Source organism: Nymphaea colorata, chromosome 8 (assembly GCF_008831285.2).
Source record: "Nymphaea colorata isolate Beijing-Zhang1983 chromosome 8, ASM883128v2, whole genome shotgun sequence".
Classification (NCBI taxonomy): Eukaryota; Viridiplantae; Streptophyta; class Magnoliopsida; order Nymphaeales; family Nymphaeaceae; genus Nymphaea; species Nymphaea colorata.
The window spans coordinates 9,534,611-9,606,699 of record NC_045145.1 but is presented as its reverse complement, the minus strand read 5'-3'; the positions used below and the strand labels follow the sequence as shown (position 1 = coordinate 9,606,699).

Here is a 72,089-nt window from a genome sequence, read left to right as displayed (position 1 = left end):
ACCTACCCCCTCTAAAGTAGCTTGTGCCCAACTCACCCCTTTGCTTACTTAGGCTTGCATCAAGAGGGGTGTGAAAGAAGACAATATGAAGTGCGAGACCCAAGTATGTACATATAGTCATCCAAATAGGATCAGCTAGCCACTATATTGCTTGCTTCTCAAACCCTCCCAGCACTTGTTAATACCACCTAACATTAAAAGATTGATCAAAGTGAAGGCAAGTTAGAAGTTTGATATCTCACGGTAATTTCCTTTTTTTTAATCATTGTTGATTTGGCATGCCATGTTGCATCATTTACTACGTACCCACGCCATCAAGCCTATGACTTGATTGACTTATTATTTGAAATTAATCTCGATCGGCTGATCTCCTATTTTACAACATTCTCTTTCTTTCTCACAGCAAAGGGCCTTCCTCACACAAGGGAATGAAGTTACCTTTGGTGAGGGTTATGAATGCTGTAAATAGCACAAAGAAGGGAAGAAAGAACACTCAAGCTGCAGTGGGCTCGGGTCAGGAGAAGGTTTTCTGAGTTCAAGAACACGGGAGCTTATGAGCTGCTTTAGGAAGGCGGGGAGTCATAGATTCATCCTGAGTTTTTTTATCTGCGAAAACGCAATTCATCTGCCAGGATGCATCTGGCTTTTTTCCTGTAGCTTGTTGATGCCTAGCTACTAAGCTCAGTTGGGCCGTTGGTCTTGACTTCAAAGAGGTCGGGGAGGAATTTAGGTTGGTTTTTGTTGGCTCTATGGGATATTGTGAGGGAAAGGAAGGGACGCTAACGTCATCAATGCTCATTGAAGCTCCCGCCCTTCCACTTACTTGATCTCCTTATTCTGTCGCAAAAGATCTATCAACAAGGTTTTAGCATGGGCCGGTAGCGGTGGCACGTACGGGCTGCTGAGGGCAATAGCCCACACCCGACCCATACAAATTGTTTATTTACATATTGATGCTTCGTTATTTTTTTCAAATCAATGCATGGGGATGGATGTCAATGTATGATTTATATTGGATATCCAATTGAACCGCTTAGAAAAAATCGAATATGGAAAAGAATTTAATATCCAATTAAGGAATAAGTGGATTTAGATTTAAAAATAAATTCCTATCGAATTCGGACATACATAAATATGACATCGGATCTAGATTAAATTTATTTTTAAACAAATATCATATATCTAATGCCCTTAAATTTTGGAAAGCAGCCAAATTCTGTTCAAAGTATAAAATTAAGATTTAGATTCAGATTCAGATTGTGAAATCTAATTTTGGATTCAGATATGACTTTTCTTTCTTCATATTTGAATTTGAATTTGAATCTGAATATGTAACTATCTGAAAAAGATTCATGGGTGTTCACTAAAGTTTAAAATTTAAATATTAATGCCCCTTAGCTAGAAATTTCCAACTCTCCCACAGGTAGGGGGGCAGCAGGGGCCATATAGCTCTTCCCACATTTTTGAAAAATTAATATTTTACTACTAAACATTTCAAAAATTTTAATTTGTGCAGGAAAATATTTTAAGCATTATATAATAATCCTCTGTTGAAAAAACATTAGCTCCGCCCCTTGGTTTACCCCACACAGCCAAAACCTGTTCATTCCAAAGAAACAACAAGAAAGACTAGAAGGCTTCTTTGTGCCTAGATAAACCTGGAAAGGGTGACATGACCAGCCATTGTCTCCATCCTCGATATTAATCTTCACTTCATCCGCCTTTTGCGATAAAGCTTCTCTTTGGGAATCTCACAAGCTAGGTAAGTCTGTTGAAGTTAATTGCGTCGAAACTGTGCCTTTACCTGTATATCTACCTCCTAAAGATGACAGAGCGGTCAGACCCTGATTTGATAGGGGGCAGCTTCTAAGAATTTCCCAGCTCTTTTTCTACCTCTGCTTCTATGGCTCCTACATAAAGGGAACCGAGGCTACTAACGTCCTTAATAATGCAACTCAAACTCATCCACCACCAATAACAATTATCTATGTAACTCAATTGAAAGCTTAGTCATTGAAGAATTTGATGTATTGTATTTAGTCGTTCCGTGGAAGATTATCATGAAGAAACTATTAAAGCTATTGCAGTGATCTAGGTGAAGGTTTTAGCAACATGGCTACAAGAGTTGCTGCTTGCTAGATTAAGGTTCCGAAATGAGTCAAGTAGCTCCCTTTTTTCTTGCTTGGCTTAGCTTAGCAAAGCCATGTTGGTGATTGACTCTTGAAGAAAATGAGGGGATACATGCTTGATTCATATTCATACATGAGCTGGGTTGGAGCATGGTTCTTGTATGTTACTGTTATCTCATTATTACAATAGTTTTGTGGATTATTGAAAATGAGAAGTTTTATGCTAATCATGTTTTGATTCTTACATCGATGTTTGAACTCATTTTTTTCCCTTCTCAAACTGATATTTCTTTCTTATAAAAGAACTGGCTTCATCTCCTCCTGAGAGACACGTCATATGGATGGGCATGATATAATGCCCTTTACTATTCCCCCACACTATGATAAATGTAGTGTGAGGAGATAGATTCACTTTCTGCATGTTGACTGCCGTTAAAATTGGATGTGTTATTATTACTATTAATTATTATTATTCCTCAAAGGAAGAGCACAAAGTTTCTTTTAGAAGTGAATTTCCTAAGAGTTGGTGCTTGCGCGGTTAAGGTTCTGAAATGAACCAAGTAGGTCCCTTTCCTCTTGCTTGGCTTAGCTTAGCAAAGCCTTGTTGTTGATGATTGACTCCTGAAGAAAATGAGCAGACATATGCTTGATTCATATTCATACATGATCTTGGTTGGAGCATGGGGTTTCGCCTTGGGCTGACAACACCATGAGGAAACTCATAGCAATAAAAGGATTTATACTTATCCAAGGTCTATAACAATTAACATTCTTCATAATCTCCTTTTCAAACCTAGGCACCTTTTCTATGGCTAATATGTTAAGATATGGATCGGGCCCAGTCAGACATGACCTGACCCATCTTAACCACACGCATGGGCAGTGGCGTACTTGTTATTTTCAATATTGTTTTGTACATTTTATCTGTATACTAAATTGTAATTAGTATATAATGATAACAAGAGGCAGACATGCGTCAATGCTGCTGCCCTCTTTCTTCTCTCTCTCTCTCTCTCTATCTCTTGCACGAGCAGTCTATTCCTCTTCCCCTCCTCTTGCATCTACTAAATACTCCACTCGGTGGTTTGGTGTTACACATCGAAATCTAACATGGTATCAAAACAAGTTTTGCTACTGAGAATGTCTGATAAGAATCTCTGATTTCTGCACTATTCTTTGTTTTTTTGTGCTAACCCTAAAATCTATGCCCTAATCTCTGCCATCTACACTTAATCCCAAAATTTTCCTTTGTTTTATCTAATTTTCCTTTGTTTTATCTCTGTTTTCTGATTGTTGTCGTCTGCCTTAATCTCTAACATCTACACTTAATCCCAAAATTTCTGTTTTATCTTTGTTTTCTAATTGTTGTTATCTGCCATTATTTCAAAGTTACCCGCCGTAAGTTTCAATTCTTATTGTTGTTGTCTACCCCATATTTCAAAGTTACATGCCATAAGTTTCTATTCTTATATGTATAGTTTCTAAATTCCACTATGGATCACAACCGCAATTACACCATCTTGTCATCTAGTTTCCTCTCTCCACTCATCTCACAAAAGTTAAACCATACCAACTATTTGATACGAAAACGTCAAATAGTCCATTTCATCAAGAGTCACTGTCTCTATGGACATCTCAATGACACCACACTTGCGCCATCAGATGAATTATGTGGGAGGTGAAGAATGCTACAAGGCAAGTTTAAGAAACCATTGCAGAAATCAATCATGAATATGAGATGTAGGTGGCTCATGATTAATCTCTTGTTACATATATCACTTCCACATTATCAAAAGCAGTTCTGGTGGACATTGATGATGATCTTTCAACACTTGAGTTGTAGAATGTACTCGCTACCACATATTCTCAAGCATCAGAAGCAAGATTCCTACAACGCAAGAGGCAATTTTAGGATATCAAGCGAGGAACACGTTCAGTCTTGGAGTACATACATGAAATAAAAAATGTCAGCAACCAGCTTGCAATCGTATCACACCCAGTCAGTGACAAGGACAAGGTACAATAGGTCTAAGTAAATTGGGGTCAGATTTTGATATTTTTCTGCACTACTTTAGAGGTATTACCTGTTCTTCCATCTTTTGAAGACTTGAAAGCAAAATTGATTCAGCTTGAAGCAAGTCATATACAATGATAAAAATTACTTTTTCTGGTACTCATAATGTGCTGGTCACTGGCACCCATGCTTTGAAAAGAAGTTGGAACTCACAGGCAGGGATGGAGAGAGGTATTCTTCCTATACCAAACACAAATGCACAAGCAAATGTACCATGAAGAATGCCTACTTGTTTTTATTGCAATAAAAGAGGTCATGTGAAGTTAGAATGTTGGCATAACCTTCAAATTAAAGGAAAACAGGTTGGGCATTACAATAAGGTAGCAGGGTCAACTGTGTCAAACACGGTAGCAGCATCAAACATTCCTCCTAATGTGCAATAGATATTAAACATAGCTCTTGCCAAAGTCAATCTTAAACAAAACGAGGAAGGACAATGGTATGTGGATTCTGGTGCCGCATCTCACATGACTTATGATGTAGGTAAGCTCTCTACTGCTCTCCCTTATTTACCTAACGGCTCAGTTGTTACAAAAGATGGTTTCCATCACAAAATATCTCATATTGGAAATACACAGATATCCATGGCTCATTCCTTCATATCTTTAAAGAATATTCTTGTTGTTCTAGATGTGAAGAAAAATATCATTTCCATGTCAAAGCATATTGATGATACTCATTCTTTTGTTGAGTATACTCCTTTTGTTTATGTCAATGATGCTCAAACCAAGAAGACATTCACTGAAGGTGCTCGCAAAGGAGACATGTACGTCATTGAAGAAGCTTCAAAAGTGTCCAAGTCATGTGTTTCAGATTCATCTTTTTCCAGTCAGACTGAAGTCAATATAACAAAGTATGATAAGTCATCCATTTGGCATGGTCGTTTAGCACATTGTAATTGGTTTTTCATTCAAAATCTTGTTGCAAAACGGACTGTTACATAAGTCCAGTCTAAGTCCAATCAATGAGTCTAACATGTGCTCAAACTGTCATATTTGTAAGAGCCATGCTCTTCCTTTTCAGTCAATAAATAAGTGAACTTCAAAGTTATTTGATATCATATATTCTAATGTTTGGGGGCCTGCTCTTATTTCTTCTTCTTTCGGGAACAAATACTATGTTGTTTTTATTGATTCTTATTCACGTTACACATGGATTCACTTCATAAAAAACAAATCAGATGTTTTCTGCTTGTTCACTCAATTCCATGCCTTGGTCTAAAACAAATACTCTAGTAATATTGTGCACTTCCAATGTGATGGTGGTAATGAGTTCATTTCAAATGAATTTACTGAATATTTACTAAATCATGGGATCACTAGACAAATTTCATATTCACACACACACCACAACAGAATGGTATTGCTGAAAGAAAGCATAGACGCATAGTTGAAAGTGCACTAAGTATGATGCATAACACAAATGTGCCCATGAATTTATGGACTGAAGCCTTCCATATTGTGGTTCATCTTATTAATCTACTGCCATTATTCATACTTGAACAAAAATCTTCATTCTTTGTTTTACATCAAGAACAACCAAATTATGATGAACTACGTGTTTTTGGATGAATATGTTATGTTCATGTTGATGTTTCCTTAAGAAATAAATTTCAAGATTGAGTTATTATGTACAGATTTGTGGGTTATGTAGAGACTTATAAAGGCTATCACTGCTATAATCCAAAGATTGGGCATGTACATATTTCACGACATGTTTTTGATGAGCACAAGTTGAAAGACTTAAAGGAGCCACATGCAATGTTCAATACAAGCAATAATACATATGATTCATGGTTGAACGCTGAAATATTAGGCCAAGAAGCTACTGCATACCACACACAAAGTGACAAAATTATAAATGATTTTGAGGCAGCCTCAAGTATTCAGATGGACAGCACGCCTCCACCTACTCAGACGCCCAACACATCTTTGCCTAATCGGTTTTTAGGAATAGAGTATATCTCGACATTCAGCTCCAGCAGCTGCTCCATAAACTATCATCACTTGCCCACATAGATCAGAATGTGTGCGACATTCTATTGATAGATAGGTAAGTTATGATAACTTCTCTTTAGAATTTCAACTTTTTATGATAAAATTAAGGAAAGGGTGGAGCCAAAATGTTTTGAACACGCATGCAAGAACAAGTATTGGGTCGACGAGGCCATGAATGAAGAAATGGTTGGTTTAATTCCTCATCCGGATAATAAGAATATAGTGGGTTTAAAATAGGTTTACAAACTCAAATATAAACTTGATATAAGTATTGATGGACATATTGTCTTGTGGCTAGAGGCTTCAGTACAGAGAAGATTATAATGAGATTTTCAGTCCAATTGTCAAGATGGAAACAATATAGGTTATCATTTCTCTTGTAGTCTCACATGGACAGTCTTTATGTCAGTTGGATGTCAAAAATGCTTTTCTCTATGGTTTTTTGAAAGAAGAAGTATACATGGAACAACCTCCAGGTTATGCTACTAATGATCCAACCCAATGGGTGTGTAAGTTACAAAGATCACTATATGGGCTTAAGCAAGCATCTTGCCCACGGTTCGATAGATTTTTTATTCATGTGCAGCAGGCTGGTTTTCTTAGAAGTTTACTTGACCATTCATTATTCATATATCCTTTAGGTGAAATTACAACTTGGCTACTCATATATGTAGAAGACATAGTTCTCACTAGAAATTCTTCATGTCATATCTCATGTCAAGGAAATATTGAAACAACAATTCAAAATGAAGAATCTCGATGAACTATGGTATTTTTTGGGTGTCAAGCTTGATAAAAAGGTGACATGTTTACTCGTACGCAACACAAATATACTCTTGATATATTGGATAGAACAGGTATGATGAGTTGCAAGCCCATATATACTCCTAGTGTTCTCAACACTATATTGAATGCCTCTGATGGGAGTACTGCATATTCAAATCCTGGTTTTTATCGGAGTATAGTTGACATATTGCAATATTTCACCTTTATATGCCCAAACATAGTATATGCAGTGAATCAAGTTTCTCGGTTTATGCACACACCCATAGAAGAATAAATGGATGCTACTAAACGTATTCTGCACTATCTTAATGATACTCTTGGGGATGGACTCGTCTACACAAGAAAGGCAACTGATTTGAATGGACATATCATTTTCACCTATATTGGTGCAAATTGGGTTGGTGATCCAGATGATAGACGATCAGTTTCAGGTTATTGTATATTTCTTAACTTAAATCTTGTTTGCTAGAGTAACAAGAAACAATGTGTAGTTGTTAGATCAAGTATTGAGGCAGAATATAAGACAATGATTGTCGGCACAGCTAAAGCTTCATGGTTGTGTCATCTGCTTGGAGAACTCTCTCTTCCTATTGCTCAATCATCTCTATTTTGTGATAACCAAAGTGCCATCAAGATTGCTTTCAATCCTATCCTATATAATCGTATTAAGCATATAGAGGTTGATCAACATTTTATTCGCTAGAATGTTGATGAAAACGAAATTGTTCCTGCTTATATACCCTTGTCTCAAAAAGTGGTTCATCTATTTACCAAGGGTCTCACAGAGCATCATTTCTGGGAATTGAAGAACAAGTTGTCAATGATCAAATCACATGCACAACTTGAGGGGGGATATTCAGATTTAGATCAGGCCCAGTCAGACCCGACCCGACCCATCTTAACGACATGCATGGGCGGTGGCATACTTCTTATTTTCAATATTGTTTTGTACATTTTGTTTGTATACTAAATTGTATTAGTATATAATGATAACAAGAGGCAGGCGTCAATGCTGCTGCCCTCTTTGTTCTCTCTTACTCTTGCATGAGTAGTCTATTCCTCTTCCCCTCCTCTTGCATCTACTAAAGACTCCACTATGTGGTTTGATGTTACACATCAAAATCTAACACAATATGGATTTATTGTAGTTCTTAATAGAGGTTGTAATGTTTCTATCTTGTTTTCATTGGCTCACATGCTAATAGCAAAGAAAATATCAAGCCAATGCAAAGAACATGGGCACCCAAATGTACTACCACGTTGTCTTACCAATTATATTAATACAAGCAAGTATTGTGCATATAAGACATGTTGGGTACTTTAGTCAAGCATAGTGTGATAAAATAGGACTTCGTCAAAATCTGTTCAACTTCCCCGACTTATATATGTTCTGGTTGTGTAAAAGTTCATTTCTCCTCATTAATTGGCCTAAGGGGGTGGCAGTTTACTTTGCCAAGGCTTGTGCCCTCATCCAAGGAGTAGGATGAAATACTCCTCTTATTCACCCAAAGAATTGTATTATAAATGTGAATACATACATCTGACTTTTAGTAGTTGGATGAGCATATCACCAAAAGTTGGTTATGTGTTTGGGCCCTAATATGGCAGTAGGTGTTTGGAGCTCAAGATAACTAAAATTCCCAACATGGAAAAAAGAAAAATCCCTTATAAGGACAAAAAATAAATAAATGAGAGATTTTCTCATAAGGTTGAAGATCACTCAATCAAGTGGTGGCTTGTAAGAGGTTACCACAAGCAAGTAGTGGGTATTCGAGTGTGTTTGACCTCCTCATCTATGAACTTCATAAAGCAAACCTTTTTTTAAAAGTCAGCATGCATCGAACTCTTAATCGAAAAAGTAAAGGCATCAAGTGCCTCCAAGTGTGCAGGAAGTGTTCTTTGGAAGAAGTAATGGCTTGAATCCCCAGCTTATTGGAGAACAGGAGATTGAAGAAGTGTCATTTTTTTGCTTTCGGTTTTCCATTTTTTTTATGTTGATGGTGGTCATATGTATTTGAAGAGCAAAGAAAAGATGGGAAGATGGTTAGATTATGTGGAGATAAGGGCTACTCAATTTCAATTTTAAGGTCATGAAATGTGGACTGATTTTATTGTGACTTTGTGTTGATGGTCTGCTGCTTATGATAAAACTTTTCTGTTGTAATAATTGTTGCATGCCTCCATATAAATTTTTGTTCTTGTCTCCACTTTCGTTACACTTCAATTTGAAAATTTGAAATTTTCTATGATTTCTTGCAAACATTTCAGATATATATTCTTAAATAGTTAACAACCACAAAAGAATATCCTTTTGACCTCTTCTGGTGCTTTGAATGGAATTATCTTGTTTATAGTATAGTCACAAATAACGTTAACGAGTTTTAAACTGTAAGGTTTTTCTCAGGTATAATACAGCGAGCTTGAAAAAAAATGGGTAAAATATGGTAAATTTTAAAAAATTTTAAAAAACTAAAAATAGAGAAAAAATAAAATAAGTGAGAAACTAATAACACAAACATCAAAAGGTAAGTATATTTGAAACAAATAAAAAATAGAAAATGAAAAAAACTGTTTAGCATTAAAAAATGAAAAAAATAAAAAAGTAAAAAAATGCATTTAAACGCATTTTTTCATTTTTAACCTTTTTTTACGTGTTTTTTAAGTTTTAAATGGCCATTTAATTTATCATGTTTTTTGCATGTTTTCTTCGAAAAAACACATTTTCTGTGACTATTAGACCATCTTTTTTTAATCTTATTCTTCAAGCATGTGTCATCATTGAAATCAATCAGTTGCACAAAATATATGCAACATCACTATGACAGTTGACTATAAGCAATAAGGTTATGGCTTGGAAATTTGAAACCTTTTCTAGATTATTGATCAAAGTTAGCATTACAGACGTTCAATATAGTATGAATATGGTTGATTAACATGTGGAGTCTAAACTTTGTTACAGTGATAATTCTTTTTCATTGTCTTCTTCTTGTTGTTGTCCACCCATATGAATTGAAGTGCTTGTCTATTGAAGACTTTTGAAATTCCATGTCAAGTATCAAGACATGCTTACAGTTTTGACAATGTTGCAATCACTGGCTTTATCCTTTATTTAATTTCCTATAATAAGCATTGGTTTCCTTACTTTTGTTCTGGATGTACTCTCTCTCTCTCTCTCTCTCTCTCATAGAAACCAGCATGTAGTGGTCCTTTAATTTTGATTTACCACCATGAAGAGATTTTCAGTTCTCTTTTCATTCTTTTATCCTCATTTCTAAGTTTTCATTCTCTTCACTCTTATATCTCACTAAGATTCCTATTGTTCATCAGCCTTGAGTTTTTAGTACAAAGTACAAAAGACCACTCAGACTTTGAATTATCTAGATTTTTTCATAAAACATCCTCAAATGTGAAACCTGAGGATTTGTGGTTTTGTCAAAAACCCTTTTATATAGCTTTATGGTTGGTTTGTGGGGTTTTAGTTTGTCATAAATTGAATCTTGAATTTTAGATCCCTAATTTTGGTAGCACGTAGATCAAAACCTGATGCCTTGACCTGTCCACCATTAGAAATCCTAGTCAATAAAGAGTGAGCAGTTAAAAATTGCTCTTTATGTTAATGCTGCATTTTATGTTAATTACCTACCATTTGTGTTTCTTCCTAAGCCAATAATCTAACACATTTAGATTCAAGATCTTGATTATCTCTATCATCAACCTAGAAAAGTAGAAGGAGCCAACTGCATCGAAGTACCTTTGAGGCCATTTCCTTGTTCAATTTCTTTATGCACTCAATTGGTTTATGGTACGCTTGTTTTCACCCATGACCTATAGAGAGACTAGCTGTCATGATTTTAAAAGTCAAGTTTTTAATCACCCATCAAGGTTCAATTGGGTTCATGTTTAGGTTCATATTCAGGTTTGGTTTCTATGTAAGATACTTTGAGAAACTGAGGGGGAAATCATAGACATGAACTATGTATATAATTTATTATCAGGATATTTTCAAAACTGAATGTATAGTCTATTGTAAATTATATGGGTCTATGTGAACAATGGCAGAAATGAAACCATGTATACATGCCTTTGCCACTAGTCTACATTTTCAGCTTCAGTATGCCTTCAAGAGGTGTATCTTATCAGAAAGTTCATATAATTTTCTTGTTTAAGGAACATTAACCAGATCTATATTGTAATACCTACTAATAATTTCAAATTGATGGATTTTTCCAAGGAGAAAGGAGATTATTAAATTTCCTAAGTCATTTGACTTCGAATGCAAACAAGAGTTGGATGAACAAAGAGAGGAGCTAGTTGACTTTATCAAAGTCTTTACAATGGCATTGGTTGTTATTATGTTTGATAGGTCATTATGAACGTATAACTAGAACAAAAGAATTTATAGTACTTGCCCTTACGAACACTCAAAAGATTAATGGATGGAAAAAGTACCCCTTCATAAAATGCAAATTTTTTTTGTATATGTCTGCACAGTTAGTCTTTAATCATATAATATGTGGTGGAATCAGTCCATACTAGAGTCAATGGTATTATCATAGATAACCTTTCACAAAGTTGAAGTTAATATGGATGATGCATTGATGAATCATATTAAAATATGATGCATGAAATGTTGCATAATATGCTCATAATATCGGGCTTAGGAATTGGGTTAGATAAAGATGAAAATGAATCCATAAATAGTCGTACTGCAAATTTTGGCATTTAACAAATTATTGGAATATGCTGAGAAAAACTATATTCATGTTGCACATGAGTCAATAAATTGTTTTTTTTTATACAACTTTTCCAAATGAAATGCTTATATGGATGGAGCAACAAGACATCCACCATGTTACTTGTACTGTTAAAGGAAGCATTGACATAAGAAGAAAAACTATCAAAATCTTATCATGATATGAAAAAAGATTGATATCAGAGATTTGGACTTGAATTATGTGGAGAATGATGCATCTCCGAAGCATTGTATCTTGCATTGGAAGGATACAAAAAGAAAGGAAAATTCTTACTTTTGTGAGATATCTAGATGGAATGTAATGAATGAATCACCTGGTCAGACCACAAGCAGACAAGATAAGGTAAGTCAAATTTCTACTAATATTGTGTGTCATTGTCCTTTCATACCAAGACATAAAAAACTTTTTATGTCATAAAAAATGGCAGCTGACATGAGATGGCATGCCGAAGGACGCATCTAAGTGACATTTTGAGGCATCCAACAGATTCATTAGCTTAGAAAAATTTTGATGAACAAAATACCTTCTTTGCTTTCGATCCGCGTAACATTAGACTTGTGTTGGCAAGTGACGGCTTCAATTGTTTTAGGATGTATAACTCACTCTGCATGGCCAGTTGTGCCAATTCCACATCCATGACAAGATATTGGTTTGTATATATAGCCACTTATAGAAGAGTCGAAAGAACTGCTGGAGGATGGAATAGAGAAGTATGATGCATCAAAACAAGAAACATTTCAACTTCATGCAACATTGTTATAAATGATTAATGATTTTATTGTATATGCAATTTGTCTATGTTGAACACCAAAAATTAATTGTTTTGACCTTGTTGCCACAATGATACATGTTATTATCACTGCATAGTTCTAATAAACAACATTATATGAGACACTTTGTTCTAATAAACAACATTATATGAGACACTACTAGTGGTTTCCACTGAACCACAAGTCAATATGCACATTCCTTTGATGAGACCATCAAAGTGAGGCTTGCCCCTATCATACTTTCTAAATAAGATGCCTTACATGAAGTTCAAGGTAACAATATTCAGTTTGGGAAAAAGGTTCGTACTCAACATTTGTCAACAATTGAAGGGGAAAAGACATCTTTTCTTAGTTATCTTATTGGCAACATAACATACTGTCAAAATTTGGATATGATGTACATATAAAAAAAAAAATGTTTGACGACCTCATTTGGACACTCTTGAATATAGAAGGAAAATTGAAAGACAGCATACACTTGAATTGATTTAGAAGGTGTGACTATATGACAGTTGCTTCATCTAGTATATCTTGTCCATTTTAATAGACCTCATTTGCCTCCAGCATGTTTCACATGAAAGAGATGGAAATCTTTTGCTGAGTACTAATACATATCAAAGTTCTGGATGGCTACTGTACAGACATTTTACAATGTGTGCACACAAAAGAGTCCATACTTTCTGAGCTTAAAAGTCATGATTGTCAAATATTGATGTACTAATTTCTTTCATTAGCCATGTGAAGATCATTACCAAAGAATGTGAGCTATGTGGTTCCTTCAAGGAGATGTGCTCGAAAGTTCTGAATGAAAATTAGCTAATCCAATTGAACAAACAAAATATTATTACATTGTCATATAAACAAAGATATTTCCTTCAGCTTTTGGTTGCTCTTTGATAACAGAAATGCTGAGAGTGTTACATTGGTGGAAATGCGAAAAAAGATTCATAGGAATCTAGATAAGTCTACCATTTGTACATTGTTTTTGAAGGAATTGTAGGGGACATGATAAGGAAAAGACATTATTACATGCTTGATGGGAAGGTTTCTTCTTATGAAGTATTAAGGACCTGCTAATATGCCAACCAGAACTGCTGCGACTTGGTCCACAGGCTTAGTATGAAAAAGAAGGTTAGCATATAATTATTCTTTGAAACATATGGTTTAAACTGTTTTTAACTTTCCATTTGTTTAATAGGTAGTGATAACTTTCCATTTGTTACTCCTTTCTTGCTTACAAAAGTTATTATTATGGACTTATGTGTGTTTTACTAAAATAGTCCATTTCTATTCCAGATTATTTGCTTCATGGACCTTAATTTGTTAATCAAGAATGGTTATGCTGGTTGAAGACAGTAAGCCACTAGCTTTATGTTAGTGTTTTATACTATTTGAATTTGCCATTTATGGTTTTGAGAGTTGTAGCTGTTTTTACTTACAAAAATTTTATACGTTGTTATTTTTCAGATTTGTAATTTCATCATATCCAAGTTGACTTGAGCTTTAATCACTAATTTGGAGGGTTAATTTACAAGTTTTGACTAAAAAACACCAGCCTTCTAGGGATGAAGGCATATTTAGCAAACATTTCCATATAAATTTTGATGATTTTTGTGCTTCTTATAGGCTGAAGTTGTTCATGATTGGAGAAACAATCAATAGTTTGGTGACAATTACTGGAGAAGATTGTATATCCAATTCTTGTACATCAAGATTGGCTCAATTATGGCTATGAAGTTTGTTTCTTTGTGGTCATTTGATTTGGCAAATTCTTAGCGCTTTTGACACAGTATGGGGGCCTTTGGCACTACTTTTAGTTTATCTTGTTTAATATGTACGTTTTGAAAATTATGATTTGTTTTACTTGATGTTCACCTTTAGGAACAAATTTTTTGCTGATATCAAGTAAAAATATGCAAGGTACAAGGACCCAAACTGCATGAGTGACGCATTGCTTATGATGTGGTTCTTGCTCTACAGTTGATCATCTGTATTGATTGATTGTAGGTTGAAAGATGGATGGAGAAACTAGAGGAAACCAAACCCAAGTGCAAAGCAACAATAAAGGCAACAATTGGGTCAATTTCTTTAATGGTGGATTGCCATTCTTCATTAAATACTTTCTGTTTTAGCTTCTGGCTTCTAATGCACATTTTACTTGACCATAGGTAGGATAATTGTGGTACCAACACATATACAAGTTGGATAAGATCATGTATAACAAGTATCAACCATACAATTTACTCACAAGAACAAAGTTGAAATATTGTTTTTCAGTTTTTAGTTTGACTGATTTATTAATCTTCTAAGTAGTGTTCACATTTGCCTATGGAAATTCATAGCAGTTGTGTAATGACTCCTTAGCAAGTTTTGCATAAGTACCCACATTTGCTTGTGGTCTGGTTGTATTTATTTCAGCTATAGAAATTTGAATTTCCGGAACTGATTCATTGGATTTGGAGAGGGATACGGACTCAAAAGAAAAAGTTGTAACTATATGAGCAAGCAATGCAAATGTTTCGGCTAATTATTCATCTTTAAAATTGATTGCTGACATGATGTGATCTTCTGAATCCATTTGGACCCTTTTTGTTATCCATGGTACCCCACATTCATTTAAATGTTTTGAGTCCTTGACAAGTGGCTGAGGCTATTTTATGTGCTTTTCAGATCGGTTGCAAAGCTTACATGCAGTAGAAACTTACATCTCAAAGATCCATATCTGGCTAAGGTACACATAATGTGCTTGCATGGTGTTGCTTAAATCATCTCATATTTGACTGAAGCATGCCTTTTATTGTCCTTTTTTTTAATGAAAATATAGTTAATTTTTCATAAGATTTGACCTTTTGGTTGCATGAGGCTACTGATTAGAGAAGAAGTACATGAATGAATCTTTTGAGCTGTTATGCAAGACTGCTCCCATACAAGTTCTTTCTCATTCTGTTTGGCCCTGTCGTGGATTACTTCATTCTTGGGCAATTTATTTACAAGTACAACAATTTATCAATTAGGCAATTTGTTACGCATGTTTGCTATAGGTATATAAATTTTGGTCTGTATGTTAAGAACCACTGACTCTAAGATCAACATAATGAAGAAGTTGATCTTAGTAACTTGAAGAGGTTCCAATTCAAAAAGCTTCAGGTTTCTTCTACTAGTAACTTCAGCAGCAAGAATGTTCTTGGAAAAGGTGGTTTTTGAATAGTTTACAAGGGTCATCTGCATGATGGACTAACTATAGCTGTGAAAAGTCTTAAAGATGGAAATGCTGCTGGTCGAGAAATCCAGACTCAATTGAGATGATAATTGCTTAGCTATTCAAAGAAACCACCTTAGGCTTTGTGGGTTTTGCATGACAGCAACTGATCAAAGGCTTTTGGTAATGGATGGGTAGGCTTTCTTATACATCAACAACATGGATGTAATCAGTTGAAATGTTTGTGAATGTGACATTTTAGCTGTAAACAATTTAATTTATTAATAATCAAAATATGTTGTGTTAATTAGTGGGATAATAGACATTTTTGTGTTAACTAGTTGTACGATACATATATCTATCTATCTATCTATCTATTTATCTATCTATCTATATATATGTCGCTAAAAAGAAAAACTGTGCCGAGAAGGTTTCAGGCACAATATTAATAGGCAAGGTTTTTAATATTTTAGCAATGGTTTATAGTTATAATTAAATGTTTTTAGCAATGATTTTGGATGTTTTTAGTGATGGTTTTAGTTGTCAGTAAAAAAAACTTTTCAATGTGCTAATATTTTAAAAATTTTACGTTGTTTTAATTTTTTAATTGTTTTTCAAAGATGGTTGTGTCTAATTGATCTTTTTATTTATTAAAATTAGAATAGATGCTAGTTCCATCACAACAATGTTAATATGGATGTTGTGATCATGTTGATTGATGTTCTTTCCCTTAAATTTGATTGCAAAGTTAAGCTTTTATTTTAGCCTTCTAGGTTTTAAAAAAGAGTTAGAGATTTAGTAGTTTGGGTTAGAAGATTTTACATGACACTGCAAAGTAGTGATTACTAATATAATCTTTCAGCCTGTTCAACTTTATTAAATTTGTTCCTTCAAAAATGTTCACTATCCTTTTATCAATGGATTAAAGTGTTAGTATTATCATGCATTTCAATTGTGCTATTTTTATAAGCCAATAATCACAAGCTTTACACGAAGAAATGATTGTGCAATTAGTGTGTTGCAGATAGATTGGAGGAAAAAGAAAGAATAGATTCAGTTCCCCCAATCACCCTTGACAAGTAATTACGGTTGACCTAAGAAATTACAAAGTACTCCAAAAATAGTAAAGATATTAAAACACCTGTTGAGAACTATTCTAATTTCCAATGAATCCCTCAAGTCATTAGTTTTCAGCACTCTTCCTCAACTTGCAATATGGATCTCATTCATGCTTAACTTGTTACAGCACTTTGAGAATTCAACAATAGAAAAGGTTTTGGTTTAATAAAAATATCTGCATCTTTTTCATACGAAGAAACATGAACACTTATTCTCTCTGGATGCACCATATTCCAAATATAATACAATGTATCACAATGTGCCTAGTCTTTTTCAGAAATACAACCCTATTGACAATGTAAGTAGCTGCCTTATTGTCGTAAATCATCTTTATAGATACAAAAACCTATATGCCTAGATTTGTTAGTATATATTTTATCCAAGCTATCTCAACAGAAATTTAGGTCGTAGCTGACGATACATAAAATGTGTTGTATTTTATCATTTAGCATGTTTATCTATGTTTTAATTGCTAAAAACCTGTGTTTACATTTCTTTTGTTTATAAGAGCGTATGTTTTGAATTTCATGTGAAATATGACTAAATTGAGAGGGATATTGCATATTTGGTTTATTGGACCTCATTCCAAGAGATCCAAATCCAAAGAGCCAAAGTATATCTAGATTCATATCAAATTTTTGAACCAATGACCAAAACCATATCGATTGAAGCCTTAATATGTAACATAGCTCAAAACAAGGCCCAATATATGTAAAACCTCTATTTTTGAACTCATTTTTTAAATGTGTTTATATTTATTTATATAGAATTACATAGCCTTGTCTGTAAGAGTTTAGGTGCTCAGAGGTAGAGCACAAAGCATGCTCAATGTAGGTTCGATCAGAATGAGAAACAAACACATATGTTTCAAATTAGAATAAATTTATCAAGAGGGGTATAAATGTCATTAGGGCAAGATAGCAAATTTACCCTAAAGGACATGAGGGGAATTTTTGAAATTGTCAATGGGTAAAATTAAACTTTCAAAAACTATATGGACATGATTGGAATTTCATAACTTGACAAGGACATTTTGGTCCAAGTTAAAGATTAGGGTCTAAACACTAATTAAGGTAATCTATCATATTTTATTAAGCTAAAAAAGATTAACTAAAGTTAAGCTTGATTATGAATAAAATATAATATAGTAAAATATAATATTAATAAATTTTAATATATTATACCATATTACCTTTAGGAAGTGAGCAACTATCCTTTTAAGGGCCATTTGACGCATTGGAAATATGGAATTGGAAAAAAGTTTTCATAAACTTATTTTAGAAATTGAGGAAATCGAAATCAAAATCCAGATTTTCAAAGCCCCTTTGTGTTTGCTGGACTTGGGTTTATGTTTGTGTTTGCTGGACTTGGGTTCATGTTTCAGGAAATAAATTTATCAGTTTGATAGGAATGAAAGATGAAAACATAATCGTTCGTAAAGAAGAAACCAACTGTTTTTGGTTCTGGAAATTTTTTTCCACCCTTTGGGGTGTGCCCAACGGTAAGTTTTTTCATCCCAAGATTGATGGGCAGGAAATTTTTAAAAAATTTAAATTTTCTTTCTAGTGCTACATGTTATTTTCTGCCCATCAAACGGGCCCTTTAGGGAGGTGCCTTTATGTGTGAAGGAAGAAAAAGAGGGGAGGAGAGAAAAGAGAGAAAGAGAGAGGAGAATGAAAGAAGAAAGATAGAATAAAGATAGCATACCTGCAATTGAGCAAAGACTGTGCGGATGCCCGACAGCTCAGGTAGGTCTGCCTACATACGGCTGTATGGTTTTAAATGTTTGAAGTCGGTATTTATTTTTTCAAAAATAGACAAAAGGTGATTTTTCAAGTTGTACTCCATCCGTTTGCGTTTAAGAACATATATTCAGTTTCCTCACCATCTCTCGAGCATGTCTCTGGATACAGATTTTAATTTTGATGGCTGAATTGTTGTTTACCTAGTGTGCTCATGTAGGGGCTCTTTCATAGTTTTAAGCAAACGGTTTAGCCTATGAGAGCCGATTATACCATTGGACTCGTTTCATGATGCTGAGTCTAATGGTACCACCCGGCCCAATGTCGCCTATCGGTGCTCAACTAGGCTTGATTGACGAACCTGAGCCAGCTGTGATTGGGTTGAGACAACCAGGGCTCACCACCGACCATGGCTAGCCAGCCATGGTCAACCCATGACCATACTAACGCAAGGCTGACACCAAACTAGGACCGCTAGGCCTAGGCTCGAGCCCAGGCTTGATGAACCTAGTCTGACCCTCAGCTTTTATTTTAAGAATATAGTTTTGTGATACAGTCAGTTTAACCTAATGGTGTTTAGTTTGCTTAAGTTCACAAACTTAAGAGATCACCTATGACTCTAGGTTTGCCAATTGTGAGCGAACAGGTTGGACTTTTTCATATCTCTTTGCATGCTATTCAACTTTTATATTTAGTGCTTAAATCCTATAAATTTTCTTAAAATGAGTGCAACATGCTTAACATAATTTTCATTCATGTATGATGATGAAAGGATTATAGGATGAATTAGTTCTGAGGGTGGCGAGTGACGGTTCATAGTTGTAATTGTACTAAGATGATAGTCCTTTATCATGTACCACCTGAGAGTACTCGATCGGAGTTGCTTGGATAACGACCCTACTCAGACGTGAAAAATCTGATGAGACTCTCCGCCAATGTAAATCTATGGCTCATGAGGCTCCAAGTCCAATGGACTAGCTACGATAGATGCCTTAAGTTTCTCTCTTGCCCTCAGAATCTATTAGCGGAGAACATCTCATTGGGGTCGATCAGTGGGGAAACTAACTGCAGCAGTATTTTAAAAAAGTGGAAATTAAGTAAAAGATGATCATGGAAAGAATGTATCGCTCGTTGTCAATGTTCATGGTAATATCTTCATGTTATAATGTTGAGAAATATAGTTGTCAATGCATGAACTACATCTTCATGCACACGTCTTAGGCGGGCCTACTGAGTATAAAAAATCATACTCATGCTTTGAAATTTTACTGTTTTTCAAGTGATTTTGACGAATCACAATAGTGAGCAAGGGAGATCTTGGTAGATCTGATAGTTTTGGTTTGCGGTTATCCATGTTGTCAATCTCTTGACTTATGAACATATTTGTGCAGTTTACTATAACGAGCTCAGAATGATTTGTGGGACCTTTAATGTATATATTATAAAGTTGATTTGTATTGGTGCAGATTTCCGTACATATGTTTAATTGTGAATCACACAATCAATGAATGTGAACCTAGTGCATAGACTGATTAGACCCATTAACTGCCTAGGATAGGTCATGCCATGTGCTAACATGCAGGCAAGGCAAATTAGTTGTACCCGTTTTAGGGCAGATCGGACCTACGTCAACTATGTAGGTTATGTGGTTGTGAATTCTGCACTATAAAAAAATTGGAGAATTTTTGGACATTACAATATAAGGTATAAGTATATGTAGTGAAAATTTGAGGCTTTGAGTTACTTTTAAATTTTCATGAGACATTTGAAAAATGGAAAAATTCAGTCCGAGTTTCCCCTCATAAAGAGAACATACAATGAAGAATAACCATGTTGTTGGTTGGTAGATCTCTAGGTCTTCTTCATTTCCTCAAGCTTGGTGAAAGAGTGTTCTCATCATCAAGTTGTGCCACCACCCAAGAAAGCAGGGTTCTCATCCCAATGAGTCATTCCTCTTCTTCCTTTTTTGTTTTTCATCTCTCTTGTGTGAGTCATTCCTCTTTTTCCTTATTTTTCATCTCTTGTGTTTTCTCTTTACCTTGGGTGTTTGTTTTTGCTGGAACACGTCAGGTTGTGGAGAGATCCTAGGCAAAATTGTGGTTCACCTTGCCCCTCATATCCATGAAAGTCGGGTTCACGCCACCAACACTCCACCTCATCCTTTTCACCAGTCCTCTCGCTTGTGACTTGTTGGGGATTGCAAGAATTTAATCTATGGTGTCGGATGTGTGAAGGACATTAAACTGCCCAGCTGAAGACCACAGATTTGCATCCCATCTCCCTATCTTCGTCAGAGCACCAAACCAGGAGTGCTCTTTTTCTTATCTCGTCTTCTAGGGTTTGAGTTTAGCATCTAATCTATTACTATTGTTTTTATGTTTTTCAGCATGTCATCAATGTGTTTATTCGTTTCATTTGCATTACTCATGCATGGAATATGCCTATTGTCACGCATCATATCTCGTTTTATCCATTGTATTTGATAGAATATTTTTGGGCACCATTGCATGCCGCATTGGAATCCTTGCTTGAATTCAGCTATTTTTCATGGTTTCTGGTTTTAGGGGATTCTGCCATGAATGTGGATGTTGATAAAGGTACTAAATATATTAGGAAATAGTTGACATTGATAGGATTTATCTAGGAAAGTGGAAGATGAGAAATTTCTTATTCTTGTACACTAAATTTAGGAAACTGCTAAAAAAATAATATTTACAACTTTAAGAAAATGAATGGTGGCTGGCTTTGGAAGGTTTGTTAGGAAACCATAGATTTTTGGAAACTAATCCAAGAAAATAGGAAGCTTGCCAAATCTTTAAGGCCACACAAAGCTGATGTCATATAGGAAATTTACCAAGATGTCCCCTTATGCGTATCATTTAGGTAAGCATTATTTTAATTAATTTACGTAATTTGATAATTTAGTTAGAGTAAATAATCAACTGACATAGTAGTTAGTGTTTGACTTAAGTCAACCTAGGTAGGTCAACCATGTACCCCGCATATTGTTGAGATACGATGGACAACCCTGGATGTTGTCCAACCCTAGGTGACGTCCTATCCTTTCTCCTACCTTAGTCCTAGGTGAACTTAACTCGGTAATTAATGGCAAACTAGTCATCATGCATGCATGAAGGCGTCACGTACATGCATTGTGTATCATCCATTTTAGTCCACGCACCTCATATTGTTGTGTCCATCACATCATCATTGTATCTCTACATGCATCCATCATCATTCATGTGCACGCATATTTCTACATATGCAACTATAGCACATCATGTTAGAACATATACATCATCATCATATATCTAGTGTGTTGAAATTAGAAAGTTTATACTTAAGTGTGGTAGTTTTCTGATTATTTAAAAGTTAGAGTCTTCTTCAGTCATTTATATTTTTATTTGTCTCTCTTGTGTAAAGACTCTAGCCGACCCTTATTCTCTCTTTAAATAAAAGATTAGGGTTAGCAATGGATATGCAAGTTTATTCTCTCTCTCTCTTTTCTCGTTCTCTTTGGTTCCCTCTCTTTCTCCATCTTTTTCAACATGGTATCAGAGCCAGCGGTGTGATCCCTTTAGGCTGCCGGCGATTGGCAGACTCATCCTCTTTGGTGACTGTCAGACTTCTTTCTCTCCTTTCTCTTCTTCTTCTTCTTCCTCTCTTTTCTCATCTTCTTCCTCTCCTCTACCGCTTGCTGGTTGGTGGAATCTGATCACGCCTATGTAGAACGCGTGATCAGATCCACTAGTGGAACATGTATAGCCTGTGTTGTTGTTTCTGATAAGAGATGGTCGGTTGCTGCTGCTGATTGTGGAGATAGCCTGTTGATGCTGCTGACTGTGGAACAGCAAGATGTGGACTTGCTGTTTGAGAAGTTGAGGTTGGGATCAGCAGAAGCAGCGACAGTCTTCGTTGTTTCGTCTATAAGTCTTTCTGTTCAGGATCGTGAAGAGGGTGTGGCTGTTGTCTGATATGACTGCAAGTTAACAACGTCTCGAAGCTAGAAACTGTTTTCTGGCTTAAATTGTTGGTATTATCTAGTTGTGGAATGACACACAACACTATTTTCTTATATCGCTGAAGTATCAGGTCATGTTGAAAGTTCTAAAGTTGTCTGAAAATAAGTTTTTGTTGGCTGCCGTTAAGTTTGTGCACAACTTATGATATTATTGCTCACGTCTGTCTTTGGAAAAATATACATATACTTAGTTTGAAGATGTTGGCATAATCATCGTTGTGACATTATTGGCATGTGGTAGTGATGCTGCTTGTGATATATTGTTGATTTCCACTTTGCTGATCAGCCCTTGACATGTGACAGTGGTGCTGCGACTGCGAGTGATATTGTTGAGTTTTGTGTTGTTGATCAGCCCCTTGCCAGACTGATTAATTATAAGTTGGATGTCCTTTTGTGTTTTCAAACTGCTGCAACATTGTTTTGGTGCTCGTGCTGTGTTCATTATGGCTGAGATTAGCAAACCAGATGATGACAATGATTACAAAGGAATTGGGAATCCCTCCCTCCTCCTTTGGATCTATAGTCATAGTTAACATTGATGGATGTGAGTATGAACAGTTTTTGACACACAAAGCCTCACAGGCTTCAGCTTCCACTGCTTTAATTGATTGAGCTCCCTCTACGGGTACATCCACGCTTGATTCAGGTATCTCTTGGATTATTGACTCATGAGCATCGAGACATTTTTGTAGTAAACCTGGTTTGTTCACTACATTGCATAGATTCTCTCAACACCACGTCATGTCAAAATTGCAGATGGTAGAATGTCACCTATATTGAGTTATGGAGATGTGAAGCTTTCTCAGTCTATGACCATTCCACATGTCTAATACGCTCCTGAATTTCCATCCCATTTGCTCTCTATCAAACAGTTGACTATTGATTTATACTGTCGCATTATTTTTGACCCTAGTGCATGCTCATTTCAGGACTTACAAACTGGGAAGACTATTGGTAGTGGATATGAAAAAGGGGGTGTCTACATCCTATCGACCCTTGTGGGTCTTGCTGCTACCTCTTCTACATCAGATTTTACACCCTTTCAGTGGCATCTCAAGATCGGTCATCCTTTAGGGTCCAAACTCTGTTTCATCCTACCTCACTTTTCAGTCCAAGAGTCATTTCAGTGTGAGGCCTGTCAACTTGGCAAACATACTCGTAATAGTTTTCTTTCGAGTTTAGTCCATCAAGTCAAGGGTTGTTTGATCTTCTTCATCTTGATGTGTGGGGTCCTAGCAAGGTTGCTAACCAATCTAAGTTTAGGTATTTTCTGGTTGTTGTTGATGATTACTCTCGAGTTAGTTGAGTATTTCTTTTGAAAGAAAGGTCTGAAGTAATACCTATTCTCAAAAACTTGATTATTGAAATAAAAACTCAGTTTGGTTCTCTGGTCAAGTGTATTCGCAGTGATAATGCTCTTGAGTTCAAATCATCTATGTTAATGACCTTTTATGTTGAAAATGGTATCTCTCCCCAATTTACATGTCCTCATACCTTACAATAGAATGGAGTTGTCGAACGAAAACGTAGGCAACTTCTAATTGTTGCTCGTACCCTAATGCTTCATAATCATGTACCTGCATACTTATGGGGTGATGTCATACTCATAGTTTGTTATCTGACAAACCGTTTGCCGTCATCCTCCATTGACAACAAAGTACCAATTAAACTTGTTTATCCCAATCGAAGCTTATTTCCCGTTGCACCAAAAGTATTTGGTTGTACCTGTTTTGTTCACATCCTTGGGCCTAAACGTGACAAACTTGTTGCTCAAGGTATTAAGTGTGTCTTCATTGGCTATTCTCGAAACAAAAAAACGTACAAGTGCTTTGATTCAATAACTCACAAAGAGTATATTAGTGCGAATGTCACTTTCTTCGAGTCTTAGTCTTAATTTGATCCTACTTTTGTGTCACCTGAGATGCCATGTCCTATTCCTCTACCTATCCCTCTAGTCCCGTTGCAGTCTTTTTCTTCTCCTACTCCGGCTATGAATAGGTTCCAAGACCCTCCATTAGTATATACTCGTCGGCAGGATCCCTCTCATGGTCGACCATCAGAATCTTCTCAGGATGTGAGCTCCATTGAAGTAAGTATACCTGACATTGATCCTTCTCAGGACTTGCCTATAGCCCTCCGTAAAGGCAAGAGACAGTGTACTATGCATCCTATCTCACAATTTGTTTTCACTGACCACCTTAATGACAACTTACAACAGTTTCTTCATGCTATGGCAGTTCATACTATACCAACTAGTGATCAACAGGCATTACTAGACTGTAAATGACGAAAAGCCATGCAAGATGAGATGGATGCTCTCTTACAGTATAGTATCTGGGAATTGGTTGATCCTCCTTCAAATTGTGATATTGTTGGCTCTAAATGAGTCTTTACAGTCAAGTACCATTTAGATGGGTCTGTAGAGAGATATAAAGCTCGATTGGTTGCTAAAGGTTATAGACATATGGAGTTGACTTCTTTGAGACTTTCTCTCATGTGGCCAGGTTGGGTACAATTCGGCTCATTATCTATGTTGCGGTACACTCTGATTGGCCTATGTATCAGCTGGATGTAAAGAATGTCTTTCTCTATGGTGATCTTGAAGAGACTGTATATATGCAACAGCCCCCAGGGTTCGACCGACAAGGGGAGTGTAGAAAAGTGTGTCGTCTAAAGAAGGTAATTTATGGACTTAAACAAAGTCCTAGGGCATGGTTTCACAAATTATCTGAAGTCGTTAAACAGTGTGGATTTGAAAGATCTTCTTTGAACCATTCTCTATTCATCAAGAAGACCTCCAAATGTATAGTTGCTCATAACAAAGAAGGTGTAGTGTTGTCTTAGAGGAAATATGTACTTGACCTACTGCAGGATACAGGGATGTTAGGAGCCAAGCCGGCTAATCTTCCGATGAATCCACGTCTCCATTTTTATGATGATTAATCAAAATTAGTGGATTCACGATCTTACAGGTCTCTTATTGGCAAGCTTCCGTATGTCACTGTGACTAGACTAGACATTAGCTTTGTTGTTGGGAAACTAAGTTAGTTTATAGAAAAACCTAGAAAAGTCCATTGGGATGCTGCATTGATGGTTTTGAAATATCTAAAGTCATCCCTGGGTAGGGACCTCTTTTTCAAGAAAGGTGAATCTGTAGAAATTGTTGCTCACAGTGATGCTGACTATGCATGGTTTGTTGATGACAGAAAATCGACCACAGGCATCTGTATTTTTGTTGGGTGGGAACCTCATATCATGGAGAAGTAAGAAACAAAGTATACTGTCGAGATCAAGTGCAGAATCTGAATATAGAGCAATGGCTCAAACGGCTACTAAGATGACTTGGGTTAAGTCTATGCTGACAAATATGATTATTTAGGTTCCTCTTCCTATGAAAATGTACTGTGATAACAAGGCCGCCACTTACATCGCAAATAATCCAGTATTTCATGAGAGAACAAAGTACATACAGGTCGATTGTCATTATGTTCGGGATCTAAAGATCAGGCGGCAGATATGTTTACTAAGACTCTTCCTATTGGTGATTTCTCTAGATGTTGTAACAAGCTGAGCATGATTGATATCTATGCTCCAGCTTGAGGGGGAGTGTTGAAATTACAAAGTTTATACTTAATTGTGGTAGTTTTCTGATTATTTGAAAGTTAGAGTCTTCTTCAATCATTTATATCTTTATTTGTCTCTCTTGTGTAAAGACTCTAGCCGACCCTTATTCACTCTTTAAATAAGAGATTAGGGTTAGCAATGGATAAGCAAGTTTATTCTCTCTCTCTCTCTCTTTTCTCGTGCTCTTTGGCTCCCTCTCTTTCTCCATCTTTTTCAACATAGTGTATGACATCATCTCACATATCTATGCATATTCTATATCATCATGCTATCATTAACTAGATGCTCATGCATGTCATTCAACATAAGTCATGTATAAACACACACATGAACATCAACGTACTGTGTCTTATATTAATATCATGTGGTATGTTATGTTGCATGTGCATTTTATGTATTAATTATGTACCTTCATCATGCAATCCATGTACCAGACATACTTAGATTACCCAATATACATCTCTCATCATGCATCTGCATTTCATACATAGATATAGCATAAACTAATTTGAAAATTTTCTTGTTCATTGTATTAGGTTGGGATGGGGAGGGTTAGTTATATATTCTCTCAGTTAATGTCATGTTCTCTTGCATGCAGATGCTTTAGACTACATACTAGGCTGTAGGATTTATGTTTTTAATTTAGTTTCATCGTACATTTCCATAGCTTATGCTATGCAGTTTTAATTTGAACGTAATCATGCTGAACTCTGTTTAACCAGAACTCTACATTGAGTTGAGAATTAATTTTCATAGGGCAAATGAAGGAATTTTGGGATGAAATTTTAAATGCAGCCAGGTCAACATGCATATGTTGCACAAATCAATTTTGATGAAAATTCAATGTTTTTTAAGATGGATTTTACAGAATATTGCATAACTATATTTTTCATGTTCTCAACACTAAATGGAAATATCATTAAAAAATATATGATTTTCAAGTTCCGTAATATGTAAATAATTCTTCAAAGTGACAACATTTAGACGGCTTCTTTCTTACTAGTTTTGACATCTCAAACCACCTGTCTGCCTTGAAAACTATAAATTGAGTTTAGAGGGGAATTTTTGTTATATTCAACAATACTTTTGTCAAGCAAGTCAGAGAGTAGGCCTTTGCTATGCATGACTTTACTTCAATGTAGAGATGTTTTCATAAGTCAATGTCTTCTTAAGTATACTTTGGTCATCATTTAGTTTCATCGTCTGATATTTTGTAGTATTCCTTTGCATCAATTACTGTTAAGAGGGATTAATGGTGTATATTTAAGTAGTTTATGTAGGCTTATTCACTTCATTAAATATACTAACTGTTGTTTTATCTTGTCATCAGGTCGTACTATGGTTTAATGCTTGATGTCAAAAGTTGAAGCCCTTGCATTAGAGTTCAAGCATGAGTTGTAGTTACCAATAGTTTAGGATTTATCTCTTGTTTATTGCCTCTTGTTAGTCTAGCTTGATTGAATGGCTCATGTATTGACATGAATCCATATTCTTGGACATTTAATTCTATTGATAATTCTTAGTATTTGAGTAGTTCAAATTAAGCTTTTATACTTGTTCCCTACTCATCAACCCATACTCATTACTTCGGTATAGAGTTGCAACTTATAATTTGATGTCTATCTCTATTTGGTTTCCAACAATTTATTATTTTGAAACGTCTTCAAGCAAAAATTGCACCAATAACCCTATATTTTAACTCAACACTTGTTTGTTTTTTGTTTCAACATGAAACTATTTTGATTACCCTACTACAACTGAAAGATCTCTTACTCAACTTGAATTCTACTTGAATTCTACTGACATTCTTGTCCTGAGAGTATGTGTCACTGTTTTCCTACCACGTCTAACATTTCCTAATCTTATTTTTTGGTTCCTTTTAGATTGTCCAAACACTAACATCATAAATGTCCTTGACCACCTTTCAAAATTAGTGTTCCAACTTTATAGAGGATCCATAAGAAAAGGGTTTAGCAAAGGCTTTGTACTCTGCGTAAATGACAAGATATATATCAGATCAGACGCCTTAGACATCAACACCCCTCAGATCTAAACACAACTGAGGCGCAAACTTTCTGATCTGATATGAACTTCTTCTGATGATCATCTAAGTTACCTCATGAATTATTTAACATGGTTCCTGTCAATCCACTGAGCAATGCTGCATAATGGACAGTTGTCAACGGACCCCTAATCGATGAAAACAACTCCACCAAGAAAGACGACCAGTAAGGTTTGGATGAATTACAAAGAATCAGGAAAAGGGGGAGGAAAAGGGCGAAGAAGAGTAGAGATTAAGCCAATCTGTTGGGCATCAAATTCTCCCAAGCATGAGAGGATCTGATACCATGCTACAAGAAGATATTCAATTAACCCTAATCACCCATAATAAGTCATTAGGGTCGACAGAAGAAATTACAAACTCCAAAAACATTAAAACTATTAATAGAGCCCTTAGGACTTATTCTAATTTCCAATAAACCCCTGCCATCAGTAGCTTTCACCATTTTGTTTTTATAAACTAATATTGCATTTTATTGGTTTGCTTTTGTTTCTTTTCACAACTTAAATGTGCCTAGTCCCACCGAGGCTGAAGGCTTGCTCGCTGTGTAAGTTGCTCTACACTTTTGACAACGCACGTCAGTATAACAGAAACATCGTACAGTTAAAATAGAAGAAAAAAACAAAGACTTTCAGAGCAAGCCACAAAGTTGAAGACATAGAATAGTCCATTAGGTCCTTCAAATCACGCAACCAGGACTTGCTGAAAATACCTGTACACATGTACAAGAATTGAACTTCTTAAGAAGAGAAATACCAAGAAAAGAATGAGAATATTAAGGTGACAACAGCTGATACAAAGTAATTACAAATGATGTCTTACAATTAGCAGCTCCTGTGGACAAAATTCAAACGATAAAAACATCTTAAGATACATAATCATTTATTAATCAATACAAAAAGTTTTGACTGGCTGAATACTAGTGTAGGAAGGAAGAAATTTTGTTAAGCACTTGACCAGTCCCAGCTCTCAAATTAACTGGCTTCCACAGGAAAACACCTCAAGATGATAAGCACCAGCAGATTTTTTTAACAGTCAGCAAGAAATGTTCCATCTGCTATCATATTAGAAGGGTCAACATGCAATGCAAGGATATCACATTTTTAAAGCCTCGTGTTTGCTTTATCTTGTCATTTGGGAAAGTTGTTGGATCTACAGAGTAGAGCTTGGATTTAACCCAAGTTTAAGGGCAAGATCTTCCTATTGCCGAAAAATCGTTAACATTTGCCATGTGCACACATTTAGAGAAAGAATGTTCACAATATCCTGTACAGGCCAACTCCATAAATAAAAGGGACTGTGACCAGTAGCTATCAACCAGTGTAGCACAGAGACCTTCAACACTGAAAGCTGTCCAGTATGGCGCTAACTTTCTTCATAACCTCATCGGGACTGGCATGCGAACCTTGAAGGTTGATGACATGATAAGTGAGCCCTCTCCATTGTGAAATCAAGGAAAAATGTGGCCTTCTATAAAGGCTACTCAGCAATTCAAGGATAATCGTTTGTGGCATTGCAGCAATAATGTGAGTGAGACCAGCCCCATGAGCGCCTATAATCAGTGATGCTTCCTGTATTGCATGCACTTGTTCCCTGAAAGGCATGTGTGCAAATAGCCCATTCACAAGACGTACTTTACATTTTGCTCTGGTAGAAGTCCATTCTTTGAGAGCATCAAATACCTCCTGCTCATTGCTTAACCTTGATTCCACCTTCCCACTATGGCGAGGATGTGCCAAATAATCTTCTCTCCTAATAAATAGTATATTAGGGGCAGAAAATAGCTTTGGAATGTTTTCCTTTAAAGGAAGGCCAAATGATGCTCTAAGCATTTCTCCAAACTCTGTAAGCCGTGAAGTTTTTGCAGTATCAGGACTACCCAATAAATCAAGAGCAGGAGCACCATGGCAATTTATGACCTCACTGAGTCCCTTGAACAAAGCAGTCTCATAACCCAAAGGTGATAGAATAGCGTGACTTAAGCACAGAGTACCAGAACCTTTGGCATATTGCACACTTGAATACAGTGCTTCCCAAGCTTCTTCAATGGGTGCCTAATGAGCCAATGACAGAAACCGAAGTCAAACTCAATGAACTAATGTCCCTTTTCAGTTTGTAAGGCCAATAGTGGATACATGAAGGAAAAATCACAAGAAAAAGGTAACCTGTATTCAACATGAGAGTGCAACCAACTAGAAAGATTTTACATGTAATTATTATGTAGGAAAAAAAAGTACAGAAAAATCCACACAAATCAGAGAGCACATGCAGTATGAACATTTTCCCTGCAGTCAAAGCATTGTAGACGAGTAAAATTTGAGCAACATAAAAAACCTGGCGTTGTTCATGGATATTTACATAAAATCAAATGCGTAATATCGTATAGCTCATGGATAGAGATGATATGTGTTGAACAAGAAAAGTTTTATGTTTTAGGAGGTTCCTTGTAATATTAAAGAGTTATAAGATCTCTTTAATATTTTCCTTATTTCCCATTGAGTTATTTTGTAAATCCCTTTTTACCCTAATCTCTTTTATAAGAGAGATAAGGGTTATCGTAATAACAAGTTCTTTTGGTTCAATCTCACGGCAGCTTCTCTCTCTCACTCTCTTCTTCTCCGCTGCAACATGGTATCAGAGCTACGGACTTGACTGGAGACTTGAAGCACAGCCAGCGCGCGGACGTGACGCACACCATCGGCGATCCTCTGTCACCTTTGAGGCTTGATCTCTTCTACTTCCTCTGTTTCTTTCTCCTTCACCTCTCGCCTGTTCTAGTTGCTGTTTTCCAGCAACGGAACAGTGTGGAGGAGTCTATTCACGCTAGGAGAGATGCGTGAATAGACTCCAGCTGTGGATTTTTCAGAAGTGTATATAGTATCGCAGCTGTGTGGAAGTCTGCGCTGATTAATCGCCTATGATTTGATATGTTATATGATCAACGCAGCCAAGTGGAGGACTGCTATCTATGATGTCTATGGCAAGTTTATGTTGATGGTTTTATTTGCTGTCGTTATTCATGACCTGTGAAGGATAAACTGTGGTACAACAGCGTTAGATGCATAAATAGATAAGTCGTTGGTCAGCGCAAACAATACAAACAGTGGGGATTCGTTTTCAATTGTGGGCTTGCTGATAGCAGCATTTTTCTGTCTTCAGATTGCAGTCTTCTTTGTTGTGGTATTGCTGTCAACAGTTGGACAGCAGGTTGATTGTTTCTGCGCATCTAACATTGCTGTGTGAGACGTCTGTCCTTGTTGATTAGTTTCTTTTTCAATAGAAATATATATATATATATATATATATATATATTCTCTCGCTATTGGTGGTTGATCACTTGTGGACAGATTTATGATGGCTAAAAGTAATCAATCTGATTTTTCTCATGAAGTTAAAAGTGGAGGAAATCCATTTTCGTATGGTTCTACTGTAAAGTTAGATGGATCTAACTATGAGATTTGGTCTCGTGTGTTTATGATGTCTGTGATTGGACATCAAAAGGAGCATGTTATAGAAGAAAACGAACCTGTCGAAAAGAGTGGAAAATATAGTTCATGGAAGGGAGATAATAATATTGTCATGTCATGGATCATGAATAGTGTGCAACCCCAAATTGCATCAACTATTGCATACTACACCTCGGCTAAGCAAATGTGGGATTTCTTGAAACAAACTTACTCGAATGACAGGAATATTAGCAAAATATTGCAGGTAGAGGAGGAACTACTTAATCTGCAACAGGGTGACCAAAGTCTTGCTCAGTACTTCGCTTCCCTTAAGTCCATCTCTGAGCGACTTAAAGCATTAAGTCCTCCATGTCCAACATGTTATAAGACCCATGGTGAACAGTCTATGGTTGCGAAATTCCTACAGGGTCTCTCCTCTGAATATGCAGTAGCAAAGGCTCAGATGTTGACTGGAGCAGAAATCCCTGATCTAGCTGAAGCCTACAACAGGCTTAGTCGTCTTGTTGTGACCCTCTCTTCACCTGCCAGTGATATCCATGCCTCTGCCTTAGCAGCTTCAGGAGGACGTGGACGCGGTTTATTCAGGGGAAGAGGCATGGGCCGTGGGTCAGGAGGAGGTCGGGGGAGATTTCAGTGCACTTATTGTGGGAAAATAGGTCATTTGGAAGACAGATGTTGGGATAAACATGGTCGTCCTACTGCAGCGCCATCCTTAGGCAGAAATGTTACATCAAAGCTGAGGAAGAACTCTTTACAGTCTTCTATTGGAGCAGCCCAAGCAGCGTCATCAGTAGTAGATGGGTCTTTATCTTCTTCTCAGCCTGAGACAATGACTGTGAGTATCAATAAGTCAGAGTATGAAGACTTTCTAGCACACAGATCTACTCAGCCATCGGCCTCCACAGTTATGACTGACAGTGCTATGTCTGTTGACACTATCTCACATGATACAGGTACTACTTGGATTATTGATTCAGGGACATCGAGGCACTTTTGTAGTACGCCTTCTATGTTTACTGTGCTACACTCACTACCTCAGATACATCATGTGAGACTTGCAAATGGTAGATTGTCACCCATTATGGGATATGGAGATATCAAGATCTCTCAATCTATGACTATTCCCAATGTGTTATATGCTCCTAAGTTTCCCACAAATTTGCTATCTGTCGAACAATTGGTTAATGATTTACATTGTCGTGTTACGTTTGACTCTGGTTTATGTTCATTTCAAGACTTGCCAACTGGGAAGACGATTGGTGGAGGCTATGAGAAAGGGGGCATCTACTTCCTATCGGATCCCGTGGGTATTGCAGCATCATCGATTACATCGTTGTCCTCCTCGTTCCAGTGGCATCTCAGACTTGGTCATCCATCTGTCTCTAAGCTCTGTCATCTCCTTTCACATCTATCCTTACCAGAGTCGTTCCAGTGTGAAGCTTGTCAACTTGGCAAACACACTCGTAGTAGTTATTCATCGAGTCTTAGTACGTCCAGTTGTGGACTATTTGATCTTCTTCATGTTGATATGTGGGGTCCTAGCAGAGTTGCTAGTAGGTCAAGATTTTGTTATTCTTGTCATCGTAGATGATTATTCTCGAGTCACCTGGGTTTTCCTTTTGAAGGAAAGGTCTGAAGTCGTATGTACTCTCAAAAACCTTATTATTGAAATAAAGACCCAGTTTGGTATTCTTGTTAAAAACATTCGCACTGATAATGCTCTTGAGTTTAAGGCATCTACCAAAATGAAGTTTTACTCAGATAATGGCATTTCTCCTCAGCTTATATGTCCCCATACTTCCCAGCAAAATGGAATAGTTGAGCGAAAACATCGTCAACTTTTAAATGTGGCTCGTTCCCTTATGCTTCATACTAATCTCTCTGCATATTTTTGGGGAGATGCTATTCTTACTGCTTGCTACTTAACCAATCGTTTACCCTCATCCTCCATTGATAACCAGATCCCCATTAAACTTGTGCATCCACAAAGATCCTTGTTTCCAGTGGCTCCCAAAGTATTTGGTTGCACATGCTTTGTTCACATTTTTGGACCCACACGTGACAAATTGAGAGCCCAAGCCATTAAATGCATTTTCATTGGCTACTCCAGAAACCATAAAGGCTACAAATGCTTTGATCCCTTGACCCAAAAAGAGCATATCAGCGCGGATGTCACATTCTTTGAGTCTCAACCTTATTATAGCCTCACTCCTATGTCTACTGAGATGCCACGGTCTCCAGACCCACTACCTATTCCTCCTATTCCTTTGGAATCATTCCCTGTTGAATCTCCTTCGTCTTTTGTGTCCAAGTTTCGTGATCCACCGCTGGTCTACACACGTCGACAGGACCCTTCTCATAATCTTTTGTCAATCGTTTCTCAGGAGGTAAGCACATCTGAAGTGCATAGAACTACTCATTCTGATCCTTGTCAAGACTTGCCTATTGCTCTTCGCAAAGGCAGACGGCAATGTACTTTACATCCTATGTCTCATTTTGTGTCTACTGATGGGGTTGGTAAAAATATGCAACAATTCATTCATGCTTTGGCTGCTCATACAGTTCCTACGTGTCACCAGCAGGCCTTATTAGACACCCAATGGAGACGGGCTATGCAAGATGAGATGGATGCCTTAATGCAGAGGGGCACTTGGGAACTTGTTGATCCTCCTCCTCGATGTGATATTGTTGGCTCAAAGTGGGTATTCACAGTTAAGTATAATTATGATGGTTCTTTGGAACGATACAAAGCTCGATTGGTTGCTAAAGGCTACACGCAGACCTACGGTGTGGATTTCTTTGAGACCTTCTGTCCAGTTGCTCGGTTGGGAACCATTCGTCTTATTATTTCTGTGGTTGTCCACCATGACTGGCACATGTATCAACTGGATGTCAAAAACGTCTTTTTGTATGGTGATCTTGATGAGACTATCTATATGCAACAACCACCGGGATTTGAACGACAGGGAGACTGTGGAAAAGTGTGCAAGCTGAAGAAAGCTATTTATGGACTCAAACAGAGTTCTTGTGCGTGGTTTCACAAGTTTTCCGAGGTAGTCTCACAGTGTGGCTTTGTGAGATCTCCTCTTGGTCATTCCTTGTTTATCAAGAAGGCTTCCCGATGTATAACTGTTCTCGTGGTTTATGTTGATGATATTATCCTGACGAGTGATTCTGATCAAGAAATTTCTGATGCAAAGCTGTTTCTTCAAAAACACTTTGTGACGAAAGATCTGGGTCCTCTACGATACTTCTTGGGAATAGAAGTTGCTCACAATGGGGAGGGTGTTGTTCTCTCTCAACGGAAGTATGTTCTTGATTTATTGCAGGACACAGGGACGCTAAGAGCTAAACCGGCAAATTTACCTATGAATCCACGTATACATCTTCATGATGACCAAACAAAATTAGTGGATTCTAGATCTTACAGATCCCTTATTGGAAAACTTCTCTATGTTACCGTGACAAGACCAGACATTAGTTTTGCAATGGGAAAACTAAGTCAATTTATGGAAAAATCAAAGAAAGTTCATTGGGATGCTGCTTTGATGGTGGTTAAATATCTGAAATCTTCTCCTAGCAAAGGCCTTTTGTTCACAAAAGGCAAGATTCTGGAAGTAGAAGCCTATAGTGATGCTGATTATGCTGGCTCAGAAGAGGACAGAAAATCTACCATAGGATTTTGTGTATTTGTGGGAGGCAGTCTCATATCGTGGAGAAGCAAAAAACAAAGTGTGGTGTCAAGATCTAGTGCAGAATCCGAATACAGAGCTATGGCTCAAACAGCAGCAGAAATGACGTGGGCTAGATCCATACTATCCAGCCTAAGTGTGTCAATCACACTTCCCATGAAGATGTATTGTGACAATCAAGCAGCCACACACATTGCAAACAATCCAGTTTTCCATGAAAGAACTAAACATATTGAGGTGGATTGCCATTACATTCGGGATCTCGTTCAAGCAGGAACCATTGCCACTGTTCATGTTCCTTCAGAAGATCAAGCTGTAGATATCTTTACCAAAGCTCTTCCTATTGGTGATTTCTCTAGATGTTGTGACAAGCTGAGCATGTTTAATATGTATGCTCCAGCTTGAGGGGGAGTGTTGAACAAGAAAACTTTTATGTTTTAGGAGGTTCTTTGTAATATTAAAGAGTTATAAGATCTCTTTAATATTTTCCTTATTTCCCATTGAGTTATTTTGTAAATCCCTTTTTACCCTAATCTCTTTTATAAGAGAGATAAGGGTTATCGTAATAACAAGTTCTTTTGGTTCAATCTCACGGCAGCTTCTCTCTCTCACTCTCTTCTTCTCTGCTGCAACAATATGCAGCAAACAGACACATGATAGATGTACCATGGCAAAATTTGTGGTTCACAAAGACAAGCTCAATACACAGCAAGGGTGCAATATGATCTTCTGACATTAAAGGTGAAGATGCAGGTGTTGTAAGGAATTAAAATTTTGAAAAAAATTCTAAAGACCTAGAACATTGGGGAAAAAACACTTTGAACTCAACAACAGTATCATTAGAATGATATGAGTGCATCAAACAACGGCCAACATGAAGGAGATACTGTTTACTGTTAAAGGTCTGGAGATACTGATGCAATAGCCACAAGGCAGCACTAAAGTAGTGCCGGAGTCCACTATCTGAATCTTCTCTAACCTGACCCAAAGTATACTAGTTCCAGATGCAGCCATGAAAATAAATCATTGGCTTTTCTCTAGATAGTGGGAGTATTCCGATGTTCAGAAAAACAATGTTGGGACTGTCTTGACAAGGCTGGACACAGGTGTTGGTACTGGACACGGCAAACATATTTTGGTATTCTTTTATTTATCAGTATACTTTATGAATATGATATTATAAATAATGAATATATTATTTTTTGCTTAAAACCTGTTAACATATCGTGTATAGGGAACCGGGTCTGGATATAGACCCGGTCCCATGGGCACGGGTATCGAGAGTGGCTCGGTACCCTAGGTGGGTCTTCCTCTTATTTAATCCCACTTATGGTGTAATTGTTGATTAAGTGGAATAACATTTTCTCTCTCCTAGGGTTGCGGTTGTGCCCCTAGGTTAGAGCTTCTCCATGGTTTTTCACCTCTCTTTGAGGTTTTCCACGTATATTGTGTGTTTCTTCTCTTTCTCTCTATCTTGGTTTGTGTTTCTACATGGTATCAGAGCCAACGCGTGAGAGATCGTTGGTGTGCTAGTAGTGTTTCCGCCGTTTTTCCGCTGCCCGCTGGTTGCTTCTCTTGTTCCCGCCGCCGCCACTGCTGTTTCCGCCGCAGCCTTCGTATTCTGCGCCGCCGTCGCCCTCTCCTCCAACCACCGACGTTGCTCACTGCAGCGCCGCCGCCGTCGCCCTCTCCAGTGCCGCCGCCACTGTCGCCCTCTCCAGCGCCGCCTCCGCTGCCTCTTGTTTGTCGTCTCTGGTACTGGGTATTGCTTCTCTTTGGTGATTGTGATGGCCGAAGAGATGTCCCCCAAGATCGATGATGCCCTAGACACGGGCAGCAATACCAAGAGCAAGATCTTGTCTATTCAAGTCACTTCTATCCGGCTGAACAAGGATAACTATCTCTCTTGGTCTGCTGCCCTAGAAATTGGGATAACCAGTCGTGATCGCCTGTCCTACATTACTGGGGAGAAGCCTGCACCTTCTAAAACCGATCCGCGATGGGCTACTTGGGCGTTGGAAGATAGTCAGGTTAAAGTATGGATTATTAGTTTTGTTTCTGCAGATATTCAGCCTTTGATCTTGCGTAAATCGACTGCCTACGACATGTGGACTGTGCTTGCAAAGATGTATGGCCGTAAGAAGAGAGTATTGCGTACGTACCAAATCAAACGTAGCATATACTCTCTTAAACAGGGTGACTTGTCTGTAGCTTCTTTCTTTGCAGGCCTGAAGACTAAATGGGAGGAACTTGACTACCATGTGAATGATGACTGGCACTGTGGTTCTGATCATGCCTTGTACTGGGACAAAGAATGAATGGATGGATCGGACGTTTATTTTCCTTGGAGGCTTACGCGATGAATTTGAATCTATTAGGAGCCAAATTCTCAATTGTGACGAGGTCCCCGGAATTGAAGAGGTGTATGCCCATGTGGAATCTGAGGAACAGCGTCGCCAGGTGATGCATATTGACACCAGTCAGGGGAGTTCTCCATCAGCCTTTGTTAGTCGTGCTTCAGGGATTGGACAGCGTCCTGCTCGACGGTGTAGCCATTGTAACAAATTGGGACATTCTGTTGACTTTTGTTGGGATCTTCATCCTGAGAGGCGGCTTGTTCGGGGTCGTCCTCCTTCTAGCCGTCGGAGTCCTTCTGTGCCTGAGCCTAGTCAGAGTAGTCCTTCAAATGTTGCCAAATCTAAGCTTTCCTCCGATCAACTCAAAGAACTGCAAGCGTATATCAGCCGGCTGTCTACTACTCAGGAGGATGCTTCCACGTCTGAGGGGGCTAAGTTAGCCCAAGCTCTTGTGGCCACTAGTGATCAAGGTAATTCCTCACATGGTGATTGGATTGTTGACAGTGACGCTACGCATCATATGACAGGGGACCCTAAGATGTTCCAAGAATACAAATTGTCTTCTGGGCAGCAACGTGTGTCTATGGCTGATGGTTCTTCTATCTCTGTGGCTGGGAAAGGGAGTTTGTCCTTGTTAAATAAATACTGTCTTCATAATGCCTATGTCACACAGACACGGCAAAATGGGCCACGTACCAGTGTTGACACTCCGACACCTGGATACCGACACTTGGACACGACAGGATACGTTTTGGATCGGGTCTGGGTCAGACCCGATCCGAACCACTTTACTAACCCGACATTCTTTGTTTTGTTTGAGACTTTCTTATGACTTATGAGATTGGTGATGAACAGTGTTTTGTTTGAGAATCTGAGACTTTCTTTCTTATGACTTATGAGATTGTAAGAGTGAATTATTAATTTAATGTTTTATTTTATTTTATTATCCTTTTTAATTTTTTAGAAAATAAAATTCGCCGTGTCTGCGTATTCTAAAATTTTGAAAATTGCCGTGTCCGCGTAACCTTATTGTACCCGTACCCATACCCTTATTGTACCCGTACCCGTGTGACATAGCATAATGCACTTCATGTTCCCAATATTCCTATGAATTTGTTATATGTCAGCAGTATTACCAAAGAACTCAACTGTAATCTGATCTTTTCTGCTGATCGGTGTTTTCTGCAGGACTTGGTGACGGGGCAGAAGATTGGGATTGGTTCAACTATTGATGGGCTCTACAGACTGCCTGTGCAGGTTGCGTCTGCTCTTATTTCAGCCACTAGTGGACAGTTGTCAGGCATGGAAGACAGATCTACTATTATGCGATGGCACAAGCGGCTTGGTCATCTTCCGTTTCCGTTGATTAAGAAGTTGTTTTCTAGTTTGTTTCATTCTGTTTCCATGGACTCCTTCACCTGTGAAGTGTGTCAGTTGGCTAAACATGTTAGGGCTTCGTACCCTATTTCATTCAATAAAACCACTCGTCCATTTGCTTTGGTTCACTCTAATGTTTGGGGTCCTTCGGGAGTACCCACTTGTCGTGGTTTTCATTACTTTATGACCCTTATTAATGATTACTCCCGTTGTACGTTCGTGTACCTGTTGAAAGAACGTAGTGAAGTTCCCGTTATTGTCAAAAACTTTGTGGCTTTTGTTGAGACTCAGTTTCAGACGTCTATCCAAGCTTTTCGCACCGATAATGCTAGAGAGTATGTCTCTCAATCCCTAGATGATTTCTTGAAGAGCAAGGGTATTGTTCATGAAACGTCCTGTAGTTACACACCTCCCCAAAACGGCGTGGTTGAACGGAAGAATCGCCATTTACTTGATGTTACCCAGGCTATTCTGTTCCATCGGAAGGTTCCCAAGCGCTACTGGGGTGATGCACTTCTCACTAGTGCCCACCTTATCAACTGTATGCCTACCCGTGTGTTGCAGGGTCATTCCCCGTACTCTATGCTTTGGCCAACTGAGAATCTCTGGCTTCTTACTCCTCGGGTGTGTCTGTTTGTTCATGACCATAGTCCCACCCTCAATAAACTTGATCCTCGGTCTATCAAGGCTGTCTTCTTGGGGTATTCCTCCACTCAGAAAGGATACAAATGTGTTGATCCTACCACTTCTAAAGTCTATGCTTCCCAGGACGTTACCTTTCATGAACATGAGGCATACTTTCATGTGAATCCTCTTCAAGGGGAGTATCGAGGGAACAGTAGTGAAGAGTATTCCTCAAATCAGTTGATTCAGTTTATGGATTTCTTGGATTACAAGGCTAGTGACAGTGTGGCAGACACAGTCAGAGATGATAGAGACTGTCACATGGACGAGGGCCTTGTTGATAATCAGCCTACAGCCCGTGATCATTTGTTTGGCCAGGTGTACAAAAGGAAGAAGACAGATGTGGTTGAAAATGTTGATGTAACCAATCTCAATCCTGTGAGTTCCCCGGATGACCCAAGTCTAATCAATGAAGAGCTTCCTATAGCCCTGCACAAGGGCACCAGGTCTTGTACTTCTCATCCAATTCAGAGATTTGTCTCTTATGCAAAACTGAGTAAGAATTACAAATGCTTTATAACATCCTTGTCTAAGTCTGTTATTCCCAAGTGTGTGGAAGATGCTAGAGAGGATCCTAAATGGCTACAGGCCATGACAGAGGAGATGGATGCCTTGGCGAAGAATGACACTTGGGAAGTTGTGGATATTCCCAATGGGACTCATTTAGTTGGTTCCAAGTGGGTGTTCAATGTGAAGTACAAACCAGATGGTACTGTGGAAAGGTATAAGGCTCGCCTTCTTGCAAAGAGATTCAGCCAGAAATATGATATTGATTATCTTGAAACCTTTGCCCCTGTTGCCAAACTGAAAACTGTGAGGGTCATCTTAGCACTTGCCGTGCAAAAGAGGTGGAGCATGGATCAACTTGATGTTAAGAATGCATTCTTGAACGGCCATCTAGAAGAAGAGGTCTACATGAGCATGCCTCCTGGATATGTTCAAAGCGGAAAATGTTGTCATATCAAGAAAGCCTTATATGGATTAAAACAGTCTCCTAGAGCATGGTTTGAAAGACTGAGGATAGTGATGAAGACGAATGGATACAAACAGGGAAATGGTGATCACACCCTGTTCATTAAGCAGAGAGATGGCCTGGTGAGTCTTCTTCTTGTGTATGTTGATGATATGATAGTCACAGGTGACGATGAAGAAGAGAAAAGGAAGATGAAGGAGAGGTTAGCTGCCGAATTTGATTTTAAAGATTTGGGTAAACTAAAGTACTTTCTGGGGATAGAGATTGCTCGGTCAGAGACAAGGCTGGTTATGAGATCTTTTAAAGGAGAAGGTAAACTTGGATGTAGGACCTTTCTGACTCCAATGGAGTCTGGTACAAAGATAAGCATCAAAACTGGCAACATCCTCGATGAAAAGGAAAAGGGCGGTTTCAGAGGCTGGTTGTTAAGCTCATTTATCTCACTCTTACCCCCCCCCCCCCCCCGATATTACTTATGCAGTGAATGTGTTGAGTCAGTTTATGCATGCTCATACTGATTGTCACTGGAAGAGTGCAGAAAGAGTGCTGGGGTACCTAAAGAATAACCCAGGGAAAGGATTGTTATATACTCAGCAAGACCAACTCAATATTGAAGGATACTCTGACGCAGATTGGGCAGGGTGCACTGATACTAGAAGGTCTACCACAGGGTACTGCATCCTTTTGGGGGGCAACTTAGTTGTATGGAGAAGTAAAAGGCAGGAAGTTTGCTCTAGATCCAGTGCTGAGGCTGAATACAGGGCTGTTGCCATGGGGGTTAGAGAAATGTTATGGTTAAAGATTCTCCTAGCAGATATTGGTGTTGAAACGGAAGAGAAGATGAAGATGTACTGCGACAACAAGTCTGCAATTAACCTTGCGAATAATCCTGTTCTGCATGACAGAACTAAACATGTGGAGATTGATCGCCACTTCATATGGGAATGCATAGATTCAAAGGAGTGGATCCTACCTTATATGAAGTCTGAAGATCAAATTGCAGATGTTCTAACCAAAGCCTTATGTACATCTCAATTCGAGAAAAATGTGAGCAAGCTTGGCATGTTTGACATGTATGCCAAGCTTGAGGGGGAGTGTTATCATATCGTGTATAGGGAACCAGGTCTAGATATAGACCCGGTCCCATGGGCACGGGTACCGAGAGTGGCTCGATACCCTAGGCGGGTCTCCCTCTTATTTAATCCCACTTATGGTGTAATTGTTGATTAAGTGGAATAACATTTTCTCTCTCCTAGGGTTGCGGTTGTGCCCCTAGGTTAGAGCTTCTCCGTGGTTTTTCACCTCTCTTTGAGGTTTTCCACGTATATTGTGTGTTTCTTCTCTTTCTCTTTATCTTGGTTTGTGTTTCTACAAAACCATATTGCTGTCATATTGTACACATATAGCTAGCATATCTGTGCGCACGTCAGTTTGAAATTGCTTAGCACCTATAACCAGACCAATGAGACAGCTGATGCAGTTCCCCTGGTTTAGAATGAAATGCAAAGTTAAACAGGGCATATGTATGAAAACGATATGTGAGCTATGTCACATGAGTGCAGGGTGCGAGTGCGTGTGCGGGTGCGGATGCCGGAGCAGCACATCCCAAAAGATTTAGGTGCGGTGTTGCGGCGAGGGTATTTTATAATTATTATTATTATTATTAATTTATTATATGTATATAACAGAATAAGAATGTATATATTATTATTACAATTTAGTTATTAATGTATATAACATACTTGCATAATTGTATTGCATAGGAAAATATATAATATATTATATTATCAAAACAACATATATTATATATAATATATTATATATAGTAATTTAGTAATATGACATACTAACAGTCTAACATAAAACATAAAAAATTGATAGAATCATAGAAACAAAAATTGAAAATTTGAAATTAAAACTTTAAAAGAACAACACTAACCACAGCTGGTCGGCTGCATAATGCATATATAAAAAAGATTATATTATATATTATAAGTTTATAACATGACAATATATCACCATATCAGTTGCAAAGTATATATGCATAGCTGCATATGTACAGGACTGACAATATATAGTTTTTAGTTGAACTTTGAAACTTTTATAGTAGACTCAAGAACAACTGAACAAGCATCTGAAATAAAATGCTTAAATGTATACAACAATAATACCAAACAATGGGACACATTTAGACCGGATGCGGGTTGACCGCACCCGACTCGAGTTTGACGCAAGCCGGGTGCATATCAGAAATGGACAAATATAGTCTGGTGTGGCTGACCGCATCCGACTCGCGTTGACTGGGCTCGGGAGCAAGTCGAAGCCGCACCCATGTCTGGTGCGCACCCGACTCGATGCGACAGTAAAATAGAAGAGTCCGTGTGACTTAGGATGTGAGTGCAAAAAAAAAAAAAGATGACATGATTAACCTTAGAAGGAGGAGGAAGGTTACAGTAAAATTTGAGGAAAAAGACTGGTAAACCACTCACAATCTCATTGAGAGGCAGGAGCTTGAGGGCCATGACTAGAGGAAAATGATGCTACAGGCTTTTTTGTTGTCCCCATAACTTCAGAAAAATTGAATAGAGCTAGATTGATTTGAATGATACCCGATAAATGACATAAAATGCCAGGAATAGTTACCTCAAGGATATGATCCTTCTTTACTGTGATAAGAATCATGAAGACAAAAACTTCCTGCACCTATTGAAAGATCTAAAGCCCAAACTGTCTGATTCAAGCAAGAAAGAGCAAACCATGTACCTAAACCAGAAACAGGTCAACACGGAGGAGGATGACAGAACCAAAGAAGAACATACTAGAAAAAGCTCAAAGGACTTTGGTTCAAAAAACAGAACTAGGAGTATCACATTGTGTAAAAAAGTAACGAGAAATTTTAAGATGATAAACAGCAGAATTGCAATTATCAGGATCCTAGAGAATGCTGGTATGCGTTTTCTAAGCCTATAGCATCTTTGACAGGTAAAAATATGATAACACATGCACGTAGAGTATCTCTTTAGGTGGAGGATAGTCAAGGCATTTGGTAGCCATGAGGAGCATTTCCAATGCATTTTCAATTGGATGGCCATTTGAAGATTATGTCACAGGGGCCTACAGCTTCATTAAACTAGAGTTGAAGAACTAAGAAAAAAGTCCAGTCCCATTTTAAATAATGGAACTTTATTCTGGTCAAGCATTTAATTACAATATTTACAGTGAATGGGTTCATTAAAGTAAACTCTATAATAGTTGACCAAGGGAATAATATCAACAAACTTCTCAAATCAAAGTAGCACTTCAATACAACCACTTGTTTGGAGAGTTCCGTTTGAAGACCACTAGTCAATCACATTATTCACAAGAAGGATAGGCAAAAAGTGATCAGTGGAACTGGTGCATGGTTTGTGAAGTAATGAAGAGCGAACAGAACATAGCTTGGTTATCTATGGAACACTAAAGCAACCTAAATCACGTGGGTACTTCAGTAAGATCCACATACCATGTCGTCATACTCGTACCCAAAGTGGGTACTTGGACACGCTTGGGCACTTTTTATATCGAAACCGATCCAAACTGCTTAATTTTACTTTCTTTAGTTTTTTCCAACTCAGTATGAGTACATATATTCTGTCATACCCCATACCCATATTTCCTAAAGTTGCTCTGTTTGCACCTGTATCTCTATACTCATATTCGAACCATACCCATAGCCATATAACTTAGGAAGCAACTTACTAACCAGACAATTCAAGTCAGTTTTATATGTCAAGGCAATTGCTTAGCTGTGGCACACTAAAGCAACTTACTAACCACACAATTCAAGCAAGCCACATATGACAACGTGATTGCTTCGACCACCACAAAAGGGGTACAGACAGCATTCGCTAAGGAGGGAACTAAGGTTAGTATATTTATATGAGGTAAAGTGCAGCTAAAGAAAATGAGAAATTAGCTACAACATGAATACAGTAAAAAAGCCACATATGAGTCTATGACAACGTGATTGCTTCGACCACCACAAAAGGGGTACAGACAGCATTCACTAAGGAGGGAACTAAGGTTAGTATATTTATATGAGGTAAAATGCTGCTAAAGAAAATGAGAAATTAGCTAGAACATGAATACAGTAAAAAAGGAGACACACTCAACTTATCAACCTTGGATCCCAGAGAAAGGTGAGGCTTTTCCAAACAAAGTTGTTTATACATCAATATAATCAAAAGTGTTCCCATGAGGAAAGATTGAGATAGGTGGAAGGACAAAAAATTGAGGCCCAGATCACGAGAAATCAAAACACCTGAAAGCTTAAAATGGTCCTCAACTCTCTAGTGATATTAAATGAACTCTCAAGGCTAAGAGTTCCAAAAATAAGTGGCAATTAAAATGAAAGTAAGGGAATGAAGTACTTGGGATTAGCGGGAGAACCATCAACCATGTTCACTCCAATTTATTAAGGTTCATGGCATTGGCATTTTCTTGAAAGAATGGGCCACATGAATTATATATATATATATATATATATAATATGATTCAATAGTGAATCAAATATGAGGCAATATAAGCAGCATCATTCATGCCTTAGTGACAAGGTCTTTCCGAAAGTGTTTCCTGAAGATTGAGTAAGGCACTCAGAAGTTCTAGCAATGAAAAAAAGAGAGATAGAAAAACACTGAAATAATAAGTTTTTCTAGTATTTTCCTGGAAAAATTTATTAGGAAAAAATTATAGAAGTTTCTGAAGTATAAGAAACAATAAAAATCGAAAGCATATGCTTAAGACATAAAAATATCATTCATTTCAAATACTTGCAAGACTATTCTTACACTGTCAATGTAATATTTGGATCATTCTCACAAATATTATTCTTGGGTTTTTAACACTCAGGTTTTTTCAGGTATTTTTTTTTGGAAAAGTCGTTTTTCTCAGGAAAATTTTGGGAAAATGAAAAAAAATCTAAATATTAGTTAAAAACAAAAAAAGTAAAAAGAGAAAATGATAACAAATAATTTCTGTTAAGTTTAAAATTTTAAACATGAATATGTAATCCTTTTAATGTAAAATAAAAAAAAACATAAAAAAGCCACGACAAATTTATTTTTCTTTTTCTACCATTTTTTTTAATTTCTTTTGTTTTTCTCATTTTTTCACGAATACCACAATACCGGTGATTGTGACAATGATGGGATATATATTTCTCGAGGACACTTTCAATGTACCATGACAAATTTTTTGATATTATCATCTGGATCTAAAACGTCATTAGTGGAATTTTTTCAGATCTTTGAGATGTCAGAGACTACTAGAGTGGTTTTTTCCTTTCTTCAGCTTGAAAGTACAGTTCACAGAACCAAGAAACAGGTTAGAGGGCTGACATGTAAATGAAGGTCAGTTCTTCCAAACAGCTCAATTCAGAGGATGTTTTAGTTAGAAGCTTTACTGTTTATAAATTTATAAATTATAATGATAAAAACCAGTAAATAGCCATAAAAATAAGCACGTGAGGGGAAAGGAATCACATGTTCAAGTATTTCACTGCCCTTCATCAGTCTTTCTCTTGCTTCTTTGGGTAGAGGATCAACATAAACGTCTTATTGCTGGGTGCTCATGAAGCATCAGCCAGATGCAAAGTTTAAGTCTTACCAGTACATGGGAATTACATACATAGAGAGAATCCTCCATTAACTAACCAATTAATGCACTATGATAGCATTAGTGGACTCAATAACTTCTAGCATGTTATTTAGAGAGATATGACTCACAAAGAAGCATTTTCTAGATCACCTGGACAAAGCTTAGAAGAAATAAGACCACCTGGAGATGTAACAGACATGAGCTCAAAGTTGTCCAAAATACCTAACAAGACATATTACACTTTGGATAGGCATGTGCAGGCCCTTCAAATTCATCTCCATATACGAAAGAAGCTGTAAAGATGAAAATTACGGAAAAAAAAAAATTATGCAACTTATATAAATGGATAGATGATTGGAAAGTTCTTAGAAATGTAATGGTTTTCCATAAAACATCACGGGAAAGAAGAAATCTGCTGCAAGATGTAGAGGGACAGGTCATGGTTAATAGGTGCAAGCCATGTTGTTAAGGCCTAGCGGAGGCCTGCCCTAGGCGTGGACTACACGTTAGTTCACACCTGTCGCCTAAGTCCACCACTTACGTGACGGATATATGTTGGCACCTAAGCTCACGCCTAGGTGCCAACACGCCCAGTCTATGGGAAAGTGAAAAGTCATCTGTCCTTTCAATTAAAGTTTGTTAATTGAGTAGATATTGTTATGTACTTTTATTTTGTATTGACCACGTATTTTTATGTATTGTTATGTTGATTATGTTGTTATATGTGTACTGTTATATGTATATACTGTTAGTTACTTAATTTGTTATATAGTATTGTGATACCTCATACCTGTTATATGTATAATATGGTTAGGTTACGTACTTATATCACATAGTTATATGCATTGCCACATATATCGTGTACGGGTATTATATTGCGAGGAATTTCTCAGGTATAATACAGTAAAGTTGTATATCTCAGGAATATCTTGGAAAAATCTCGGCAAAGTTTAAAAAATTTAAAACATTTAATAAATCCTAAAAATTATAAAAAAATAAAAATTAATAAAAAATATGAAAAAACGTGAAAAAATGCATATAATACACGTTTTTTTCACGGTTTTTATTTTCTGGCTTTTTTTAAAAAAGAGGAGTCTAATTGCCGTTTTATACGGGTGACTTATTTCTCGAGTATTATACGTGTTTTTTTTTAATAATACACGTTTTATGTGACAATACAGTTATATGTATTGTTAATTTGTTATACCTGTTATAAACTTATATGCATATACTATTATGTTAAATTGTATTGTAATACAATTTGTTACCCCGACTATATGTATTGTAATATGTGTTATATGCATATCCTGTTATGTACAATCTGTTATACCTCTTATATAGTATTGCATCAAGCCATCACCCTATTATATGTAATATATACTATTAGTCTGTTATATAATATGTACTATTGTGATACCTGTTATATGTATATACTGTTAGCCTATTATATAACATGTACTGTTCTGATACCTGTTATATGTATATATTATTATGGTTATGTTAGTGTTGTACGTATTGTACGATACGGCCCTGTATCGTACGATACGTACCGTATCGTTTTTAAATAACGGTACGATACACCCCCCGTATCGTAAATAGGGGTGTATTGTTCCCATATCGTACGATACGGTGCGATATACCCTGTATCGTACGATACGGGCTGATTTCGCAAAAGGGGGCCCGAGACCTACTTATTCGGCTTCTTTTTGAAAAAAAAGCCTCTGTTCTTCATTTCTCAAGCTCGAATACTGTCGTCAGGGAGGGCGATCGTCCATTTTCACCATAAAAAAGTTGATTTTCACCTTGAAATCGAAGATTAAGGGGTTGATTTGTGCGTGAGTGGTTGATTTTCGTTGGGGGGAAAGGGGTTTTCTTTATTTCTTCTTCGTAAGGTATAAAATCTCATGTTTTTACCATGTATTCATAATTTTTTACCGTATAATCATAGATTGATAGATTTTGAGTGTTTTTCATTAAGTTTACCATAGGATTTCGTTTTTTTTTTTTTTTGAAGATATGGATCCCACATGGCAATGGTGCGAAAGGGTGAAGGAGAATAACCGCTTGAAACTCAAATGTAGCTTCTGTGGGAATACATTTTCAGGAGGGATTAGTAGAATGAAACACCATTAGGCAGGGACCTCCAAAGATGCATCTCCTTGTATTGGAGGACCAAACAAAACTTTGCCTCCATATGTGTGTCAGCACTGTTTAGATATGCTTCATGTTTTACATCAAAAGAGGATACAGAAAGAAATTGAAGAGGCAGATGTAGACTATAATGAGCCTTTGGAAGATGAAGAAGAAGAGGAAGAAACTTATGAATGTGATGATGAAGATGATACCATTCTAAGAACAGATTTGGAGACCTCAAGAGGTAGAGATCGTAAAGGAAAAGAGATCATGTATGAAGAAGGTCGATCTGGCGTAACGGGAAGGAAGAGAAAAGGCACAGCAGATAGGGCCAAGCGTGATATGCAACCACCTAGTGGTAGAGTTCCTACTGGTAGGTCTAGTGTTGGCTCTATTAAGAGCCTTTTCCCTTCATATACTAGCTCAGGTGGTCAGCCACAGATTCGTGTTGCTATGACATCTAAAGATATGCTATATCAAGCACAAAAGATGGTAGGAAAATGGTTTTATGATGCATGTATTCCATTTAATGCAGCTAATTCTTTTCAATTCCAAGTCAAGGCAGATGCAATTGCTTCTATAGGCCCCGGATTCAAAATGCCATCATATCATCAATTGAGGGGTAAAATTCTTCAAGATACAGTGAAAGAAGTGTCTGAACATTGCGATCAATTGAAATTATCTTAGAAGGAAACAGGTTGCTTCATTATGTCAGATGGATGGACTGATACAAGGTCAAGAACACTTGTAAATTTTCTTGTTTATTGCCCTAAAGGTACAATATTCTTGAAATCTCTTGACTTGTCTGATGTTCCTAAGACTGCTGAGATTTTGTTTAATGTTTTTGATAATATCGTACAAGAAGTTAGACCTGCAAACATTGTACAGTTTATTACAGATAATGCTGCAAATTATAAAGATGCAGGAGATTTGTTATTTCAAAAGTATGGAACATTCTTTTGGAGTCCATGTGTCACTCATTGTGTTAATCTTATGCTTCAAGATCTTAATGAGATGCATGATATGAAATCAGCCATTGACCAATGTCAAGAGGTAACAAAATTTATCTATAATCATGCATATGTATTGAGTTTGATGAGAAAGTTTACAAAAGGCTGCACAAACTAGATTTGCCACAAACGTATTGACTGTGCAGAGTGTGGTGAAACAAAGAACTCCTTTGAGGCAGATGTTCGCTAGTGAAGAATCGGCTGCATATCCACATGCTCATAAAAGAAATGCTTCTTCAGTTGTGGATATCATATTTAATAACAAATTTTGGGAATCATGTGTGAAGCTATTAAAAGTTTGTGTTCCGTTAGTGAAAGTCCTCAGGTTAGCTGACAGTGAGGATAGGCCTTCCATAAGGTACTTATATGAGACCATGGATAAAGTAAAAGAGGCAATTCGAGACAACTTAAAAGAAAACAAAAAGTTATATATGCCCATATGGAAGATGATAGATAAAAGGTGGACTGGACAGCTTCATCAACCTCTTCATGCAGCAGCTTACTATCTAAATCCTGCAATTAGATTTTCTCCTACATTTAAGAAGGACAGAGAAGTTTTAAGTGATTTGTTGGATTGTATTAACGTGTTAGTGGTAGATTCTAGAGAACAAGATGCCGTCAGCAATGAGTTAGATCTATATGATACTTGTTATCGGGCATGAGACAACCTGTTGCCGTTCGAGCCAAGACAACCATGCGTCCAGGTAAATACATAGAAATGTTTAATTTACTTTGCATTTGTTACATTTGATTCTTTTAGAACTTTCACATTGATTTGTTATATCGTTATATTTTTTTTTAGATTTGTGGTGGAATAGGCATGGGTTTGATTGTCCAAACCTAGCACGTTTTGCAATCAAAGTCCTCAGTCAGACATGCAGTGCTAGTGGATGCGAAAGAAACTGGAGTGTGTTCCAACATATCCATAGCAAAAAGAGGAATAGGCTCGAGCATAAAAGGTTGAATGACCTTGTCTTTGTTTGATATAATATGAGGTTGAAACAAAGGTAATATAGCTTAATGTTTACATTTTTTGTACAATATATTTATATGAAATTATATATTAACAAGTTTTCTCTTATGTAACGTAGAGAATTACAAAAAACATCAGCAAGGAAACACACATCTCAGTTCGATCCTATCAGCTTGGAAAACTTTGACATCTAGAGCCATGGATTGAAGAACCGGCTACAATATTTGATGATGAAGATCTTGAATGCTTCAACCTTGAAGCTGAAGCAACAAAAGGCTTTGTTGATGAAGGAGAGTCTGCTAGTGCTATTGCTGGTGCTGAATATGTTGGTGAGGATCTTCCAATTCTTGACGATGAAGATGAAGAAGAAGATGAAGATGATGAAGATTATGAATGATGAATCATTATATGTATCGAACCACTTAAGAGTTATCTATGGTTGTTGAACACTTGAATGTTGTATGACTTTATCACTTTATGACTTATGCTTTGTTGATTGAAATTGAATGATATTGTTATGAATTTTGATGTCTATGAAGTATGAATGATAAACCGTGAACGCGTAAGTTTATAGCATTTAGCAATAATAAGTTTATCATTATCTAAAACATGTTTTCTATGAAGAATTTATTAATTTTAATTTTTTCTGATTTTTTTAATAAATTTTTCGATTTTTTTATTTTTTCTGATTTATTATTATTATTTTAAAAAAAATTACGATACGGTTACGATACGGCGTATCTTAAAGCCCGACCGATACGCGTTTTACAACATTGGGTTATGTACTTATATGTATTGTTATTGTTGTGTATTTATATGTATATCGTTAATCTTTTTCATTATATTATGTCGTTTTTTAAGTACAGATGTATTAAAGCATTCTTCTAGAGATTAGATTTACTTTTTTCTTGTTTCTGGTATTAGATTACACTTAATGAGTAATGTTAAATTTCTTCTATTGATTTTGTATATTCAATGAAATCAACAATTAATTTTTTTTTTTTTTTGCTTAAGTTGATTATAATTGTTATATTACTATCGACATTTCAAATATTAGTAATAGTTAATCAAAATAACTTGACATATTAACATAACTAAAAAAAAAAATTGGTTGCTTTTTTCGCCTAGGCACTAGGTGCTGCCTGGCACCCAGGCAGCACCTGGACGCCTTGACAACATAGGGTGGAAGGTTGAAAGTTTGACCCATATGGCTACTGGTTAAGCAGGTTCTGATTTTGGGGGCAGGGGTAAGGAGCCACATGGCTTTATGCACCTGGGAAAATGATGATGTCTCTTAAACTAGATTCTGGTTTCTGTGTATAAAATTAAAGAAAAAAGAAAATTAAAGTTAGAATTAAAAAAAAATGACACTTATTTAAATGGTTGAATGGTTGGCAAATTCGATGGGAGTAGAATGGTTACAAATACTTATCATACTGTCAAACGGGTAAGGCCAAACTAGAAATTTCCACAAACGAGGTTTCTCAAAGGAACGGTTAAACCACATACCTTCTTTATAAACAGGGGAAACCTAGTTGAGCGACTGCAAATTTCATGAATTTAGCCTCAGCATGTTCAAATGTTCCATAAAAAGTAGATGAAGCTTGTGAACATACTTCACTCGGCTGGTGGTAACTCACTTCAAAGCTGCAAGATTAAGACCTGCACAAGTTCACATAAACTTCCACCAATCTATGCTCCACTCTTGCAAGGCTGTAAAATCTGGGTGTCTAAGCCAGGTAATCTTTTGTCATAGAAGATAGAAGAGAAGGGAACAACTGCCGTAATGAGAACAGACCCATAGCTGAACCACCTAAGGAGTTCTCTATTTTTGCATTTCACTTCAAATACAACCAAAGTTATATACATCTGCGGGTGTGTGTGTGTAAGGTTTCGGTATTTCACTTCAAAATAACCAGGGCTATATGCATATATATGAAAAACCTTTACTGAAGTAAAAAACCTATTACATTATCTAAGGCCAGAACTTTTAATAATGAACCAGTACAAAACCCTCCTGATCTCTTCCCACATAAGCGTGTAGCCATCGTTAAATATTGTTTCTGACCTGATTTGACGGATCTTTTTTGTACATCTTCAAGATTTACTTCAAGCATTTTCAATAGTGTCAAACGCAATGGGCAGTGTAGTGGCACCTTTTTTCAATAACAAGTGAATTTATGTGGTTGAGGAGGATCAACTGTGACGAATTCAGCAAAACGAAATCATTCTAGAAATTAGAGGACGATTTCCATCCAAGAACAAGAAACTGAATGTGCAAAAGCTAATGAGAATCAATTTACCATTCTAAGAGATCATCGCAGGAGCCCTACCTTGCAATGGCCATCCAGAAATATCAGACGCGGTCGAGCAGGCAGACCAGTGACTCGTGAGGCGACATACGAGCTATACCAATCAGTAACCGTGTGGAAGAGATTAGCATACTCGAATCGAGTAACAAGCAACACCGGATCATCTATCCACTGCAGCCGCATGATTACAAAGATTTTGCATCAAATAGGATGATAAAGCAGTAGACGGAGGGGCCGGAAAACCACCTGGAAAGCGGAAAAAAACAAAACGGAAACCTTTACCTGAGAACACTCAAGTATCTCCGGCGGAACCGAGCGGATAGAGCCGATCAAATTGCGCATGGTGTGATGATGCACAGCGCCAACAGGCACAAATCGATCGAGATCCACCTCGTCAACGATCCTCCTCTCCTCGCCCTCCGCCTCTATGACGAAAGCCCCTTCTTCATAGACAGGGAGCTCCTCCTCGTCTCTCCGGCCGATCACCGAATTCAGATCCTCGCCGCCCCTCGACATCCGGATCCGATCGGGATCCATTCTGATCCTCCCTCCCTCGCACACAGAACTCCGGAGGGTGTCGCTGTAGAAGCAGCGGAACCACCCACCTGCACCATTACTACCGGCCCCGCCAGCAAGGAAGTCCACGCGGTGGCCGAAGCCATGGCCGAAGTAGGCCTCGCAGGATCCCACAGTGAGATTAGGGTCGAACGACCACGGAGTGAAGGAGGGAAGTGGAGGCCATGCCTTCAAGGAAGACGGCGGCCGCTCGTCCTCCGATTTGCCGGCCGAGTCAGTAACAGTTGGAGGGGTTTCGGTTGAGGAGAAGAGGAGAGTGTGAGAGTGGAAGAGGTTAAAGGAAATGGAAAGGCATATCAAGGCGCAGAAGCAGAAGATGAGGGCAGCGTGCTTTCGGACACCGCTACCGCCAACACCACCACCGGCAGCTCTTCTGCTCATGATGACTTACCTTTTCTGCCGGAGCTTCTTCCGGCCTGGTCTTGATTTAAGACGTTGCCTGCCTGGGAAAGTCTCCCTCGAGGGGACCGTCAGCCGCCTGAGCCAAAGCAGCTGGACAAAGCGAGGAACCCATCTGTCGAGTCAACCAACAGTGCCGGATAAACGTCGAGGTTTCTTGTCGTTGACCATGGTGTGATTCGGACCATGATAGAGAAAGAAATCCTTTCATAGGTACTAGGTTCAACCATTTCTGCCCACGACTTTTAATAAGAATAATCCGCTGATTCTTAAGAATAATCCGCTGATTTCTCAAAAATTGTACAAGTCATTCTATTGATAGACTTTGATTTGAAGTTCATTTTGAACTTAATTGAAAATTTAGGAGAATGCTTTTGAATTCCAGCAAAATTTAATTGAAAATTGAAGACTGATCAAAATTCTTTTGAATTGCGACCATCGATGTGATCCGAAAATTTAATTTGATTTGAAAATTGAAAATTGGATTTGAAATGGCGAATTTGTTTTGTAAATACTTGAACTTGAAGCTTTAGTTCATTCATATGAACTTGAAATCAAATTATGGTCTTGGATAAAAAATTTGAACTTACAAATTCAAAAATGAACTTGACTTGAATGGCTTCAAAAATGGATTGAATGATCTGATTTTAAAATCTCTTTTGATAAAATCGGTCTATTGAAATCAAAAGTAGGAGTCTTGAGTTAAAATTGTATCGGGTACTCTTTTAGATAAAATTATGAATTTTCCAAGTTCATAAGCGAAGCTTAATGTTGGCAAAATAGGAATTCCATGATTTTGTCTTGGAAAATGTGGCAAAATCTTAGTTTCAAATGGCTATTTTCACTCTCTTTGCTTATGTCCATGCATGAGACAGATGAAATAAAAAATAAATAACGAAAGAAAGGAAGAAAGTAGTAAATAAGCAAGCAATGAGCGACATTTTAAATCTCTCTCTCCTATTTGGGTTCTAAGTCACTGTGGAATTCACACACGGTTTCAGTTTAGAAATTTGGTTCAAGAGGATAGTCAGCTGACATGGGATGGCCTTATGCCATTTGGAAACATTTTATATAAGTATTTCATAAAAAACTGAGAGATGCATGCACGTAATGCACATTATCTCAAGCTTAGGAAAATCAATAGTAGGTGAACATCTTCAGTCTTGAAGCTCAAGTTATCTTCCTAAAACCAAAAAACCTAAACAAGAGCCTAAGAGAAGGGCCCAATAAAGACCTAAAAGTAGTTTAACATTGGAAGGTCAAGCACTTCATCTATTCCATACACCCAAGCAATCAATTGGAAATTGAAAACAAATTAAGCAAGCAGTAATGCATATCCTATGACTCTTAATTATATGAATTGTCTTTAAAAATTAGTTTTGGTACCTGTTTGCATCTTCAAAATTTATTTTGGTCTTTGTAGTGCTTGAGAAAAATAAGGTTTCATTTTGAAATGAGAGAGAAAATGACCCGCCCTTGGTACAAGGTCCATCCATTCCCAATGTCTTTATTAAGGGTAAACCGACCAAAAACTAGCCTCTTACTTTGCACTTTTTTATATTTGAAATGTTATCCTAAATCCTATGTGCATGTGTGCTCAAGTCTAAATAAATTTCTAGAAAAATATTACGACAAATTTTGAAATGATTAAAATATGATTTGGTTAAAAAAGTAGTGTCATTAAGTCTAGAACTATGGTCTTAAAGGTTAATGAACCCTTAATACTTAGTAACTTTAGAAACTTGAAATTGAATTGTTGGAATAATAAAATAGTACAGAAAACAAATTGTTTAAAATGGACACTTGTAAGATCATTTGAGTTTTTTAAATATTGTCGCTAGAACCCAACTAAAAGATAACTTATATTTGGAGATAGTTTTGAAAATTAAAGTCTTCAACTTGGTTGAGGAAATATAATTAGAAACATACTTGTAAATTACTTATTTTACAAAACATGACTTCAACTTGTCATGTTTTGCAAAAGCAAGTTTTTCAAGTTTTGTTTGAAAACAAGATATCAAAATAGATAGATGATGACCATAGTTTTTGTTCATCATAGGGTGAAAGAGAGAGATTTTGCAATATTGTAAGTATCAAAATCATATGTTGGACTAATGAAGACTTGATATTTAAAACATAATTTGTAGGGGTGTTTCCCTTGAATCTTAAGTAAGTTTCAAAATTTTGTTTTAATTCAATTATCACCTTATTAGGACTTGATCTTGACTAACTTAAGCTTCTTAGAAATGTGTTTGAGAGTATTTGTGAGTGTCATAAGTGATTGTGTGTATGCATGATTACATAAATTCTATATGCATAACAAAAAAAAGATCATTCTTATCATAACATACATATAATGGAGAAAGGAAAAGGAAAAAGTTGATAAAAATTGATAGTGGTAAGATTTCATCTAGCGAGTCACTCAAGTGTTTGTTGAAAATATAGGTGGGCCAATGGAAGACTAGAAGAATGATTAAGAAAAATATGAAAAATGGATTTGCAATTTGAAAAATCGAAAATGACATGCTCAATGCAAATTAACATGTACATCAAGCGTGTTTGGGTGTTTCCTGGGTTGGACATATCCCAACCTCAAAATAACAAAAATAAAAAAATAACCCACCCCAAATCTTCACATCGTAATACACATCCACACACAATCAAGTCATCAAAATAGAGAATTAGATAGAGAAATGAAAAGATAGTTATACGATGAGAGAGCAAGAATAAGTAAATAAAAATTAAAAGAGAAAAGAGAAAAATGAAAATACATAAAGAGAAATAAAGATGAAAGAAGGAGAGAAAGAGAGTTATATATTTGAAAGAGAAAAATCAAATGAGAGAGAAATGAAAAGAAGAATAAAAGAAAGAGAAATAAAGATGACAAATTAAAATGAGAGAAATACAAGTTAAAAAGAGATAAAAGAGTTAAAAGAAATAAAGAAACTAGTTAAAATGCTAAAAAGATAAGTCAAAAAGTGAGAAAAAAAAAATATTGAGGAAAACACTTGCCTTGGTTATTCTCCTAGAGCTTCAAAGAGGATCCTTAGCTCCAGAGAGACTCTAGACCTTTATCGACTTGTTATGAAGAAAAGAGACAAGAAAATGGTAGAAAGAAAAGTTATAAATACTTTTTAAAAAAAGATTTGGTGTAGAGGCTGCTCCTTAGCTCTTTCAGGCAAAGAGAACTCCGTGATGGTGGCTTGACTGAGTTGGAGATGCTCCTCAAGAGTCCATCATAAGCTCCTCTAAGGTCTCCAATTGTTGGAAATGAAGGTTTGAAGTTGAAGATTAGAAGAGCCAAACAAGAAACATTGAACAAGAAGAAGAAGAAATCAAGAAGTGGAGAGAGGGAGCTCAAAGACTTGAAAAGATGATGGGTTTTTCATACTAAATGAGAGAAATGAGGAAGTATTTATAGAGGACTGAGACTCAAGGGCATTGTGGTCCTTTTTAAAATAAAATTAGTTATTAATTAGTCATTATTGTCTTTAAAACATTAAAATGGTAAAATCTATCCAAAAATAAATTCATTGGAGGGTTGACTATACCAGAGGGCTGCCCGCCCAAGGTTCACCCAGCCTAGGCCTAGCCCACTGGCAGGCCTATACATGCCGAGTTGGCCTACCACCGGCCCATTCTGGCCTGTGCTGGCTAGACGCAGGGTGGGCCTATCTAGCTGCAGGCCTAGCCTGGCCGGCCACCTTTCCCTCTATCCAAAGAGCACATAACTTCGACTTGATTGTTGGTATATATTGGTTATAACCTATACCATTGATAAAGATTGTTGGTGTAGATTGTTCTATCATTTCATATACAAAATTGAGGTTAGTTCAAAGTAAGAAAAAGTATTAGGAAAAAAATCAGTAGGTGACAATAAAGAAATGGTTAAATTACAGTTTTCTATATAAGATAATTACTTGATCTACATGCCAAGCATTTTATGAGAAAAGAGATGAAAGTGAAACTTCATTAGGTTTGTCTCTCTTATCATAAAATACTCAAGATAAATATATCCATACCTTAATCTAATTACCTTATTATATATAAAGGGTAAATCAATATTTAACAAGTGTACATTCTCAAGATCGGTTTCATATTACTGATGTGTACTCTATCGATCATTAAATTAAATGGGTGTACATGGGCTCATACAAGGTTTAAATATTAAGCATATTTTATTTCACTAAATATCTTAATGTTTTTGTTAATTATCTTTTAAACAAAAAGGAGAACTAAACCAAAATATTCAACTGCATATAGGTTAAAAGAGTGGAAATCGATATTGACATCATTGCTAGTTAACTGTTGCATTATGAATTATATTGAAATCCTTAATCCAATTTACATAGGTTTATCTAGTAAACTGGCTATATAAATACTACTAAAATTTTGGATAATTTTTTAAATAAATTTATTACTGATACATATTGCAAGGTGGAGCCTACATGTTTTAATGACATAGGAGCAGATATATGATATTTTTTTGGGTGGGGGGATGGGGGCAAATGGTCTAGGGACGGATTGTCCTAGGGGCCAGTGGATTTTTCAAAATCCTAATTATAAAAGCTAAAATGAGTTTAATTTTTAAAAAACTCGGGGTGCTGGCCATGGCCCTCAGCCATGGGCTCTCAGCAAATTACAATTCAACTTTAAAAATGCTAAAAAAAAAAGGTAACGATAAATTTTAGAGAAAAAGAGTGGCGGTTTATTATTTAATTTCCCCAAAAATTAGGCACCTTTATAAAACTTAGTAGCTGGCTCTTTGAAAACTTCTTTTAAAAATTGAGCATGTAGCAGTAAATTTTTAAAAGTTGAGAAGTGATTTATTATTTGTTTAATCATTAGCTACCTTTTTTTTTTTTGCAAAGTTTTGATAATAATCAAAAGCTAAAATGGTGACATTTGTTGAGAGGTATCCTTCCTTATGGATGAACGGCGATAAATTGTCTGATTTTCAGTCCATTTCTATACAACAACAACATGCCAACTAGTGGATGGGAAGAAAATATCTCAACTTAAATGGTAATTGTTCACTAAGTCAGCAAAAGCAAGATGTTTATGGGACCAGCTGCCTAGGTCTTCCCCTGAAACATATAATCTGTTCCATGTTTCTCCCTCAGGTTGCATTTGATAACTTCAGGTCTTAGATCCAAGGCTGCATAAAAAGTTATGTTTTGGGAGATTATATGTTTAAACAAACTAAGGATCTTAGTAGCGTGGAATTGAAATCCATGCCACATGGTAAAACCATAGATTAAAGATCAGATGGGGGGACGATCCGATCTCAAATCTATGGATCTGGGATCTCAGATCCACGGTGAAACAAATGCAACCTCAGTTTCCCATCCCTTTAGTGGTTCAAAGTCTTTCTCATTTGAGAAATTTTTTCTTTTTCTGCTTTCCTTGTGGGAAAAAAAAACTGCTGCTGCATTTGGTTCTCATTCGGTTGATAGACTATAATATATAATGTAAAAGACACATTTAGAGTGATAGTTATGTTCCATTTTTTTTAGAGAACAGTACTAGAGACACATTGGTAAAATAAAAAAATGTTGCCAACATAGATTTGTTGGGCATCTTTGTTAGTTTAACTCCCATATTACTGTACAGAAAAAATAGGAGAACACATTTGAAATGTTTCAAAAACCACCAAACACATGATTTGTTAAGTAGGCAATTACAGGGAAAAACATACCAGAACATTGAGACTTTTATGGAACCATATGAATCTATTAGTTTATGTCAACAAGTTCATGTTTAGTTAGTCTATTACCACATCAATCATGAAAAAGGAAGCAAACAAATCAGATTCAGGATGGTACGTGGTTCTGCTATCTTGGCCATTCCAGCCATTTGTGTAATCGTTTGTATCTCATCCTTTGGTACTGGAATTTGGACAAGTCAAGGTTGTTTTCGCCTCTTTCAGATAGTGGATTTTGATCTAGATGGTCCAATACTTTGGATACCAATTTATGTTTCTGGTTGTTGGATGGGTCTTCGACCGAAAGAGCCCGTTACCCTTGGTAAACTGAAGAAACGTTTCGATAGCATGCATGAAAAATAATTTTAAGCTCCATTTGAGGGAAAACTTAAACAGCACCCTATACGTTAGCCAACAATTGCAAAGTTATCAACCTGATAAAAAATGTAATATTTTTTATTTTTATATTTCCCATTAATATTGCAAATACGTTTAACATTTTCCCCCCATTGTGCGGATAATCCGTCCCCCTCTTTCCCTACCAGGAAAAATGGAAGGTTACATTTCAAGTGAATTTGGTTGAAGTGTCATAAAAATAACATTATAGTAATAACATTGGGTCCGATGATATGGCAAAACAGCACCCCCTTCCCTCCCTCCCCCCTCTCCCCACCCATCTCCTGCTTCAGGACATGGATGGACCTATGAAATACCGGTCAATTGCAGTCTGATAACCTAGGGTCCATGAGAAGCAAACAGCCGATGATACTGACCGTCCAACCAGCTACGTTAAGCTATGGGGTAATATTAATAATAACAATGAAATTTAAAATAATAAGCAAGGTCTGCTTGTCAGGCTGATCTATAACTAGTTTAGATACTCACTAAACTAGATTTTAAATTCAACGATGCTGTTTTCGAGTCAAGAAATATTGTTCTGCAATGCAAAAACAAGTGTCGATGTGGGGTCGGTCAAAGTGGTGTCACTGCTAAAGCAGCGATGTTTCTCTACATCATCATTGTTGCCAACGGCGATGCATTTTTACATCATCCCTGCTTATAGCACTGACATTCTTGTACATCATCATAGATGCAATCAGTGATACTCCATACATCGTTGTAATTGCAATTAGTGATGCACTTGTACATCTTCACAGTTGCAATCGGTGATTCTCATATACATTGTCGCAGATCCTTGCAACGACGCATGAAGTTATGTCATTGCTGCAAACAGTGACAATCTTCTACATGTTGGAGCTACTTCCAATGACACATGATGTCATGTTGATAATGTTAATGTTTGGTAGTGTGTCAGCTACAGTTGTTCACTTGCACATTCATTGCTAGAAACAATTGCCAGCCATTCTGATGTGGAGAGAGAGGGAACTAATCAAGAAAAATTTGTACTATTAATTTACATGTTATCAGAAAAGGTTGACATATTGGATTTGTGTATATACAGCATTGTGGAGGACTATATATTCACCGAGTTGGCTGATCCCAGCCAGCATGAAGTTCATGTAGACCATCATCTTGCTGACAATGTTGTAGACATTGGATTCAACAAGGTGAAACGTTGCAGCAAAGCTGATCCAGACTCAATGAGTGAAGTGTAGGAAGAGTAGGAACATGAGAAAGCTGCATCTATCTAGAATAGCAATTTTTTCTACGTATGAATCATAATTTCTCTTATGAATGATTACCTCTCTTTTTTGACATTGAACCTTAAAAACCATTATGCTTCCACAGCAAATTACATACAACTGACCATAGGAGTTGTGAAAAAAGGTAGAACTCGTGTGCATTTTTTGGTTCGGCCACCTGAAATAAAACAAGAATTCTCATTAGACCTAAGGGGGTACTCAGCCAGTGAAATCTGAGAGTCATTGTGCAAAATATGCTTCCTTGGTAGGCCTTTACATGAGCAGCTGGATTAGATTCTCAATATTATCTTTGGCAGCTAGTGTAAAACGAGGTTTGCAACACTAACACAGTCTTGTGTCTTTAACTTCATCACAAGTGAATAAAACAAAAGTATGGGAAGGGAAAAAAATGATACTGATTTAACAATGCCTAAAACTGCACTTTTTCTCCCTTTTGTGTTGCAATATTTTTCCTATCTGAGGCAAGAATTCAAGAGTCACTGACGTTTGTGGCTAATAGCTGTTTGCCAAGCTTGCAGAACATGATCCACAATTTGGCTACACCAACTCCATGCTGCACCCGCAATTAGATAACGTTGTCTTCTATTTTTGGTTATATGTACCTATATTCTACATGGTGTGATCATTATTGTAAATCTGCTTACTGAGTCATTAGGACTCATCATTTAAGTATTTTTTTTTCAGCTAAGCATTAAGGTGGCTAAGCATCAGCCTATATCAAGCCTTAGATTGATAGTGTAATTAACAGAATGCAGATTCGTCTTCATTTGACTATGTATTTGCATGGCATGTAGGAAGAGAATGAGTGTCTTGTTTTGAGGAAAATAAAGTACCTTTATTTTTTTGTTTGAGAATGAGAACCTAGTCGTTACATCTTAAATTAGTAGCCCATATTGTAGTTGTAAATTAAAATTTTATCTTAGTTATCATTTATTTTGAATTCTTGAGGTAATTATAGTTTTATTCACACTCCCTAGAGCAAGGGGGACAATTTTGGTATCAGAATATGGTTTTAGAATCATAGGGTACTAGATGCATGCATGCATGTATGAAGTTTTATTATCTATTGTGGGAACTTTTTAACGGATGGCTTGATTTGTAGGATAATGCCACCTCGTCATAGAGGTCATGGCTGTAGCTGGGAAGTTGAAGCACCACAGACTAGTTTTTCTATTGAAATACCTCAAGAAGCTCAGCTAGAATCTTCTACAGAATCGAGAAAAGTAAACCAGGATGTCTAGGATCAGCCCATAAGTTGGGTGCAAAGCCTTTTTCTGGTATAGAAGATCCAGCAGTGGAATAACCATGGCTGCATAAAATGAAGAAAATTTTCAAGTATTTGCATAGCACCGACAATGATAAACTTGATTGTATAATATCCCTATTACAGGACGCAGCTGAGGCCTAGTGGGAAACCAACCATCTATGGGCAATACCCAAATCATAAGACAATGCATAGGCCGATTGCTTAAGAGAATTTGAAGAAAAACATTATCCAACTACCTACTTAGAGAACATGATGCATTGTTTCTGCCAACTTAAGCAGGGAATTATGTCAAGTGATGAGTACGAGCATAAGTTTACCATAAGATCAAATTTTTTGATTGATGTAACTTTGGGTGAGGCAAAAAGGTGTAAATGGTTTGAATATATATTAGGTTTAGAAATTAAGAGATAAGTGGGGTCAACAAGGAACAGGGTATTCTCACAGTTGGTAGAGGCAACTCAACAAGCATAATCAATTATACATAAGAAACGGGAAGCTCAAGACCAACTTAGAAGAATGTGTGATATTGGGCCGTTGCCAAGCAATAGGACTGGCAAGCCATGCAAACCTATGTGGCCATTTTGGCACCAAAAGAAACCTATATGAAGGGGCAGTTGTTCTACAGTAGCTAGTCAGAGAAGAGTCGATAACATCATAAGTAGGGAAAGTGATGATGTTACATTAGGTACAAGATAATCGTCAGGATCCATAAAACCTTGTAGGATGTGTGGACAAAGACATCTAGAAAAATGTCAATGAGGATTCCAAGACTACTATGAATATGGACAGATGGAGCATATTAGAACATACTGTCCTTTGTTCCAAAAAAGTGGTAGACTAAGGGCTCAGCCTTCAGGTATTGAGAGTGTATCCACATTAGATTATAGCAGGCTGACAAATTCAGCACCAAGTAGTCGAGGTCAAACAAGTGCGGCTCAAGTAGGACTCGAGCTTGAGGAAGAGTCTTTGGAACATCAGTTCAAGAAGTTGTGCCATCTACTAATGTAATTGCATGTAAATGTGTTCTCTTTCGTTGGGAAGTATATGTTTTTAATGATCATGGATTGCATTATTCTTTTATATCACTCATAGTTGTTACATGTTTAAATCAAAAGAGCAGTTTTTTGTATCCATATGTAGCAGTCACCACAGCCTTGAAGGATATTGTAAAGGTCAAGGAAATATATTGTGCTTGTGTTATTTCGTGGGACTTATTTCAGATAATTGTTGACCCAGTACTTATGCAAATCCAAGAATTTGAGGTGATTTTAAGTATATATTATTTTAGCAGTATTAATATGGAACATTATATGATGATGTGTGTGTTCCAAGAGGGAGATGGCTAGAAATCCAAGTACAGGCCTACATATATCCATGGTCGTCTATTACATGTTATTTATTTTGTTTGGCCTATTTAAAGTGACTTGATTTGGTTGGGTTTGTCATTATCTCAAATGATGTGGATCTAATATGTGCAAAAACGAGGAAAGTTCATATCCAATTTATAGAAGGAAAAACTATCATTTATACTTTCACAAGGCTATCAATATACTAGTTGTCTCTAAAGTTGTATTATCTATATTGTACAATACGGGTCCATCAAGTACAATATGACTCGTCCTCAGAGGATATGGACTCAATACATGATACACCAGTGTGTTGTGCCTATATCGGGTGTATCGTACGATACAAGGAGTTGTATCATATGATACACCCGATGCACCTTGTAGGTTATGATACATAGTTAAAATTTAAAAAAGAGGCATGAGGCCCATTTTTGCATATTCTTTTAAACTGAGGCCCTCTCTTTGTCTCTCTAAACTTCTCTAAAGGCTGTCAGAGGGAGAGATTTTTTTTGGTTTCCCCAAAAAATAGTTGATTTGAGGAAGAAAACATTGATTTGATGAACTCATGATGTAGTTTACTATACTCTACGACACTCTAAAGTCTAAACTAGTGCCTGATAGATGCCCTTTAAACTTTTGATAGATAATGGATGTTTTAATATGTTATTTTGAATTTCATAGTTGTACTTTCATTTTCTGAATTTGCTTCTGATATATATGCCTATGGTTATGAAGGATGAATAATTAATGTTCTTTATGTATGATATGGTTTTTTTTAATACATGAAGAAATTGTTTTAAGTTCCTTGCAGTTTATCTAGTTTCAAACATACATTTTCTGTTGCTCTTCCTCTGCTTCTTTTTCCATTTGCTCTGCTTTTAGTGTCCTGTAAAAGTAATAAGGTATTGTCTTTATTTCTGACTTGGTTTAACTGTTGACATTACAATTCCATTCTAAATTGTTTTGGCTATGCATTTCGAAGTTCAGACAAAAAATACTTGAATGGTGATTGGGAGAACTAAATCCTAATAAGTTTTCTCCTAATCTGTGTCCCTCTACGTTCAGTAGAACTTCAAGCGCAGCTCATGCCACTACTAATGTGAAAAATCTTGCGAATCTCGGCCATATTACCAGCTGGTCACATCTTGGCCAAATTGTCATCTCCGGAAGCAAAAAGAATGGTTCTCAAGTTGACCGCAGGGCACATGGTTATTGGTTAACTGAAACTGTGAGGTCTATGGTATACTTTGCAATGTCAGTGCTATCATGCTTCCAATATCGGGAGAAGGGTCCGGAATAACAATTTTAGATGTCCGATACTTTGCTAGGGTGGTTTAGTGCAAATCTTAGCCAAAAGTTTATATTGCCTTTGGTATTGCTTGGTGATGATCATGATGGGCAGAGTCGATAGTTAATTTTCTTTTAATGGTATGCGAACATAGAAGGCATGGAAGCAGGAAGATGTATGTCGTCATTTGTAAAGCAAAGAACAACTCTTGAGTTTGGAAGTGCAGCATTATAGTCTGTTTTCAGAAGGGCTGCTGCTTCATATTTTTTCTAATTTGAGATTAGAAGCATGTAGCAGGCATTGGCTAGTTAGACTGATTAGGAGATCTCCCTCCATTGATATAATTATCTGGTTGAACCAATAATTACATTAGTGATATATATCGCTTATAAACTCTAAAGATTACACAATTTTATGGTCAGATTGGAACAGAAAAAGTTTTATCAAGGAAAATTAAACCGTTCAAAGATTATTTACTTTGAAAATTTCATGTTTTTATTGCAGTAAAAGAACTTTATTTTGATTTTCCCGGGTCTATACACAATACTTCCATTATGTTTGACTATATAATGTTCATGTGCTTGTGTGCGTCTGTGCACACAAACTGAACATGATTTCTAAAACTCACGACCTCCTTACTATTTCAAGAATTGATGCTTGTGTTTCTCCTAACGCTCGAGTTTGTTAACGAAGCTATAGGGCTGTGTGCTCTATGTTCAAACGAAAAAAGGTTGGATCTCAAATCATGCCTATTTGCTGTTTAGCAAAGAAGCTAGTTTATAAATTTTCAATTTCAGATACCCACAAATTTCAGTTCAGAAAAATATTGGTTATCCGGCTTAACAGATAATTTTTCAGAAACTTTGAAACGAAAGTCACTGTAGAAGTCCTCAATGTAGACCAAAAAAGAAATTCTCTTCCGGTGACAAAAATACCAAATTTTGACGCTCGATTCAAGAGTCACGGTCCGAAGGATGTAATCTATTCAAATTAGTGCTGAACCCAGTTACTTGCATGACCCACTACAGGCAGGATTTGCAACCATCAAGATGGAGCTTTTTGAATATATATATATATATATATTTATGTATGTATATATATGTATATATATATATATATATATATATATATATATATATATATACATACATAAATATATATCTATATATATATATATATATACATACATAAATATATATCTATCTATATATATATATATATATATATATATATATATATATACATAGTAGGACAGTGAAATTAACTTCCTGTATTTGTGAACGTTCAGCTTTCTTCTGTTTTCTTTGGAATACATATTCTTTGGCGGATTACTATTTTGAAACCAGAATATCAGATTCATCCTTTTCACATCATGTCCGACTATGCTTCAGACTCAAATTGGTCATTTCTAAATAATCCCAATAGAATGGAGCACTCATTATTGTATTGCAACGCAAAGCAGAATCACAACCCATCATTATGTCACACACATACTCATGGAAGGTTAAGGCCGTAGAATCCTTGAATTGAATCCAATCATTCCAATACCTTCCTCTTTCCTAAGCCCTGGAAACCACCCTCAGTCAAATGTCATAAATACAGACCATGAGGTGCCATCTTGACTGAGGCTTTCTTTGTATCTTCAGTACGAAAGCTCTCTCTGATAACAGTGCAAGTTCTCTGAATTGCTTTAGCTTCATTTTAAAGGACGCACACACTTTAGTGACGAAACAATGACATCCTTGAGCTTGGAAGTTTACAAAATTCTGCATGTTCCTTCTTCTTCATAACAATTGCAGATCAGATTGGCAAGTGTAAACAACTCGCCAAGTTTTAAAAGAGCCCTAGCATTTAGACCCTGTTGAAGCATCTCATCTTGGTCAATGTTTTCAGACCATGCCCACGTGCAATCCCAAGCACTCAAGTTCCATGTGTCTTGTGAGTGTGCCCAAAATGCACTGTATATGCTTGTGTTGAGGGTGGTTGACATCTCCTACCATGAACTCATGGGTTTTACAGTTCACCTCTATGAAACTTGATCCAGGAGATTTTCTAATCCCTTTATCCCTCATCAAGGCCCTCATCCTTTTCACATCTTCCCATCTATTGTTCGTTGCATATATGTTGGAGATAAGCACATATACTCCACTATCAGATGCCTCAAGCTCAGTAATATGAGCTCGGATCGTTTGGCATAGTTTCATATCTCCATAAGCCTTGCAAGCACTAAGCATCGCACCCCAGATGCGCACATCAGCTTGCATAGGCATACTTTGAATGAGAACTCGGGCTTCCTCTAAGCGTCCAGCACGGCCTAACAGATCAACCATGCAACCATAATGCTCAATCTTCGGTATAACATTATAAACGTTCCTAATAGAGTGGAAATGCCAAATTCCTTCCTCAACAAAGCCAGAGTGAGAGCAGGCACCAAGGACAGCCAAAAAGGTTACCTCATTAGGTCTGATACCTGACTCGACCATCTGAGAAAAATATGCAAGGGCCTTTCTCCCATGTCCATGCATAGCTAGGCCTCCAAGCATTACATTCCATGAGCGGACATTCCTATGGTGCATTTTATGAAAGACTTGAAGTGCCCTTTCAATGCAACCACATTTTGCATACATGTCCACTACTGCTGTTCCTACGTGTACATCCCATTCTATATGCTTCCGATCCATGTATTGGTGAATCCATCGGCCAGCAGCTAATGCTCCTAAGCTTGCACATGCTGAAAGTGCACTAGTTAAAGCCATTCTATCAGGCTCAATGCCTGACATTTGCATGTCATGGAAAATCTGCAAAGCACCCTTCGGTCTGTCGTTTTGTGACAAGCCACTAATGAGGGTGGTCCAGGAGACTATATCCCTTCCAGTCATCTCCTTGAATACCAAATTTGCATCATCCAGCCACCCACATTTCACATACATGTCCATTAGCGCATTGCCCAATATCTGATCTACTTGAAACCCATACTTGCAGATGCTGCCATGTATTCCTCTGCCCTTGCCCGACGCGCCTAACTGCGCACAGGCGGAAAGCATGCTTACCATCGTGGCCGCATTAGCTTTCACATCCATATCTAGGAATAGCTGCAGGGCTTCCTTTGGATGCCCTACTTTAGCATACCCACCAATAAGGCTTGTCCATGAGACCACGTCCTTCTCAACCATTTCATCAAACATCTGCCGAGCATCACAGCACTTCCCACAGACAGCATACACATGAACGAGTGCGTTCTGCACATAGAGGTCCTCTGCTAAACCCCATTTCACAATGTTTCCGTGAAACTGTATTGCTTCCATAATCCCTGACACCTTCGAGCATGATTTCAAGATCGCCGGGAACGTGTAGATGTCCGGCCACAAACCCCTGCCAACCATCAATTTGTAGTACGAGATAGCTGACACCGGCTTGTTGGTGTCGCCGGCAAACGCTGTGATGATTGTATTGAATATGAACGTGTCCGGTTCATGAACCAGAGAGAGGATGTTTTGGTCATGGTTGATGTCAGAGAAGAAGGAGAGCATCGCGCTGATGATCTTGGGGAACGCATAGCTGTCCTGGATGATGCCACTGGTGATCAGCAGAGGAAGTGCTTGCTTGCACAATTTGCTTGTAGTGCATCTTTCTAGCAGGATCTGAACGAGGGAGCTTGTGCAAGGCCTCCTTCCCCTTGGCCTTGGGATCATTGTCTAGAAACACAACTTCAGAAGTTAAAAGACCGTTGGAAAATGTGATTGGCGTTTCGAAGCATAAATCCATTTGAACAAGACTCGGAATTGGCATCGCATAATACAAGTATGTTTGGAGATGACCAAATATGTGGGGCGCAGGTCAGTGCCTTTAATTTAATTGAATCCAAAGGTGCCAAGTGTCTTTTAAATGACTTCCTTTCCCTTGAAATAACCAAGGACATGCTTGATTACCATATTTCCTATAAATAATAATGCAACATACATTTGGATAAAAATTTATTCACTCTACAGACAACGAAAAGTACTTACTCACTTGTTATATGTTCTAAGCAAAGCATTTAAAAGGTGAAAAGTTGTGGAGCAAGAGGCGAGGGGGAAAAGAAAATTTTCTGTCCAGAAGTAAGTAAACCAGCGATTATAGATTATATTTTTCATCATTCATAAATATCCCTTTGGTCTCTAATATCCCTATTCAGTAATAACGAATTTTGTTCTCTCTTTCTAAGCTAAAGCTTACTATCTTTGTTTTTGTGAAACAATCGGTAGACATCCTATTACATTGTTACATTGCCCGGGTCACCACAAAAAAATTAATCTTTTTTTTTTTAACTTTCTTTTATAGGGGCCAGTTAACCATTCACTATTGAATGACTGGTTGAGCACCGAAATCCTATCGCGAGTACGGCCTGTATATAAAGTATCTTCAGCCCTCTCCACAACCCCTAGGATTCCCCCGTGGTGAATCTAAGCAAGATCTAATTCACGAGTGAATCAGGAGACCCTACAGTGGGCATTGGTAGGGTATGGTAATTAGGAAAGAACATAAGTTAGTCGGAGCATGTGTTATTGGTCATAGACACGTCCTATAAAAGATATAATAAATTGTTGCAACTAACATGTGAGCACGTTTGTAATCCACTATGCCATGTCAAATTCGAGAAGCATGTATAAAAATATTGTCATAATTCTATGATATTTGCCATTACCTTTCCTAGGTTTGTCGTCCGAATTTCGTAAGGTGACTCAAGTCCTGACTTGTTGGAGGCACTATAGTTCCAACAAAATGACAAAGTTCAATCAAATTCCAACTGCAAGAACATGGCCGATCTCCTAAGGAAGTCAGATTTGAAATTAACCAGATTAAAAAGTAAACGTGGGTAAACGTGGCAATAATCAAACAACCAGATGTTGTCACTTGTTATGTCATGTGTTCGCTTGTGATGCTCCTATCGTGCAATTAAAGTGTCAAACTAAACATGATAACATAAAAGGTCATGCAATAGTTGGCCAATACCACTTGGTTGATTCATTTGAATATGATCCAAACGAACTTGACATGCATGTCAAATGATAGTGGCCATGTATGAAAGCATTCTTTATTCCTCTTCAGGTTTGAGGCTCGACGTGCCAATTTCATAAGTAACTCAAATCATTACTTGTTATAGGAACTGCAAACTCAACCATTGATCAGGTTCAATTGAATTTCAACTATAGAAAAAAAGCCAATATAACTCTTAATGAAGACAGGTTTGAAATTAAGAAGACTAACAAATGAACATGGGAATAATCCATATGAGAAGACATTGTCGCTTGTTATGCCATATGTTCTTTTGTGATACAACTAACGTACAATAAAGTTGTAAATTTAAATACTAGGCATAACATTGAAGCTCAAGTGACAATAGGCCAATATCACTAGGGATGTCAACGGATCGGATTCGGATAAGATACATCTTTAATCATATCCGCTTTTTCGGATATTCATATATTTGGATTTGGATTTGGATTCGGATTCAAATTCGAATAAAGCAAAGTCATATCCAAATCTGAATCCGAAATCCGATTTTACAATCCGAATCCGTATCCAAATCCGATCCGATATTCATGTATATCTGAATCCGAATCCGATCGGATGTCATTTATTAAATCTGAATCTGATCCGATTTCTTAATCGGATATTAAATTTGTATCCATATTCGATTTTTTCGTATCGGATCAGTCGGATATCCAATTCAAATCGGATATATTGACATCCCTAAATATCACACGTATGATTCATCTGAATATGATCCAGATGAACTTGACATACATGTCACATAATTGTGTGCCATGTATGAGAACATTTCCATTTCCTCCTCAGCTTTGAGGTGCAATGTCCCATTTTTGTAAAGTGACTCAAGTCATAGCTTATTGGAGGCACTATAAATTTTACTCAATGACAAGGTTTAATCAAATGGTAACTATGGGACTATAGCCAATTTAGCTAATAATGAAGGAAGGTTTCAAATTAGCCACACTAATTTTCATTCTTTCCTAATGGCAATCAAATGATGGGGAAACAATCTTCCAATGGCTTTGCATTAGAAAAGATAACCGAACTAATAAGTGAACATGGCAATAATTAGTACAAGTGGGTGTCCTTGATTGTTATGCCTTGTTGTCACTTCTAAGGATCCAAACAACCAAATGCATATGTTAAACTAAATGTTGGTGATGTCATAAGACATGACTTGACAAAGTAAAGTTGAACTTTATGTATTTGCATTTTATCCAAACAAGTTTATCAATTAGCCCAACTTCATGATTCATTTGTTCTGAGACAGTGATACAAATGCATCACCGATATCTTATTTTCAGCTTGTTTTCTTTAGCTATTTAGAATACTCATTGCAAAGGATGTTCAATGAGTCAAGTCAACTTGGGGTTGACTCTACCTCACTCAACTCAAGCTTGACTAATTTATTTTCGAGAACATGTTAGTATGAATTCAGTTAAGTAAATTACTCGAGTTTGAGTTAGGCGATCTCAGCTCCAGTAAACTCGAGTAAGCTAATTCAGATATCATTACAACAAATCAATAGCTCCATTAGCCTTTCCCCCTTATATCAAGGTTTGAAGTTCAAACCCAGCCATTCTTGGGCTGCTAATAATTAATTTTTTAATGACCGCTTGGCTAAGCTTGAGCTTAACCAAGCCCAATTGAGTCAAGTTTCAGGTCGACATGTTGGAACTCAAGTCAAGGTCAGGCTGACCCAGCTGGGTTTGAACTCACATGTACATCCCTAGTCACTGCAAAACGGGTTTCATTTATGTGCTTTGGCTCTTCATCTTTATTTGCGATGTTTAGATGTGTCTCTTCAACTTTTGCTACCAGTAGTATCTTATATGAATCTTCTGCTACAATCCTCATCTGCCATCCTCTAGTTTGTCTACTATCATTATTGGGAAGCTAACAATTCTATAACTACATCCTACAAC

General features: G+C 37.1%; 2 protein-coding genes across 2 annotated transcripts; both read right to left on the bottom strand.

Moving 5' to 3' along the window:
• Positions 1-29,030: 29,030 nt before the first annotated feature.
• Positions 29,031-53,962, bottom strand: LOC116258686 (beta-1,2-xylosyltransferase RCN11). Its single transcript, XM_031635988.2, has 3 exons — positions 53,172-53,962; positions 52,911-53,060; positions 29,031-30,331 (listed from the first exon to the last, which is right to left on the bottom strand). Exons 1-3 carry the CDS (start codon positions 53,844-53,846, stop codon positions 29,615-29,617), a joined length of 1,542 nt encoding a protein of 513 aa, XP_031491848.1. The 5' UTR covers positions 53,847-53,962; the 3' UTR covers positions 29,031-29,614.
• A 12,479-nt stretch (positions 53,963-66,441) lies between these two features.
• LOC116259174 (pentatricopeptide repeat-containing protein At4g38010-like) lies at positions 66,442-68,913 on the bottom strand. Its single transcript, XM_031636849.2, has one exon. The coding sequence runs from the start codon at positions 68,823-68,825 to the stop codon at positions 67,023-67,025; it is 1,803 nt and encodes a 600-aa protein (XP_031492709.1). The 5' UTR covers positions 68,826-68,913; the 3' UTR covers positions 66,442-67,022.
• Positions 68,914-72,089: the final 3,176 nt, after the last annotated feature.

Coding starts and splice junctions, on each gene's coding strand:
- LOC116258686 (XM_031635988.2), bottom strand. CDS start 53,846: ATGAGCAGAAGAGCTGCCGGTGGTGGTGTTGGCGGTAGCGGTGTCCGA. Junction 53,061..53,171: donor AGATACTTGAGTGTTCTCAG/GTAAAGGTTTCC, acceptor ATGCGGCTGCAG/TGGATAGATGATCCGGTGTT. Junction 30,332..52,910: donor TTCTGGATGGCCATTGCAAG/GTAGGGCTCCTG, acceptor TTGGCTCATTAG/GCACCCATTGAAGAAGCTTG.
- LOC116259174 (XM_031636849.2), bottom strand. CDS start 68,825: ATGATCCCAAGGCCAAGGGGAAGGAGGCCTTGCACAAGCTCCCTCGTT.